Genomic DNA, 60,948 nt, shown 5'->3' with positions numbered 1-60,948 from the left:
TCAGAGATAACACATCGGTAACCTCCAAACGCCGTTGAATCTGATCAATCTGATATTCCAGCTTATTTTTTCGCACAAAAATATTTCCAAAAATCTTTGAGTTGAAGTCCAAAGAAGCCTGTTGAACCATCTTAAGCCTTTCAGTAACGCCTCCAAACTCTTGATTCCAAGCCTTACTAATAACATGTTTATAAGAAGGATGTGTTGCCCACGCAGCTTGGAACCTAAAAGGACGAGAACCTTTCACTCTGGGGCTACCATGACAACGAACTAAAATAGGACAATGATCAGAATGAAGCCTGCTAAGAATTTCAGAATAACCCTCAGGAAACATTGACATCCACGCCTCATTAACTAGAGCTCTATCCAACCTTTTAGCCAAGTCCCTGCTAGCCTGAACTACTCTATACCAAGTATATCTCCTACCAATCACTTTAAGATCAAAGAGCTCACAGTCATCTAGAGTAGTAGCTAATAGACTAGCTCTGTGAGAAGAAAAATAAGCACCTGTACTCTCATCTGGTGCCACAATCTCATTAAAATCACCAATGGCCATCCATGGTCTATTATGGCCTGAATTAATAGAATGCAAATGATCCCAAAGCATACATCTTTTTTCGAATTGAGGACTCCCATATACTGCACTACAAAGCCAAACTAAGTTACCCACACTCACTTTCACTATGATACATTGGTCAATTTGATCAATAACCACACAAGAAGCATTAGCAATAGAAGATAGAAACCAAATGCCACCCCTGTGTCCTACTGCTTCCTCAATACCAACACAATGAAAACCCAAGTTATCCCAAAATTTTTTAAAATTATTAAACATGGTATGAGTCTCAAAGAGAAAGAAGAAAGATGGTTTATATATTCTCACCAAATTTTTGTAATGCACACGGGCCATCTTGTTAGACGCACCCCTCACATTCCAGGCTATGATATTGAAACTATCCATAAAAAACAGCAAAAAGGGAGCTCCAATAACAAACCCAAGACTTAACATGTTGTCCCTGTCTTCGACAATCCTGCCTTTAATGGACTCTCAAGTGGCAGCCCAATTTTCTCCGTCGAAACTTGCACCATACCTACCGTCGATGCTCCATCCTTATCTACTGGTGAATTCTGCAAAGAGTTTGGGCGAGGACGCTTTCGCACAGTGCCATTTGTTGTCTCACATTGCTGCTGATGATGAACATTGTGCCGGGTCCCCGAAGAAGCCACACTAACCGATTTTCCAATATTGATGCCCCTGCTTAATTTTACTTTGGATCCAGTAGCATGTGTTGTACGTTGGTGGTTAGGCCTTGTCCAAGTACTGGTAGCCTTGTTAGGAGTCTTCTTTGCTTTTGGTTGGACCTGATGGGTACTAGGAGAAGGCTTTTGACCCATTTTATACTTTCCTTTCCTAATCACTTGAGTCCAACCTTCCAAATCCTCATGTTGTGCATGGTCTACATGAACATCATGCAAATCACTCTCCACCAAATTCAGGACAGTAACATTTACAGTCTCATCTCCAAGATTCTTGCCAAAATGAAAACTTGCCTTTTCCACATGCACTGGATTTTTTGAATTTGAGCTTTCTGGCTGTTTTGCTACATCACTGATCACCTTGGCATTAGTTCCTCCTCCTGCATTGCTGTCAGTCTTGCACACCTTCATATCATGACCAAACTTGAGACAGGAGCCACAAATAAGGTGAAGACTTTCATATTCAACCTCATATTCAACACCTTCAACAAGAATCTTCCTAGTCACTGGCAATCCTAAATCTATCTGAACACAGGCTCGAGCATATCGTCCTCTTTCAGCTAATTTTGTTGCCAAATCAACCTTAACGGGAATGCCAACTGCAGCCGCAACACGGAGCATTGCATCTTCTTGGTAGCACCAAATTGGTAATTCAGAAATTCTAATCCACACTAAAGTTGCTCCAAAACAATTTTCACTTGATCTAAACTCTTAATCCCAAGGCTTCACAGCCACATAATTTCCCTCAATCATCCATGGACTTCCTAAGAGAACCTTTTCTCGCTCCTCAGCCACATCAAACTTCACAAGAAAGTAGTCAAATCCCACGTCCAATAAATCAAAACCTCCCTTAATCCTCCATACCGTTCGAAGTTTATGAGACAATGCAGTGTAGCTATAATGTTTACCTAGCACCTTAATCACTATAGCATCCTTATAAACTTGGTCATAATTTAAAAAATATAAAATTATATAAATAAAATTAAAATTATGTATTAAAATTTAAAATGTAAGTCTTTACAAAGAGAGAGAATGAAGAGTTTGAAGAGAGAGCTTCAAAAAACTAGTGAACTAAATTAACTTCATATTATTCTTCCATTAATGAATCAATTCTACACATTTCTTAGAGGGAAGCAAGAGCTTTATTTATAACAGAGTTGGAAAAGAGAGAAAGATCACAAATCAGAATAACAAACCCTAACAAACTATACCAAACTGATTTTGTTACTGACCAACTCTTTTATCTCTTATCCCTTAAGATACAGCAACAAAAGATTTAGCATTTTCTAAGCAACACAACAACAAGGTTCAATAACAAATTCAACACAACTCAATTATCCAGCAACAAATTCTACTTCCAACAACAACCACATTTATGATATGTTCAGCATCAAATTTAACTTACAGCATCAATTATCCTATTAAAAAGCTCAAATTCTTCAAGAACACAGAGAATCCTTATACTAGTTATTCAGCATACTAATGACTCTAAGCAAGCTTTATATTCAAATACCCGTAGCTTAATAAAAAGAATCACAATTCTTGACAAGTAATAAATATATGGTCCTATTGCAAACTTGACACTATATGCCAACAAAAACTCATGGTTTAGTGGTTTACTGTGAACGAGGAGCCATCCCACTAGCATCCCCAAGGTGATGCCCGGTAACAATCACCGGAATCCCATGATTTTCTGCTGCTGTATGCCTGTGTATTAGACATGCATCAGAATCAAAATCTAAAAAAAAAAGAGAAGTGAAATTCACACCTGTGGCCCGTGGGGCCGGGCCATCTATTTGAAGTGATGGTTTAAATGAGTATAAAATTCAAATAATTATAATTAAAATAAGATTCATAAAAAAGTCAAGTAAAAGACAGAAATTTTCAAAGATATAACCAAGGTAAACAAAACTCTATAAAGCATCCAATTAATAAGTGGATGGATAAGTAGCTAATCATAGTAAACAACAATGAAACATAACACTCATTTGTAAAACCCAAAAAACTCACGTGCCATGGCCATCTCCATCGAATGAAGAAGCATAGTCCTGTGTTGAATTAAATATTCCTCTGGATACAGCAAATTAACGTTAGCTAAATCATAATTTCAGTAACAAACTCAACTTTCAACAACAAATTCAAGATGTACTAAAAAATTACAACAATGAAAATATGAAATTGAAAGAGAAATAACAGGGCCGAAGCTGGAACTCACCTGGGCAGAGAGACGAAGCAAGCATTGATGAAATACCTGGGCTGAAGCTAAAACCCTAAACCCTGACTCACGGCGGAGGAAGCGTTAATGGCCGAAGCAGGAAGACGAGCTTAGCATGACAGGGCTTATGACGAGCTTGAGGCGGCGACGTGAGCTTGAGGCGGCAACGCGAGCTTGAGGTGGCGACGAGCTTGAGGGAGAGAGTGGCGAGAGAAGAGAGAGGTGAGATGGGATCTGGTTCTAGGTTAAGGCACCACGCGGGGGGTAAGTGAGGAAGAGAACGGCACCGTTTTCCTTAAAAAAAAAAAGAACCGGACGGGGTCACCGGTTTTCATAAAACCCGGCCGGGTGGACCGGTTTTTACCGGGTTCATTGCTTAAACGGTTCGGCGAGTAACTCAGCCCGATCAGATGACCGGGTGACTGAATTTCTGGTCGAACCGGCCGGGTCGAGCCGGGTTTAATAACTATGGCTATAACTCGGCCACGTGCAGCAAATTCAAAAAGAGAACAATTACTTGCTGATAACCCTAAAAATACCTTTTCAAAGAAGCCACCATACGATTCTCTGCGAGATTCTCGGACCGTATTCATGCCTCATATCTCGGAATGAGGAGAAGATACCACAATTAACTCATATACAAATCTTATATAAAAAGAACCAAGTAAATATAGCAAGATAAGTACACAGATAATTCTCTCTTTTATTTTCTCTTTCAAAGAAAGCTAAAGTACTCTTTCTGACTTGAGTGTTGGAGTCTCTTTACAGGTCCCAACCTCCTCCGGTGTTTCTCGACGGCTGAAGTATAACTCGACGTCTGTGCTCTTAGAACAAAAAACTTCATACACACGGAAGAAGGAGTTATACCTCGGTTTAAATTATTGGACAGGAACAATTATAAAATATAATCAATTATCAATTATTTGACTAACGCATCCATTAAAAATTTTAATAATCTAAAATAATAAAATATTATTTAAAATGTATCTATTTTGTTTTATATTTTAAAATATAAAAAATTAAAATGATAAAATAAAATCTCAATCACTATTGAATTTATAGTTTTCATAATATATAAATATACTATCTTGTTTTAAATTTGAATAAAATCTTATTTTCTCATTTTATCAATCTATCTCTTTAGTTTAGAAGAACATAATCTCTTTCTTTTTTTATATAGACTTCTAAACAATCATTTAAAAAATATCTTTTATCCAATCACAAAGTCAACACTTTATTGTAATATTTTTAATAAAAAAATTTTAAATTATGATTATCAAAATCAAAGTTAACTTAAAAAAAAACACCAATAAATAAACATATCCTTTATAATTTTAAAAATATAAAAAAATTTAATTTAAGTTTGATAATTGGTTAGATTGCATATATATACACACGAAGTTATGAAGTTGATTATTAAGTGTCACAAATTAAATTTAAAAAAAAATTCAATAGATAAAATTAAAGTAATCAAATTACTTTTTCATTATCAAACACTAAAACTAGTTATCTTAAATTTAAGCAAGGTATATAAAAAGTGATTCAATATTTACTTCTATAAAATAATGGTTAAAAATTGAGATTTAAAAGTTATCTATATATCAACTACTTAATAAAATATCTTAACTTAAAAATAATTCTAATAAACACTACTAAAAAAATGCTGAGTACTATTAAATTTAGTGTTGCATGTTAGCGGTGAATATAACATCAGATTTATAGGCGATTTGTGCATCAAGTTCATCTTGTCAAATAATTACAAATAAATTTTTTTCGAACAGTAAATTTATCAGTAATTTTTGGAGGAAAAATAAAATAATAGACGTGAAATCTAAGGGCAGATTTATCCGCTGTTAAGCACATTTAGTGAAACGCGGCGTGCGTCTTGATATCATTGAATACGCTACCGTTGAATTTATCTGCCGATAAATCCATCAAATTTATCGACAGATAAATTCAAGGGTAACGATGCCCTAATTTCAAAACATTCGACCCTCTCCCTTCATTTTCGAAAACTCCCTTCTCTCTCCACCACTCACTTCTCTTTCTCTCTTTTCTCTCTACCTCCGGGAGCCCCTCCGACTACCTTCCATTAGCGTCGGTCACTTGCATTCTTCTCCAAAAACTTCGTAGACTCGTCTAGATTGTGTTTTGTCGCCTGAAACGGAACTGCTCCTACTGCTTTCACCACCCGTTGGTGTTGTTGTTGCCGCTGCTCTCTTTGTCGCCGGAATTGAATGTCTCTCCCTCCTCCAGGTAGGTTGGACAACTCCCTCATCTCCTTCTGTTGCTGTTTTTTTTAATAAAAAATCCTAATATAATCTCATTTTGGCCCCCCAATTAGTGTGGTTATCGCGTTATTGATGTCACCACTGCGCTATCGTCGTTACTATCACGCCTAAAAGGTATCGATATTTTGGTTTTTTGTTGTATATATATATATATATATATATATATATATATGTTTATTTGGTAGTATAAAAGAGATAAAAATTTTATTTTAATTGAGATGGGTGAATTAAAGTATATTTTTTCTTAAAAAAAATACTTAGAGTTTTAGTTGGTTTAAGTTATCTGCTAAGTCGATTTACTAATGTCATGTTTGTTGGATTTTAATTTTTGAATAATCTATTTTTGGTTGAATTATTTAAAATGGAAAAACATGGCAGAATTTGTAAAGTTTTTTTTTTAATTTAAAATTGAGTTTTTTTTTTTTTAAGTTATCTTGTATGTTACACACAATGTTATTTTCTTCATTAAGGCCTTATTTAAGTTTAATAAAATAATTTTATGAAAAAATTTAATTAACACAAAAAATTTATATATAAAGCCAAATCTAATAAAATAGTTTTTATGTTCATCTAACATAATCAGAGCAAGTTTAACAAACTAACGGGGGCAAAAATATAATACTACTGTATACTTTTAAGTAATTTTCTAAATTTTAATGGGGAATTTGTGACTTGCCCCTACTAATATATACATAGGTCTGTCCTTGCCTATAATTCTATATAAAAAACAATTAAGATCCTTAACTTGTTCTCTTTGGTTTAAACTAAAACCATCAATTACGAGATTAAAAAAATTCAATTTTGTTATGCGTACATTATATTCTTTATCATAGACACTATTTTAATATTAATATTTTTTTAACAATCAATACATATTCTTTTAATTTTGTTTTATTAATTACAAAAGATAATCTAAATACATAATTAATTAATAATAATTATATTTTACACAAATATTAAAAATATTTGGTATGCAAATAGTATTATTGTAATTTGTCATCTTAAATAATCTTTCACGTTGATTGATTACTATTTGCATTTATACATTGTAATGACATAATTAACTACGGATGAAGTGTAGTAGAATTATATTTTTATTTAATTATTTTTATTTAGCCACGACATTATGCGTGGACAATGATATACAAATTGTGGCTCTTTGAAGGTCTCCACGATGTTTAAAATTGTGGCTAATAACGCTAAAATCGTGGCAAATTAAAAATGCAACCCCCCGATTAGCCACAAATATTCTTTCGTGGCCAATGTATAGTTGCTACGGTTATCTTAGAGTTTAGCCACAATTTTTTTCGTGACTAAACCCCTTATTTCTTGTAGTGTAAATACAAAAATAATGGATTATATATTAATAGATATGAAATTAAAGTGCATATTAATCCAATAATAATAATAATAATAATAATTGTTAGAAAGGATAAAAAAAAATAATAAAAAAAGGATTTGTGTCTATTGACTCTATTCAGATCGTGTGAAATAATACATCAAAAAATATTTATAAGTACTAAAAGAATCGTAATAATAAAGACGTAATATTTTATAATAAATATTCAAATATTAAATAATTCTAATAATAATAATAATAATAATAATAATGTACATGGTAGCCTGATATATATATATATATATATATATATATATATATATATATATAATTGTGAAATATTTTATGAAAAAATATCTGAAAATCTTAATTTATATTTTTAATTATCTTCCTAGTTTTTTAGTAAAAAGAGTTTTGAATTTTTTTATCTTTTCGATATGATAAACCACTAAATTAAAAATGCTCTTAAATTATCAAATCACTAAAAGAAGTACTCTTCAAATTTGTTAATGATTTATTTAAATAAAGAAAAAGCCTTAATCTAAAGACTATTGTCTATTATTATTTCATGTAAGATTTTAAATAAAAGTATAAATATTTCAAATAGTTTATTTAAGTATTTAGCAAATAAAAAATATCAAAATCATTGTCATAAAAAGGTCTTATTCTTTGGTTCATAATAACGTCCATCATTACTATTTATAATAAAAATATTTAATTGACTAATTTTTAATTAAGATCAATAATAAAGTGGTGATTCAAATTTTTTTTTAATTTGACACGTCACATGTCAATATGCCATGTATATGATATTTCATAATAATATTATATATCATCTAGAAGGTCATATTCAGTCTCTTGAAAAATTAGACAATCAGCATGAAAAATTTAAAAATTTCACTAACATGCCAAACATAAAAAAAAAAATAAAAAATACAAAAATCAGTTCTTTCAATAAAACTTGTTACAAGATGCAATCAAACTCGTGAACCAGGAACCCAAGAGATATACATTCAATCTAAGGTAGAATGGAAGTGGTTGTCAGGTACGCGTTCATATATTGAGAATGGTGATGAGTGTCATGGATCATCACATTCATTATGTTGAAGTACAAATGAATATCTTAGAATAGAAACAAGTATGATTGAATAGAAAATAGAAATAATTGCATTAATTCATCGAGACATAGCAGAACTCCTCACTCCCAACCATGGCGTTTAGAGACTCATGCCGTAGAAGATACAAATTTAGATGTAAAATATCATGAGATACAAAATGAATCTCTAAAAGTAGTTTTTATACTAAACTGGTAACCTATGGTTACAAAAAATGAGTAAGCTAAGATAGATAGTGCAAAAATCCATTTTCGGGGCTCACTTGGTGTGTGTTTGGGATGAGAAATGAAGCTTTCACGTGCATAGGCTATTCCTAGCGTTTAACTCCAGTTTTTGTGCCAGTTTGGGCGTTTAACTCCAGCTTGTATCCTATTTCTGGCGTTTAACACCAGAATGGGGTAGAAAGTTGGCGTTAAACGCAAGTTTGCGTCATCACAACTCGGGCAAAGTATGGACTATTATATATTTCTGGAAAGCCCTGGATGTCTACTTTCCAACGTAATTGAGAGCGCACCAATTGGGCTTCTATAGATCTAGAAAATCCATTTCGAGTGCAGGGAGGTCAGAATCCAACAGCATCTGCAGTCCTTTTTCAGCCTCTGAATCAAATTTTTGCTCAGGTCCCTCAATTTCAGCCAGAAAATACCTAAAATCACAGAAAAACACACAACTCATAGTAAAGTCTAGAAATGTGATTTTTGCATAAAAACTAATAAAAACATACAAAAAAGTAGCTAGATCCTACTAAAAACTATATGAAAATACCCCCAAAAAACGTATAAAATATCCACTCATCACAACACTAAACTTAAACTGTTGCTTGTCCTCAAGCAACTAGATAAATAAAATAGGATAAATAGAAGATCAAGAGGTAATACATCTTAGAGTCTTAAGTGAAGCTCAGATTCTAATTAGATGAGCGGTGCTAGTAGCTTTTTGCTCCTGAACAGTTTTGGCAACTCAATTTATCCTTTGAAGCTCAGAATGATCGGCATCCATAGGAACTCAGAATTTTAGATAGTGTTATTGATTCTCCTAGTTTAGTATGTTGATTCTTGAACACAGCTATTTTATGAGTCTTGGCCGTGACCCTAAGCATTTTATTTTCCAGTATTACCACCGGATACATAAATGCCACAGACACATGACTGGGTGAACCTTTTCAGAGGTTCTTAAGCATACTCTTTTTGCTTTGGATCACGACTTTAACCACTCAATCTCAAGCTTTTCACTTGGACCTTCATGCCACAAGCACATGGTTAGGGACAGCTTGATTTAGCCACTTAGGCCAGGATTTTATTCCTTTGGGGCCCTCCTATCCATTAGTGCTCAAAACCTTGGATCCTTTTTACTCTTGCCTTTTAGTTTAAAGGGCTATTGGCTTTTCTGCTTGCTTTTTCTTTTTCTTTCTTTCTCTTTTTCACCATTTTTTTCACTGCTTTTTCTTGCTTCAAGAATCAATTTCATGATTTTTCGGATTATCAATAACATTTCTTTTTGTTCATCATTCTTTCAAGAGGCAACAATTTTAACATTCATAAACTTTACTATAAAAAATATGCACTGTTCAAGCATTCATTCAGAAAACAAAAAGTGTTGCCACCACATAAAAATAATTAGAATTTTCCTTATTGAAAACTTGAAATAATTGCCTCCTTACTCTAAAGAGAATCTACTATTTTATTCATGTTTAGTGATGATGAGAGGAACAAATTATAGCTTACTTGGAGATAATAAAAAAAGATAAAAATAAAAATAAGGACCCTAATTACTAATACTCATATAATTCTTAAGATAGGTTTCTAATAATAAAAGTTATCACAGATTTAAGATTAGAACTCAACAACTTTTATTTTGGGAGATGAATGCTCCTTCAATCTGTGGGGTGTCTCGTCCCTCAAGGGAGAGCTTCTGGTGCTTCAGCTCCTGTAGCTCATACCCTTGCTTTTCTTGTTCCTTAAGCAGTTTGCAAAGCATACTATTTTGATTTTGCTGTTCTTTCTTAAGTTGATCCATAGCTTCTTGCACCTTGGTGACAGATGCTTCTAGGCGGGTCCAGTAGTCAATCTAAGGGATTTCTGGGAGGACCTCCTGCGCCCTCCTTTTGATGGAGTTATCTTGCACTTGTTGTCCTTCCATTGACTTTTTGGTGATTGGGTGCTCGACTTTTTGATGGAGTTATCTTGGTCATCCACTCCCATCTTTACCCCAACATCTTTACATAGCAGAGAGATTAAGCTTGGGTAAGCCAATTTGGCGTCAGTGGAGTTCTTGTTTACAATTGTGTAAAGCTCACAAGAAATCAGATGATGAATCTCCACTTCGTTTCCCAGCATAATGCAATGGATCATCACTACACTTTTGACAGTGACTTCAGAGTAGTTGCTGGTGGGTAGTATAGAATGCCTAATGAAGTCCAGCCAGCCTCTAGCGACTAGTTTGAGATCTCCTATCTTGAGTTGATTTGGAACATGACAAACCCCGTTTTGACGGTTTATCTTGTATTGATTTTAAGAGATTTTATCACCTTTTACCCACATTTATTCAATGAAATAGCATGGTTTTATGATTGTCTCCTTATTTGTGCTTAGATGTGAAAACATGCTTTTAGACCCTTAATTTGATGGTTTTAATCTCCCTTTGATTCCACTAGATGCCTTGATGTGTTTGTTAGTAATTTCAGATTGAAAAGGGCTAGGAATAGATCAAAGGAGTGAAGAGGAAAAGCATGCAAAGTGGAGAAATCATGAAAAGTCAAAGAAGTTGAACTCGCCCATGGACGCGCGCGCGCACCTGGCGCTTGCGCGCACCTGCGAATCACTCCATGGACGCGTACGCGTGCTGTGCGCGTACGCGTCGGTGTTGGTTTATGATTTTTTAATGAAAACGTGGCCAACGAATTCTGAAGGGTTGTGGGGCCCAATCCCAACCAACTTTGGCGCCAAAGATGCTATTTAAAGCCAAGGATTGAAGAGAAAAGGGGATTCATATTCATTAGTTCATTACACACACATTAGGATTAGTTTAGAGTTAGTTTCTAGAGAGAGAAGCTCTCACTTCTCTCTAGGATTAGGATTAGGATTAGGTTTAGTTCTTAGATCTAGATTTTAATCTTTGCTTTCTTCTACATCTATCTATCAATTCCTTGTAGTTACATTCATCTTTCTTCCATTCTTTTGTTGCAATTTCCTTTTATGTTGTTCTTGTGTTTTGTTGTAGATCTACTTTTGTTTCTTCTAATCTCTTTCAATTCAATCAAGGTAATTCATAATAATTGTGTTCATTTGATTTGTTGTTGTTTAATTCCTTGCAATTGAGTAGTGTGGATTTACTTTTCTTGCAATTTTACTATGCTTTCCTTTTATGCCTTCCAAGTGTTTGATGAAATGCTTGGTTGGATTTTAGAGTAGAATTTTATACTCTTGGCTTGGAAAGGTAACTTAGGAACTCTTGAGTTACTAATGTCCAAGTGATTGATGATTGGGAGCCATTGACTCTAGTTCTCACTAATTGAATTGGTGGAGAGTTAGGACTTATGGACTAGGATTGATATAGCTCATTTAACTTTCCTTTACTACTAGTTAGAGGATGATTTAATGGGATTAATCCTTGCCAATTCTCATATTGTGGTTAGTGATTAGGATAGAGATCCTTGACTACCAACCCTTGCCAAGACCTTTTTAGGCCTTAGTTTACTTTCTTGCCATTTATCTTTCATGCTTCATATCAAAACCCCAAAATAACTCACAACCAATAACAAGACACTTTATTGTAATTCCTAGGGAGAACGACCCGAGGTTTGAATACTTCGGTTTATAAATTTAGGGGTTTGTTTTAGTGACAAACAACTTTTTGTATGAAAGGATTAGCGATTGGTTTAGAGACTATACTTGCAACGAGAATTCATTTGTGAAATTCTAAACCGTCAAAAATCCAATCGTCAAAATGGCGCCGTTGCCGGGGAATTGCAATGGTGTGATGTTATTGGTTATTGTATATATGTGAATAGTGTAAATATCTTGCTCTTTGCTTTATTTGCTAGTTGTAGAATTTTATTTCTCTTGTTTTCTATTATCTTTTGATTTTTGTTTTCTCTTTCCACTATGAATTCTCATATTGGCTATGAGTGTAGTTACAACTATGTTGTAGGAAGTGGAGATTACAATGAAGAAATGTATCAAGGATGGGATAATCAAAGGTGGGAGGAGCCATATGCTTATGATCAATCCTCATGGCAACAACCTCCACCAATGCATTATGAAGAAGAGCCATTCTATGATGCATACCAATCCAATGGCTATGGTGAATCTCCTTGTGACTTTCAAGAACCACCACCATATGCCTATGAGTCATATCCTCAACATGAATCTCAACCACACTCTCAAGCCTATTTTCACCAAACACCTCCATATGACCATGATTCATATCCACTACACCAACCACCTTTTGAACCATATGAGCCATACATGGAACCACAATTCCAAGATTACTACTCCCAAGAACCACCTCAATACACACCACCACCTTACCAAGAAGAACCACCTTCCTATAATGAACCCTTCCTCCAAGACAATGAACCCTCTTATCCACTTCAATCTTCAATGGATGAAATCCTTAGCCTTATACTTCAAGGGCAAGGAGAAATACAAAGGAAGACACTAGAATTTATGGCTACTTTGACCAAGGTAGTAAGTAATTTAGTCTCCCAATATTTGAGTACTCAAGGCACTCCCATGGTTACATGTGGAGAATCAATTGAAAAGCATAGCATGAAGGAGAGATTGGAAACTCCGGTGGAGAATGAGGAATGCTACTTTGTGTTAGAACAATTGGAGGAACCTATGGTCATTGAAGAAGAGGAAGAAGTGGTTGAAGACTTAGGAGATGCGGAACCCCCTTGGGAACTTAGAATTGAAGAAAACCCCTCCAAGAAGATTGAATTTGATGTTGAGGAGGAAAGTGCACAACCTCCAAAACAATTTTTGAATGAAGACTTGGAAGGAATGAAGCAAGAATTGAGTTCCCTTGGTGATGAAGATCATGCATCCAATTTTCTTGGTGGAAAATCCTTTAAATTTGAAGAACCTTCTCCCAATGAATTTGAAAGTGATGTGGAGGTAGATTTCTCTCGTCCTCCAATTTATGATTTGAGTGATGGAGAAGAGCTAGATGAAAATGGTGAACAAAGGATTGAAAACGAAGAAGTTTATGAAGAGGTGGAAGTTGACAAGGAAGAATACAAGGGAGTAGAGCTCGCTAGCACATTGGAGATACCTCTCCCCAAGCCACCACCATCTATCTTTTCATTCAAGTGGGTAAATTCTTTATACTTAAGCTTTATTATTCCCGTTGAATATGGTTTGCTTGAGACGGATGGTCAACTTAGACATATTTGTGGCTTTAAGAGTAAAAAGGAGATGGTTAGTGGTTTGAAATATCATTCTAGGTTCATCATGGTTGCATACTCAAAGCTTAATTGTAAGAGTTGGTGTAGAACTAGATTGCTTGGGTCTAGAAGGATGTTTGGTCACTCTATTGAGAATTCACCTTGCTCACCACCCACATGGATTAATAATAATCAACTTGGAGATGGGTGTGAAGACAAAATATGGGATCCGGGAACACATAAGGATCAACATTGGGAGCCCATGGTTTGTGAAGAACTCCATCAAAGCTTGGAGATATTAATCTTGAATGATGGAGCTTATTGGAAGTCCAAGCATTGGTGGAAGTTCCAAGATGAGTACAAGCACAAGCCACCTTGAGAGAAGCTCCCCATAAGTCCAACTTAAGGACAATAAATAAAAGTGCTAGGTGGGAGACACCCCACCATGGTAACTTCTTTTCATTTTCTCTTTTTGTACATATTGGTAGAATTAGTTTAAATTCTTGTTTTGATTGTTTTAATGAGTCTAATTGGTAGTTTAGTATGTCAAATAAGGTTTTATGGTGTTTTGGTAGCCGTTTGGAGGTTTAGAATGCTTAGATTGGTGCAAAAACATAGAAAAAAATTTTGAAAAACAGAGCACCATCCACGCGTACGCGCACTGCGTGCGTACGCGTGCATCATGCATTTTGGACCATCCGCGCGCGCGCGGCATGCGCGCGCGGCATGCGCGCGTACGCGTGGATTGAGAAGTTCCACCGTCCATACCTTGACCCGAGAGTTAGGCCTGCACCATGCGGAAATTGGGCCTGAGGCACAAACCAATTCACGCGTATGCGCACATGACGCGTACGCGCCACTCTCGAAATAAACCATCTGCGCGCGCGTGGCATGCGCGCGTACGCGCGGATTTCCTTCCTTCACCACATTTCTTTTCTTCTCCTCTTTCCATTTCTTTCCTTCTCATCTCTTCTTCCCTTCTTCTACCCCTCATCCAAAACTTCCAAACACCTTTGATAACCATTTATTTTAGTTAGTTAGTTAATTAGTTAGTTAGTTAGTTGATTAGTTAGCTTTAGTTTAGTTTTTATTTTATTTTCTCTCTTTTCATTACAAGTGTTGGATTATTAACTTTGTTTACTATGCATTGCTTCCCCCTTATTGCCTAAATGCTAATTTAGCATTAATGTTTTTAGATAATCTTTGTTGGATCCTATGATTGAGGTTATATTTTGCTACTTGGTCTTGAGTTTTTCATGCTTATCTTTTGAAAAAAACCAAGTGATGAGAATTGCCTTCGAGCTTGTAACTCTTCTTGAATTACATGATTTGGCCACCATGTGATTTGAGCCTTATTTTGTGATTAGGCAACCTCTTGATGGATGATGTTGTGCATTTACCTTAATGCATTGTATTTTATGATTATATGCATCCATATGTGTTTGGCTTGAATGCTTTCATGCCTCTTTAATGCTTGTTTTACCTTACAAGTTCACTTAAAGCATCTCAAGCATAGTAGAATGAGTAAAGTGCATGCTTCTTTTGTGACATAACTTTTATGCTAATGTGTGTTCTAAACCGCGCAATTTAGAATTCACACACTTATTTGTCATTAATGTCACACTAATTCACTCACTCATTTCTAGTGATTTACTTCATTCCAACAAAGTGTGCTTCCTTGCTTTTATATCTTCCCATCTTATGGTGTTATATTTTTTGTTTTCCATGAACAATGCACCACAAGCAATAACGGAAGCAAGACAAAGAACGCGCAGCAATCCGAAGAGTCGCCGTACCCCCTTGCTCATCTTTGAGTGCACCGAGGACGGTGCAAACTTTTAAGTGTGGGGAGGTCGTCCGACCGTTCGACGATTTTGGGTGACAAGTTTCTAATCCCAACACTTTTGCATTTCATTCTAGGATTTTATGGTTTTTACTTGCACTTTCTTGTTTTTGCATACGTATACACAATAAGCTTAGTCAAAATAATGAAATTTTTCAAGATTTCTATCTATAGGGCACCTCAATTGATTTGAGTGAAAACTTTTCATAGAACTTGCTTGAATTATATATATTGTGGACCATGTTTTTGAGCTAAGAACACAAGCAAGTGAGATTTGAGCCTAATGGTGTGGTTACATCTTATAACCACTTATTTTTTTCCTTCTTGTGTGCATTATTCTCTTCCTATGATTGCAATCTTTGATTTGTTTGATTCTTTATGTCCATTATTTTGTGTATTCATGCATTTATATGATTGAGGCCATCATTTCATTGAGCTTACTTACCCAAATAGCCTTACCTTTTATCTTCCTTTGTTAGCCATATTTGAGCCTACGATTAACCCACTTTGTTCTTAATTTTAGCACATTACAAGCCTTAAAGCGAAAAACAATAAATGTCCTTAACTTGGATCTTTGATTGGCTTAGGCTAGTGTGTGTGAGTATCATTCAAGTGTGGGAACCTTGGGACATTGGGTGAATAAAAGGGTAGTTTTGTATTATTAGTGTAAATATTGGGAATTGGGTACATACTCATGTATTGATCAAATGTAAAACCTTATGCATTGATGTTCTTGTATATAGAAAGAAAAAAAAATGAGAAAAACAAAAGAAAAAGAAAAGAAAAATAATATGAAAAAGGAAAAGAAAAAAAATAGAAAAAAAAGAAAGAAAAAGAAGAAAAATAATAAGAAGGGGACAAAATGCCCCAAAGTGAAGCTCAATAAGATCAATGCATAAGTGTTGTGAAATGAAAAAGGAAATGCATGAGTATGTGATAAAGTGAGAAATGGGTAGTTAGGTTAGCTTTGAATTTGTATAGGATGTCATAGGTTAGGTGGGAAGCTTAAGCTTATCAAAGATTCAAATTTCAAGCCCACTCAACCATATATGCATCCTACCTTTACCCTAGCCCCATTACAACCAAAGAAAAGACCTCATGATACTTGTATGCATGCATGAAATATATGTCGATTGTTAGAAGAAAAACAAATCTTAGAAAGCATGATTAGGAGAGAATTTAGTGAATCAACCCTAAACACTTGAGCGGATAGAGTGCAAATACATCCGGTGAGGGTTTGATGCTCAATTACATGTTTCCACCTATGATCATCTTTTCATGCAAGTTTGTAAAAATATTTAATAACTCAATTCAATTGTGGATTAGACTTGCTAGTCCTTAGCCCTTGTGCATATATGCTTCTTGAGAATTGATTTACTTTGACCAAGCAATTGCACTCATTTAGATAGTTGCATATAGGTAGATTGCATTTAGTTAGTTTCCATTGAATAAATACCATACCCTTTACTTCATTCTTGGTTTAAGCATGAGGACATGCTTGGTTTAAGTGTGGGGAGGTTGACAAACCCCGTTTTGACGGTTTATCTTGTATTGATTTTAAGAGATTTTATCACCTTTTACCCACATTTATTCAATGAAATAGCATGGTTTTATGATTGTCTCCTTATTTGTGCTTAGATGTGAAAACATGCTTTTAGACCCTTAATTTGATGGTTTTAATCTCCCTTTGATTCCACTAGATGCCTTGATGTGTTTGTTAGTAATTTCAGATTGAAAAGGGCTAGGAATGGATCAAAGGAGTGAAGAGGGAAAGCATGCAAAGTGGAGAAATCATGAAAAGTCAAAGAAGTTGAACTCGCCCATGGACGCGCGGGCGCACCTGGCGCTTGCGCGCACCTGCGAATCACTCCATGGACGCGTACGCGTGCTGTGCGCGTACGCGTCGGTGTTGGTTTATGATTTTTTAATGAAAACGTGGCCAACGAATTCTGAAGGGTTGTGGGGCCCAATCCCAACCAACTTTGGCGCCAAAGATGCTATTTAAAGCCAAGGATTGAAGAGAAAAGGGGATTCCAATTCATTAGTTCATTACACACACATTAGGATTAGTTTAGAGTTAGTTTCTAGAGAGAGAAGCTCTCACTTCTCTCTAGGATTAGGATTAGGATTAGGTTTAGTTCTTAGATCTAGATTTTAATCTTTGCTTTCTTCTACATCTATCTCTCAATTCCTTGTAGTTACATTCATCTTTCTTCCATTCTTTTGTTGCAATTTCCTTTTATGTTGTTCTTGTGTTTTGTTGTAGATCTACTTTTGTTTCTTCTAATCTCTTTCAATTCAATCAAGGTAATTCATAATAATTGTGTTCATTTGATTTGTTGTTGTTTAATTCCTTGCAATTGAGTAGTGTGGATTTACTTTTCTTGCAATTTTACTATGCTTTCCTTTTATGCCTTCCAAGTGTTTGATGAAATGCTTGGTTGGATTTTAGAGTAGAATTTTATACTCTTGGCTTGGAAAGGTAACTTAGGAACTCTTGAGTTACTAATGTCCAAGTGATTGATGATTGGGAGCCATTGACTCTAGTTCTCACTAATTGAATTGGTGGAGAGTTAGGACTTATGGACTAGGATTGATATAGCTCATTTAACTTTCCTTTACTACTAGTTAGAGGATGATTTAATGGGATTAATCCTTGCCAATTCTCATATTGTGGTTAGTGATTAGGATAGAGATCCTTGACTACCAACCCTTGCCAAGACCTTTTTAGGCCTTAGTTTACTTTCTTGCCATTTATCTTTCATGCTTCATATCAAAACCCCAAAATAACTCACAACCAATAACAAGACACTTTATTGTAATTCCTAGGGAGAATGACCCGAGGTTTGAATACTTCGGTTTATAAATTTAGGGGTTTGTTTTAGTGACAAACAACTTTTTGTATGAAAAGATTAGCGATTGGTTTAGAGACTATACTTGCAACGAGAATTCATTTGTGAAATTCTAAACCGTCAAAAATCTAATCGTCAGAACACCCTTTGTGTTGGTTATCCACTTGGTTCCAAGGAGGCATATGTCCTCTAGAACTTAGTCCAAGCGCTGATCTAATCTCACCATTCTCCTATTAAAAGATTCTGGATCATCTGGTAGTTGAGGCAGCTTGAAGACCTCTTTTATTCTGTCCAGGTCGAAGTAAATAATCTTCCCTCTGACCATAGTTCGAAAGGTATAGAAGGCAGTTCTAGTCATTCTCTACTTATCTGTTTACCACAAATTTGAGTAGAATTCTTGAACCATGTTTCTACCCACCTTTGTCTCAAGATTAGCTAGAATTTCCCAGCCCCTGTTTCGAATCTGCTCTTGGATCTCCAGATATTCGTCTTCATTCAGATCGAATTTAACTTCCGGGATCACTGACCTTAGACCCATTATTTTGTGGTAATGGTCTGCATGTTCTTTGGTTAAGAACTTCTCTTGATTCCAAAGTGGTTTTGGAGTGTTCTCTTTCTTGCCTCTTGGAGTGGTTTGTTTTCCCTTAGGAGCCATGATCTTGGTGAATTTTAGCCCAGTGATCACAAAAAATACACCAAACTTAGAGGTTTGCTTGTCCTCAAGCAAAAGAAATGAAAGGAGAGGAATAGAAGGAGAGTCAAATTCGAGTGGTGGAGGAGAGGGGGAGGCCGAATGTGAATTTAAAAGGGAGGGGTGGGTGAAAATTTTGAAAAAAAAAAAAGATGTGATAGAAGATATGATTTAGAAAAGATAAGTATGATATGCAAAAGATGTAATTTCAAAATTGAAAAGATATGAAAGAGTTTTGAAAAAGATAAATCTAAATTTGAAAAGATAGTATGATGAGTTGAAAAAGATTTGAAAAGATATTAAAAAGATAGATGAGTTTTGAAAAAGATTTAAAAAGAAATTAAAAAGATATATGAATTTTGAAAAAGTTTTGAAAAGAAGTTGAAGAAGAATGAAAAATAGATTTTTAGGATTAAGATTTTTTTTTTAAAATTTAAATTGAAAAATGAGAATTTGTACATGTTCATGCAAGAAATTATGGATGAAAATATGAAATTTTGAAAAAAAAAATTGAGTTGGAAACACAACTTCCTCCCCTCCACATTCCTAGCGTTTAACGCCCAATTGTTGCTTGTTTTGGGCGTTTAACGCCCAGCTAGGTACCCTGGCTGGCGTTAAACGCCAGAAAGTCTTTATCACTGGGCATTTTTCTAAATGCCTAGGATGGTGCAATTCTGGCGTTAAACGCCCAGAATTGTACCCATTCTGGCGTTTAACACCCAGAAGGGCGTTTAACGCCCAAAATATCCCTTATTGGCATTTTTGTGCCACTGAGCTCTTTTTTTCTCTACTTTATACTCTGAATCCTTCTGTAACTCTGTGAACTTCTGTAATTGAGAATCAATGTTGAAGATAATTTATATCAAACTCCTATAATAATTAATTAAATAACAAATAAACTATGCCAATAGTTGGGTTGCCTCCCAGCAAGCGCTTCTTTATTGTCTTTAGCTAGACCTTACTGAGCTTTAATCTAGTCTCAGTTTTGAGCATTCTTGCTCAACATTGCTTTCAAGATAATGTTTGACTCTATGTCCATTAACAATGAACTTTTTTTCAGAGTTAATATCCTGAAGCTCTACATGTCCATATGGTGACACACTTGTAATCACATATGGTCCTCTCCACCGAGATTTTAATTTTCCAGGGAATAGTCTGAGCCTAGAGTTAAATAGCAGAACCTTTTGTCCTGGCTCAAAGACTCTGGATGATAGTTTTTTGTCATGCCACCTTTTTGCTTTCTCCTTGTAATTTTTTGCATTTTCGAAAGCATTGAGTCTGAATTCCTCTAGCTCATTCAGCTGGAGCAATCTTTTCTCTCTAGCTAATTTGGCACCAAGGTTTAGGAATCTGGTTGCCAATAGGCCTTATGTTCCAGTTCCACGGGCAGGTGACAGGCCTTCCCATACACCAGCTGGTATGGAGAAGTTCCTATAGGGGTCTTGAATGCTGTTCTGTATGCCCATAGAGCATCATCCAAGCTCCTTGCCCAATCCTTTCTACGGGCAATTACAGTCCGTTCCAGGATTCTTTTTAGTTCTCTATTAGAGACCTCAGCTTTTCCATTTGTCTGTGAATGATATGGAGTTGCCACCTTGTGGCTAATTCCATATCTGACCATAGCAGAGTAAAGCTGTTTATTGCATAAATGAGTGCCTCTGTCACTGATTAGTACTCTAGGGACACCAAATCTGCTGAAGATATGTTTCTGAAGGAACTTCAGCACTGTCTTAGTATCATTAGTAGGTGTTGCAATTGCCTCTACCCATTTAGATACATAGTCTACGGCCACCAGAACATAAGTGTTTGAGTATGATGGTGGGAAAGGCCCCATGAAGTCAATACCCCATACGTCAAACAACTCAATCTCTAAGATTCCTTGTTGAGGCATGGCGTAACCATGAGGCAGATTACCAGCTCTCTGGCAACTGTCACAGTTACGTACAAACTCTCGGGAGTCTCTATAGAGGGTAGGCCAGTAGAAGCCACATTGGAGGACTTTTGTGGCAGTTCGCTCAATTTCGAAATGTCCTCCATATTGTGATCTATGACAATGCCATAGGATCTTCTGTGCTTCTTTTCTAGGCACGTATCTACGGATTATTCCGTCTGCACATCTCTTAAAGAGATATGGCTCATCCCACAAGTAGTACTTTGCATCAGAGATCAATTTTTTCATTTGCTGCCTGCTGTACTCCTTGGGTATGAATCTTACAGCTTTATAGTTTGCAATGTCTGCAAACCATGGCACTTCCTGAATAGCAAAGAGTTGCTCATTGGGGAAGGTTTCAGAGATCTCAGTGGAAGGGAGGGACGCTCCTGCCACTAGTTCTATTCGGGACAAGTGATCAGCCAATTGGTTCTCTGTCCCTTTTCTGTCTCTTATTTTTATATCAAACTCTTGCAGAAGCAACACCCATCTTATGAGCCTGGGTTTTGAATCCTGCTTTGTGAGTAGGTATTTAAGAGCAGCATGGTCAGTATACACAATCACTTTTGATCCGACTAAATAGGATCTAAACTTGTTAATGGCATAAACCACTACAAGCAGTTCCTTTTTTGTGGTTGTGTAGTTCTTCTGTACGTCATTTAGAACACGGCTGGCATAGTAAATGACATGCAGAAGCTTGTTATGCCTCTGTCCCAATACTGCACCAATAGCATGATCACTGGCATCACACATTAGTTCGAATGGTAATGTCCAGTCTGGTGCAGAAATGACAGGCGCTGTGACCAACTTAGCCTTCAGAGTCTCAAAGGCCTGCAGACACTCTGTGTCAAAGACAAATGGTGTATCTGCAGCTAGCAGGTTATTCAGAGATTTTGTGATTTTTGAAAAATCCTTTATAAACCTCCTGTAGAATCCTACATGTCCCAAAAAACTTCTGATTGCCTTAACATTGGTGGGTGGTGGTAGTTTTTTAATTACCTCTACCTTAGCTTGATCCACCTCTATTCCTTTGTTCGAAATTTTATGCCCAAGGACAATTCCTTCAGTCACCATAAAGTGACATTTTTCCCAATTTAAAACCAGGTTAGTCTCTTAGCACCTTTTCAGAACAAGTGCTAGATGATCAAGACAGGAGTTGAATGAGTCTCCAAATACTGAGAAGTCATCCATGAAGACTTCCAGAAAATTTTCTATCATATCAGAGAAGATAGAGAGCATGCACTCTGAAAGGTTGCTGGTGCATTGCACAGACCAAAAGGCATCCTTCTGTAGGAAAATACTCCAGATGGACATGTGAATGCTGTTTTCTCTTGATCCTGAGGATCTACTGAAATTTGGTTATAACCTGAATAGCCGTCCAAAAAGCAGTAATAGTCATGACCTACTAGTCTTTCTAGCATCTGGTCTATGAATAGCAAAGGAAAATGATCCTTTCTGGTAGCTGTATTGAGTCTTCTGTAGTCAATACACATATGCCACCCTGTAACTGTTCTTGTAGGAACCAGTTCATTCTTTTCATTATGAACCACTGTCATGCCTCCCTTTTTGGGTACAACTTGGACATGGCTCACCCAGGGGCTATCAGAAATGGGATAAATAATCACATCCTCTAGTAATTTAGTGGCCTCTTTCTGCACTACCTCCTTCATGGCAGGATTAAGCCGCCTTTGTGGTTGAACCACTGGCTTTGCATTATCCTCCAATAGGATCTTGTGCATACATCTGGCTGGGCTAATGCCCTTAAGATCACTTATGGACCACCCAAGAGCTGTCTTGTGTGTTCTTAACACCTGTATTAGTGCTTTCTCTTTCTGTGGCTCTAAAGTAGATCTTATGATTACAGGAAAAGTGTCACCTTCTCCCAGAAATGCATATTTCAAGGATGGTGGCAGTGGTTTGAGCTCGGGTTTAGGAGGTTTCTCCTCTGCCTGAGGAGTTTTCAGAGGTTCTTTTGTTTCCTCTGGTTCCTCTAGATCAGGCGGAACATCTTTAAAGATGTCCTCTAGCTCTGATTCGAGACTCTCAGCCATATTGATCTCCTTTACTAGGGAGTCAATAATATCAACACTCATGCAGTCCTTTGATGTGTCTGGATGCTTCATTGCTTCAACAACATTCAGGCTATACTCATCCTCATTGACTCTCAGGGTCACTTCCCTTTTTTGGACGTCAATGAAGGTTCGTCCAGTTGCTAGAAAAGGTCTTCCTAGAATAAGGGTTGCACTCTTGTGCTCCTCCATCTCTAGCACTACAAAGTCAGTAGGAAAGACAAATGTCCCAACTGTGACAATCATCTCCTCAATTACGCCTGATGGATATTTAATGGAGCCATCAGCAAGTTGAAAACAAATTCGGGTTGGTTTGACCTCTTCAGTCAAGCCAAAATTTCTAATAGTGGATGCAAGGATTAGGTTGATACTTACCCCAAGATCACATAGAGCTGTCTTGGTACAAGTACCCTTCAATGTGCATGGTATCATAAAGCTCCCGGGATCCTTAAGCTTCTCTGGTAAGCTCTTTAAGATGACTGCACTGCATTCTTCAGTGAGAAAGACTTTTTCAGTTTCTCTCCAATCCTTCTTATGACTTAAGATCTCTTTCATGAACTTAGCAGAAGAAGGTATTTGCTCAAATGCCTCTATAAACAGAATCTTGATTTCAAGAGTCCTGAGATAGTCTGTAAAGCAGACAAATTGTTTATCCTGTTCTGCTTGGTGGAGTTTCTGAGGATAAGACATTTTAGCTTTGTATTCTTCAACCTTGGTTGCTGCAGGTTTATTTCCTACAGAAGCAGGTTAAGAAGCCTTCTTGAGGGAGTTATTATCAATACTTGTAGGTGTCTGATCCCTCATTAGCATTTGAACGCCAGGCTTGGGGGCTGGATGGGCGTTTAACGCCAGATTTCCACCCCTTTCTGGCATTTGAACGCCAGAATTAGGCTCTCATTGGGCATTTAACGCCAACTTTTCACCCTTTTCTGGCGTTTGAACGCCAGAACTGGGCATTCACTGGGCGTTTAACACCAATTTTTCACCCTTTTCTGGCGTTTGGACGCCAGAATCAATCCTCTCTAGGCTCTTACTGTCCTCAAAGGGATTTTGGGTGGCAATTTGCTCATCCTCTGTCAGTTGTTCTTTTCTTGACTTTCTGCTACTTTGAGTTGAGGTATTTAATATTTTTCCACTTCTTAATTGAACTGCTTGGCACTCTTCTGTTATCTGTTTTGATAACTGCAGTTTTGTCTGATTCAATTGTGATTCCATATCCTTATTAGCATTTTTGGTTTCTTGTAGCATCTCCTTAAATTTTGCTAACTGTTTTGTTATAGAAGATAGTTGCTGATTGAGTTCAGCAACTTGTTCCTAAGGACTAAAGTCAGTTGACACTGCCTTAGCTTCTTCTTTCATGGAGGACTCACTATTTAAGTACAGATACTGATTTCTAGCAACCGTATCTATAAGCTCTTGAGCCTCTTCAATTGTCTTTCTCATGTGTATAGATCCACCAGCTGGGTGATCTAGATATATCTGAGCTTTTTCTGTAAGTCTGTAGTAGAAGATGTCTAACTGCACCCACTCTGAAAATATTTCAGATGGGCATTTCCTTAGCATCTCTTTGTACCTCTCCCAGGCATCATAAAGAGATTCATTATTCTCTTGTTTAAAGCCTTGGATGTCCAGCCTTAGCTGTGTCATCCTCTTTGGAGGGAAATATTGATTCGGGAATTTGTCTGACAACTATTTCCATGTTCTTATGCTGACTTTGGGTTAGTTATTTAACCACATCTTAGCTTGGTCTTTTACAGCAAATGGAAATAGCAGTAATCTATAGACATCCTGATCTACTTCCTTATCATGTACTGTGTCAGCAATTTGTAAGAATTGTGCCAGAAACTCTATAGGTTCTTCCTGTGAAAGACCGGAATACTGGCAATTTTGCTGCACCATGATAATGAGCTGAGGGTTCAGCTCAAAGGTGTTGACTCTTATGGGGGATATACAGATACTACTCCCATATGAAGTAGTAGTGGGGTTAGCATATATATGACCCCAGAGTACTTCTGGACTGTTCATTTCCACTTAGGTCCATAATGGAGTAAGGGAGATGATGTGGATAAAAATTTTATTTTATATTTATTTATTTATTAATTAATTTATATATATATATATTTTTTCGAAATAATAAAATAAAAAAGACTAAAATAAATAAAAAAATTGAAAATGTTTTATGAGGATTTTTGAAAAAGTAAGGAGAGAGAAAGTGGTTAGGAAGTTTTTGAAAAAGATATGATTTTAAAAATTTTAAAAAGATATGATTTTAAAAAATTTGACCAAGTCAACCCAAGGGATTCGAAAATTAATGAGTAAATAAAGGAAAAGATGTATGTTTGAACTTAATGAGGAAAGAGAAAAACACACAAAAGACACAAGACTTAAAACTTTTAGATCTAGCTCCCTTATTTTTCGAAAATTTTTGGAGGAAAACACTAAGGGACACCAAACTTAAAAATTTTAAGATCAAAACACATACACGACTCAAGAACACGAGGAACATAAAAAAGAACACCAAACTTAAAATTTTTAGAAAACCAAAATAAAATTTTCGAAAATCACATGGAAAATAACAAGAAAACACTAAACTTAAAAATTGAAGCAAGATTTAAACAAAGAAAAATTATTTTCAAAAAGATTTTAGAAAGGAAGACTCAAAGGAGCAACTATTCACAAGAACATAGACACATTCAACAAATGCAAGGATTAAACAAAGAAAAATTATTTTTGAAAAAGGTTTCAATTATTGTATTTTTTTTAGATGACAAAAACATAAAGAACACCAAACTTAAAACATGCAACTAGACTCAATGAAAAACTAACAATTAATAAAGAAAAATAATATTTTTCAAAAAAAAAATTTGAAAAGAAAGTAAAAGACTCTAAATAAAAAAGACAAATTTTTCCTAATCTAAGTAACAAAATAACCGTCAGTTGTTCAAACTCGAAAAATCTCCGGTAACGGCGCCAAAAACTTGGTGCACGAAAATTACAATCACACTTTGCAATTTCGCACAACTAACCAGCAAGTGCACTTGGTCATCCAAGTAATACCTTACGTGAGTAAGGGTCGATCCCACGGAGATTGTCGGCTTGAAGCAAGCTATGGTTATCTTGTAGCTCTTAGTCAGGATATCAATAATGGTTCTTAGTTTTAATTGGAATAAGTAAAAAAACATGGATTAAATGATACTTGTTATGCAGTAATGGAGAACAGGTTGAGCTTTTGGAGATGCTCTGTCTTCTGAATTTCTGCTTTCCTACTGTCTTCTTCTTCATGCACGCATGTCTCCTTCCATGGCAAGCTGTATGTTGGTGGATCACCGTTGTCAATGGCTACCAGCCGTCCTCTCTGTGAAAAGGGTCCATGTACATGGCTAATCATTTGTTGGTTCTCACTAATGTTGGAATAGGATCCATTGATCCTTTTGCACACTGTCACTGCGCCCAGCATTCATGAGTTTGAAGCTCATCACAGTCATCCCTTCCCGGATCCTACTCGGAATATCACAAATAAGGTTTAGACTTTCTGGATCTCAGGAATGCTGCCAATTGATTCTAGCTTATACCACGAAGACTCTAATCTCACGGATTTGAATGCTCTATTGTCAGGAGAGGCAGTCAAACTCGTGAACCAGGAACCCAAGAGATATACATTCAATTTAAGGTAGAACGAAAGTGGTTGTCAGGCACGCGTTCATAGGTTGAGAATGGTGATGAGTGTCACAGATCATCACATTCATCATGTTGAAGTGCAAATGAATATCTTAGAATAGAAACAAGCGTGATTGAATAGAAAACAAAAATAATTACATTAATTCATCGAGACACAACAAAGATCCTCACTCCCAACCAAGGGGTTTAGAGATTCATGCCGTAGAAGATACAAATTCAGATGTAAAATGTCATGAGATACAAAATGAATCTTTAAATGTAGTTTTTATACTAAACTGGTAACTTAGGGTTACAGAAAATGAGTAAACTAAGATAGATAGTGCAGAAATCTATTTTCGGGGCCCACTTGGTGTGTGTTTGGGCTTAGCAATGAAGCTTTCACGTGCATAGGATATTCCTGGCGTTTAACTCCAGCTTTTGTGCCAGTTTGGGCATTTAACTCTACCTTGTATCCTGTTTCTGGCGTTTAACGCCAGAATAGGGTAGAAAGTTGGCGTTAAACGCCAGTTTCCGTCATCACAACTCGAGCAAAGTATGAACTATTATATATTGCTGGAAAGCCTAAATGTCTACTTTCCAACACAATTGAGAGCGCGCCAATTGGGCTTTTGTAGCTCCAGAAAATCCATTTCGAGTGTAGGGAGGTCAGAATTCAATAGCATCTGCAGTCCTTTTTCAGCCTCTAAATCAGATTTTTGCTCAGGTCCCTCAATTTCAGCCAGAAAATACCTGAAATCACAGAAAAACACACAACTCATAGTAAAGTTCAGAAATGTGATTTTTGCATAAAAACTAATAAAAAATACTAAAAAGTAGCTAGATCCTACTAAAAACTATATGAAAATACCCCCAAAAAGCGTATAAAATATCCGCTCATCAGTGGTATAAGCTAGAATCAATTGGCAGCATTCTTGAGATTCAAAAAGTCTAAACCTTGTTTGTGGTATTCCGAGTAAGATCTGGGATGGGATGACTGTGACGAGCTTCAAACTCGCGAGTGTTGGGCGCAGTGACAGTGTGCAAAAAGATCAATGGATCTTATTCCGACATGATCAAAAACCGACAGATGATTAGCCTTACGTAACCCGTAGCTGGACCATTTTCACTGAGAGGATGGATGGTAACCATTGACAATGGTGATCCACCTACGTATAGCTTGGCATGGAAAGGAGTACGCATGACTGGATGAAGGCAGTAGGAAAGCAGATATTCAGAAGGAACAAAGCATCTCCATACGCTTATCTGAAATTCCCATCAATGAATTACATAAGTATCTCTATCTTATTTTCCGTCTTATTCATATTTTAATCATCAAAACCCCATAACCATTTGAATCTGCCTGCCTGAGATTTACAAGGTGACCATAGCTTGCTTCAAGCCGACAATCTCCGTGGGATCGACCCTTACTCACGTAAGGTATTACTTTGACGACCCAGTGCACTTGCTGGTCAGCTGCACGAAGTTGTGAGAGAAGTGTGAACTCACAATTTCGTGTACCAGATTGCCAATTCATTCGGGAAAATGTTGCTCAACGATTGATCGAGTTAATCTTACAACCCATTATCAGTTACTTTCGAAGTTCAGAAAACTTTAGTTGTATCTCCAGTCAATAACCATCTGATTAAATTATAGCTCAATTTTCAAGTTAGTTACTAGTTAATTAGTTTGTTAGTTTATGTTGTGTTTATTTGCAGGAGATCTGTAGCCGTATATATGCTATATTCTTTCCAATATTGAATGACACCTTGATTTATTCAAGAACAGCAATAACCAATGGCAAACCCGTAGTGTAATAAGAACGACATTGATACTCAGGAACATGGCATATGGAAACATCAGATGCTGATTCAAACTCCGTGGCAAAGTTCAAACAATAGTAGTACATATTCTTGCATATATAAAGATTATTTGAGCAGGACAAATAAACCATTAACATCAAATAATTTTAAACTGACATGACAACTACTTATGTTAACATAGGGATTCCCAACCAGCAAAAATGGCAAGTTAAGCAATGTCAATCTCCCTTGTGCACACACACTGCTCTAAGGAAGCTGTCACATCTCATATGGCATATGAAAATCCATTCTAATGTTCATTCTATTTGTTCAAAATGTGAAATATATTCGGATGATTCAAGAGCTAAAAGGGATTCTTTGAACATGGGCAACTCATAAACTAGTATAGCAAGGTCGATATTTTCGAAAATGAATTCAATTCCAAACATGGGTTTCATGAGCCCAGATCAAAACGCAATTGATTGAAAGAGAATAAGGAGTAAGAAGTCGACCTTTCGGCAATGTCAACATTGGTATCGACATCGTCGGTGCAGGCAAACTACAGTGCTGATACCACTACGTTCCTACCCATGTCCTCTATCTGCAGTAGCAAAACATCGCAAAGCAAAGCAAAAATATTTGTAAGCAATACAGCAATAATGATAAAACAGTAGAAGCAGGATATATTAATTATAACTCAAGGTTCCAAAAACTGGACATCAAACTTCATGTATCTATATATTCTATTATAATCTTATTTGCATTAACTCTCTTAGCCTTTGGCACTGCCATTAGAGGAGCTTAAAGCCCACACATAAAAAGAGACAAAAACACAGAGAGAATCACTACCTTGCATAACAGAGGAGAGGAGATTGAGACTGAGGGAGTGGAAAACACAAACAATGAAGAGATGCGTCTAGGGTTTTTGGTTTAAAATTTAAAAAAACACAAAAAAAATTTTGGGTGACGGATATCTCAAAATTCGATTTCTGAAAATTAAAAAAACTAGTATATAAACTCAGCACGGAAAAATTTATAAAAATAAGAAAAAAGTTATATACTTCGATATTTAAAACAAAAATACAAAATAATTATTATTTTAAGAAATTTATAAAATTATTATCTAAATCAAAGTTTAACTTAAAAAAAGGAGTAATAATTATTTTATATTTTTTAAAGTAAAATAATTATACACTGATACTGAATTTAAAATAAAATAAAAATATTTATATTAGAATACTATTTTTTCAAAGACTTCTCTATAAACAACATTGATGGTTGAATTTGCAGACATTCCTACGTGATTCATAAGTAAAACTTTTAAATCTCTCTCACTATTAACTCTTGAAAGTGCCACATATAGTTGGCCATATGTAAAAATTGGTTTGAGCAAGTACAATCCAATATGAGATAAAGTTTGTTCCTGAGACTTATTAATTGTCATGGCAAATGATACTATTATGGAAACTGTCTTCGTTGGAATCTAACTGGGACGGTTTCATTTGTTGGTACCATATTCATTCTTGGAATCAAAGCAATATGACCAACATTATTACCTGTTAAGACTTCACATTCTATGACAGGATTTCCAAGCTTCTTAACTTGTAGCCTTGTACCATTACAAAGACCACTGGATTGGTCAATATTCCTTGGTAACATCACCAGAACACCAACCTTGAGTATTAATTTATGTGGGGCAAACCAGAACAATTTATGCTATTCAGTAATTCAAGACCATAGAGATCTATTTGACTCTCCATATTTCCTTCATCCATACAAATAGAATTCGAACTAAGATATAATTTTTCTCCTCCAGAAATGATAGCCATCAGATGGTTGTTGACCTCTTCAACGATGTCTAGTATGGGAGCCAGTATAGTTCTTGCTTTGAAAAAATCCTTTGAGGACATGTTTTCCAAAGTATTTGGATAAGAAAAATGAACCAACTCATCAAATGCCTGGTCCAAAGAAGGAATAACAATATCTCCTGGAAGACATATCTCAGATTCACCATCCATATTGTCACCTATTAGACCATCACCAACTTTCAATAACCACTCACCAAATTGCTCTGTCTCATCTTGATCTGAAGCAGTCGTTCCTATAGAGAATCCATGTTTTTTGTTAGTTTGAGCACCTGACAAAACTTCCAAAGGTAAGACGAATTCACGGTTTAATGAACGATATCTTGTCTCGATCCTCGTGGAATGACAGGAAGAATTTGTCTAAAGTCTCCACCTAGTACAACCACTTTTCCTCCAAAGGGAAAATCTTTTTTATATGTTGGAGAACACTTCATGATATCACCCAAGCATTTATCAAGCGCTTCATAGCAGTACCTACTAACCATTGGAGCCTCATCCCAAATTATAAGTTTGGCTTTCAACAGCAACATTGCTTGAGGGGAACCAGGTTTGATGTTACATTCAGAATCCTCAGTTATATTCAGTGATATTTTGAACCTTGAGTGTGCCGTTCTTCCATTGGGAAGAAGTAAAGATGCAATACCACTCGAAGTAACATTTAACACTATATCACCCCTTGAGTGAATCTCAACAGACATAAGGTTCCAGAGAAATGTTTTTCCAGTACCCCCATGACCATACACGAAGAAAAAACCCCCTTCATCACAATACACAACTGTAACAATTTTATCGAATGCATATCTTTGCTTAGGTGTTGCGATGGCTAACATGTCTAAGGCATTTTCTTTAAATCACCCCTGTTAAAGTTTAGCTCTTCCCTAAACCCTTTCGGTTAACAAAGAACTATCAACTTCAGTTGCTAAAGGCATAAGAGGATAGTCTTTCAAGGTTTTACCATAGGAATATAAGATCTTGTCTATATCCATTAAGCACAACTGCTTAATCTCATCATCTGACATTGTTAACTCTGCATATTATACGATACTGTAAAAATTCAATCAAACTAAAAATGATCAATAAGAAAGAACATTTATCATTGTAATTAATAAAAACTCACCCGTCATGTTCATCACGGCTCGCTGTCGATACAAAATATCATCTGACAGTTCATGCCAACATCTATCCCAGACATGTTCTGGTCTTGAGATATTGTTGGATGTTAATAGAATGACAAATAACCTCCTAACATATGATCCTGAGGCCCATGAGCTTGCTTCCTTAATTGCATCAATGAATTCTTTGTCATCTTGCAAGAGTCCAAGGGCGAAGCATGCATCTCTATACGTAGCATAAATTGTTCCTCCTACTGTTCTTATATCTCAAAAACTTATACATCCTCTTTGAGTATTCAAGAGAAGTCATTGGTAATATTCTTCGGTATTTGCTACAAAAAACTTGGTTAAAATCTGACTTTTAAGTTGTTAAATGGATTAAGCTATGCTATTTTAATTATTATGTAGCTACATATCCGCATAAGAATAATTTTTTGAAAAAATATAGAAAAATAAAAAATTGTTTAATCTACAGATTATAACTGTTGAAAGTTATTTGAACATTTATTTTCTAGTGTAGATAAATCGAATAAAATGGACGTGGGGTACAAGCTATTAAGATTTTAAATTTAAATCATTAAATAAGTAAGATAAAAAATGAATATAAACTCGTCATTACCTGTATGTACATGAGTCAACCTTCCAATTGCGAAGCCTTTCTTTCGAGGAAACCACTTTGAAGAATCGTCCTTCCAAACAAACTTGGTTGGAAACTCAGCATAAGTCAGACTTCGAGCATAGGAATATGACATGTTCGCCGCCATCCATCCCAAATACATGGACTTATGAGATATTGCTCTTTCGACAATATCATTCACAGTAGAAGTTTCACCATAAACCACAGGTTGCTCATCCTCCAAATGGAATGGAAGTCTAATCACAAATGGTTCTTTCTCTTAGATTTCGTATCCAAATAGACGCCAGACTGCCTCACATGCCGAAATGTACCTACAATCATAGTAATTCCTAAATTCGTCAACAACTTGTGTGGCTTCTGACAGATTACCAGCATTGTATAGAGTAGCTGTTACGCGGTCATTACCCTTGTGTACATACTTAAACAAATACTTAATAAAACTTGTTTGGCATGTTCCACATTTATGTGGCACCCGAACTTGAGTAACAATTCTGGATTATACGGAACAATGAACTTATTGTCTAGTACACATTCCCTTTTTTTCACTGTTCGACCGTTATCAATACGCCTATATTTGGAAAATCCGGCCTCGTCAATAAGTGTTCGTTGTCTAAACTCTTTAGTATATAACTTTGAACAGGATCCATTCTTCATGCAAGGTGAATTCTTGTTGTACGGACCACATGGACCATGTACCATGTAATTTTGAACAGCTCCATGTAGATTTGGCCTTTCATTTTCATCAGGAATCTCAGCTGTTATATGTTTGTCTATGTCATCTGGTGTTTGTGGCTTGAACTCGTTACTCATGAATAAAAGGATATGTGCATGCGAAAGCCCTCTCTTTTGAAACTCTACAGTGCAAACGTCTGAATATTGAAAAAGACAAATGAACAAAGCATTACAACATAAGATTTTAATAAAGCATTGCATAAACACAGACTTACATCCCAAAATTTTGCCAAAGATTTTTCCCTCTTTTAGGTCATCAATCAAACCATCAAGCTTGATCTTGAAAACTCGACACAATATATCAAGACGGTCTTCTGCCTTCAATCCAATGGGAATCACTTCTCTTCTTATCTCATCCCATTCAGGGTTACAGGTCATGGTAATAAAATAGCTAGGATATCTTGCATATATGCAAATTGCAAATGCATCTTTACAATTATTCATTATATACCTAGGTCCACCGGTAAAAGTACTTGGAAGAATGATTCTTTTGCCAATCCTTGCAGCATCTACATTCCCGTTTATAAGACTTTTATACAGACATTTGTATTTATCAACCCTCAACTGTGGTTGTTTACGCCTAAAAAATTTTAACCTCTTTGATTCCACCATTGTGTAGGCATCTACCAGAAACTGTTGGAATAATCTCTTTGATATCAGAATTAACGGAGATTCACCTATCCTTTTCTGTAGTCGAAAAGTAAAAAATTATCGTAAAGTGATTGTTTTGTTTTTCTTTGTAAGTCTAGCGGAGATAGAATTTGATGTTGCAATACCCAAACGAAATTCATCCTCCCCATACGAAAACAACAATGGATATTGCAAGGCTAAATAAGATGGATGAAAAACATCAATCCGCTGGAGCTTTCTAGATTTACTCCCTATAATAATATCTCTATCTTTACTAAGTCGTTTGACATCGCCAACAATCAATGCAGCCACTTCAGATGCAAATGGCAAGTTGTATGTCCTGTCATTTGTAGTCCTTTTACTAATCAACTTAAGCTTTATGTTTGTGCAATTTTTCTGTTGGTACCTATCTCTTGCATAGCGAAAACTCTTTGCCAAACTATTATATTTGTCTAGCATTTTTCTTAATATTGACATAATTTTTCTATCCCGCTCATTTATAGCTTCATTGGAACTGTGAAAAAAAATAATAAAATTTATGTTATTTTCTCTCACAGATAAGAAATAACTAAAAAATTTGACTGGTCGAAGGAAAATTACCAAAGTGTGCCTATTCGATTATCAATCTCATTTTCTGTGTCATAGATATATATCTGCGCAAATGTTGGTCGCAAACAATCAAGAGGAAGTAAACTACCAATGTTATGGTAGTTTTGACCCCAAAGCTTAAAAATTGGAGGAGCAGTCCCATTGTTCACCCCACGGTCAATTTTTCAAGCCATTGATGTAAAACAAAACATTGAATTAAATATCCTTATATTTTTTAGGAAACGAATACTTCTTTGATCTCCTCCAATATGAAGCTGAATGAGCTCATCAGGAGGCACAGAAAGTAGAGGAAGCTCGATCTTTCCTTCCATACAACATAATAAAACTTTGGTTGGAGCGACTGTTTGGATTTAGCAAGCCTTTCTCCAGACCACATTCATGCTTTACATTGTTGACATTGATAAATAGAATTTCCTATATCTCAGACATCTGCCGAATGAACTCTCTTTAGCTACTCAGTTGTCATACCGATACAATTTAGTCCATGATATACACAAAGATGCAAATAAACATACAGATAAAAATTTTACATACCGTCTAAAATTTCTGAGGATGGTATAAAATTATTTTCCATATCCACACCCAACATTGAATCATCATAACCATTCAAAACTACAGTAAAAAAAATTATAAAAAATGCAAACATAATCATTTTGATGTATTACTAATAATTCATATCTCTTGTAAACTACAAACTTAAATTCTTGATATAATGAAAAATTACCTTCATCATCAACAAAATGATCAATATGTTGGCCATTGTGTGTTCAACGCTTGCTGGGTGCGTCTTAACAGTCGATAAATTTACATCTTCATAAAGTTGTGCCAAATTAATAGCCACCGAAGCAACAACAGAGGAAGATTGTCCTTTTTGCACCCCAATTATAGTAGAACTTCTTTACAAAAAAGTTCAATTTTATTCAATTAAACCATAGAAACTATAGAAAAAAGAATATAATAATGATGATCATCTTTTCTAAATTACCTTTCTGTTAGGCACAATATGTGGGAATCGGAATGTGATGGAAGCTGATTTTGTGGAACGACTTCAGTTAGATTATTGGCGGGTCCTTGTACACTGGAGTATGCTAGAATTGTAATAAATCTATGTTATATAAATGATTTCTGATGAAGTATACTTTTTGTTAAATATTGGTGTATGAATCATTTGGCAATCATTAATTATACGTACTATTTGTTAACACAGACAATGGAGTTCTTGTCAATGAGGGATCTATCTGTAGAGTTAAAGATTTAGATCTTATCTCTGATGTAGAAGGTCTTACATAATTAGGAGGAGTATTTTCCTGTCCAAAAATTCTATGCGAGGCACAGTGTACACCATACATAGATAATTGCTTCCTTATGAATGAGTAATGAGAAATATATAGAAAATTTTCATCATTAAACCGATATAAATTAAATTTAGATAAATATGAGTCAATTACAGTGAGAAAAATATCACATTTATCCTCACTGGATTGTAAATTGAGAATATTAGATGAGGTACCAGTTTCTCGACACACTGTTCTTTGACTTGTAGTAATCTGATGCATATTTTTATGTACGTCAAAATTTATATTATTGTTGTTCTTCGACACTGTTAAGTCAAGAAAAATAAATGAAACACAAATAATAATTATTCAATTAACTAATCTCATATTTGATTTTATATAATTTTAGTAGTATACTTTCGTAGTTAAATTTTTTTTGTATTGGTTTAGTTTTATTGAATTATTTTTTAAATTATTAAACTAAATCAATGAGTATCTATATCATATTGTTTAAAATATACTCGGTCATGACTTAAAAATAAATACAATTCAATTTAAATAACAAATAAAACTCTAAATTTAAATATAATTTTAATATTTTAATTTATTTAAATCGAGTTAAATAGATCTACACAAAAACATCAAATTTTATATTTTCCCAATTAGTATAGAGTTTTATGTATTAATTTAGATTAAATAGTATATTATTTTAAATTATGATAGAGTATATTTTAAATAATATTAAATAATTATTTAACCTAAATAGTACATGAAGATTTGAAAATTGCATAATTTTTATGTAATTTATAGCTTATTAAATATGAATTTAAAAAAATATAAAGATGAATAGTTATTTAAAATTTTCAAATTACTAAACTAAAATATTTAAAAGATTATGTATAATACAAACTACTTCACTAATATTCTCAACAATGATGATAGTTTAAACTGTATTTCCCATAAAAAATAAAAATTAAAAAAATTTTAGAAGAACACTTACCAGAAGCACAAAAGAAAGCAGACTCATTATCATCAAGTCTTTTTCGTTTTCTTGCCAAAATTATTTTTCGTCTTAACCTTGCAATCTTGGATTGTGTGATTGGAGTGAGATACATTATCGTTGTTAAGTCACTTAACTACAATGAACTTCTCCCGCAACAATAAGTTACAAATACAAATTTTCAAATTTTAATACTTATCTTAAAGTTAAATTTTAAATATTCATTAACTTACAATACTGATTATCTATTGATTAATTTATGAGGTATAAATTTTTACTTAAAAAGTAAAAAATTTAATTTTTAAATATGTAAAAATATATTAACAATGATTTTTAATTTACAAAAATATATATATATATATATATAAAAGCCAAACCAATTTAAATATAGCTATCTTAAGCAAACTAATTTTATATTATATATTATCAAATAATTAATTGAAAACATATACTCCTGCACGACCATTTTTAAATTTGAATTTAGAAGTGATCAATAAATCACATTTTTTTAATCAACGTATAACATAAAAAATTAGTTAAAGACAAAATATTTAATATAGAATAATTTTAGTCATTTAAAATTTAAATATTAAAAATTAGATTACGTATTAAAAATTAAATACAACTTTGTAGTATACTTTAATTTTAATAATAATAATAATAATAATAATAATAATAATAATAATAATAATAATAATAATAATAATAATAATATACTTTTAAAAAGTGGTGCTGCATGTTTTTTGTGATATATAATTTTTAAATTTATTTTATAAATAATAAAATAATTTTTTTGGATAATTACATTAAATGAATAATAAAAATTAATATCCAAATCAACAAACTTTAACCTATTTGATAAAAGAAAATGAAACTTACATAAAACATATGAAATTTACATAAAACATAGTATATTGTATAGTAATAGCACTTTTAAAGAGTGTATAATAGTCTTATTTTTTTCAAATATTTAACAATTATACAAATATTATTTATTTTTAATTACTAAGTTAATAAGTTTATAACATGTGAACAGTAAAAAAAAATAAAATTGTAAAGTAGTTGAACAAAATAAAATGAAAACACTAATCAATAGAAGACTAATCAACACTTAAAAAATTTATTTAAAATAAAAAAAATAAATAAAACTTACATAAAGATGTGGTGCAATGTGCAACAGTAACACCTTCAAAAAATATCTAATAATCAAATGTTGAATATAATAGATTATATGTAATTGTAGAGTTCTTATATAGAGTTATTGTATTTTGGGCTGGGCTAAAATATTAATGTGTATATATTATAATTTGTTGGAAAGAATTAAAGATTTTATTTCATTTTAAATCAATAGTTTTTTTTTTTGAACGAAATAAAAAATTTCTATTTACGGAGTCATAAATATCATATAACCTACTTTAATGAGTCACAGCAGCATACAACATCAACATCTTAACAATCACTCTCATTCAGTAAATACTCTCATTTAATAATATTTTTTATTTAATAATTTAACATTCAGTAATTAATTAATAATAAATTAAAATTACTTTTTATTATTGTTATTGTTTTATTTCAGAAAAATTCATATACTAATTTTTATTTGTGGATTTTGAGTTTCAAGTTGAAGAATTTAGAATATGAATAATATATATCGGCACCATGTCATGATTGCTTAAAACTTGTGCCATCTTCTTTGTGAACCACTCCTATTTCAACAAATCTGTGGTCATCTCATCCTTTAATTGTTATTTTTTAAACCAGGAATCATACGCAGTAAATTTAAGATAATTTTATCCCCCATTCATATGCCTTTTCTATAATTTAAAATTCGAGACTTTGATTTTTATTGCCTCCAAAAAAAATATTGCAACACAAAACAAATAAAAAAAATACAAAATTTAGACAAAATAAAAAAATTATGTGAAAAGGCGTATTAAAAATAGGATCAATTGTGTGATAAAATTAATTATATATGGGTCGCATGCAATTTGGGATTAGGGTTTTAAATTATATATATTAATAAATTAGCTCATAAATAAAAAAAATATTGTACAAAATTTAAATTATTTTTGTATTAATTTTTATATAAAATACCCATATCATTATAATAATTATTCAGAAGTTGAATATAATTAAAACATTATAAATTTAATTTACTACGTATTTATCTAAATCGAATTGAATTATATAGATATGCAAATTCGATTTATTTAATTTAATTTATTTTTGTATGTGGTATGATTTGATTGAAAGAGCAATAATTTATAGTGCTTCGTAGATTCTTCTATAATTTTATCTAGCATCAATAAAATTCCACTATCACTGGTTTAAGAAAAAAAACTAAAATCTAAAAACGATGGTTAAAAATAAATAAAGAGAATAGAAATAGCAGACATAATTATTGACTCATATTCCATTAGTAAAAAAATCTCTATTCTAAAGTATTCCATCAATTTTAATAAAAAATAAATAACGTCTAAAATAATATATATATATATATATATATATATATAATAAATAACGTCTAAAATAATATATATATATATATATATATATATATATTATATGCTAATAATACCCATAATTATTAACTTATATATTAGAGTCATGTTCAACTTGTATCAAAATAAGAAAAAAGTACTTCTAGTGTCATTAGCATGTCCAAAAAAACATAGATAATTAAATAAATCAAAACAACAATTGTTCAATTTAAAATGTCTTAAAATTTGAATAATATATGTTCTCTCAATAGATAATAGTTATAGCCAAAACTCCACCAAACCTTCAAAACATGTTCCTTTATCTCCATTACATGAAAAATCTCATATTTCACAGTAGTTACTTTTTCACGAATGAAGTTCCAGACATGTTAAACTCATCTAACAGGCACTTCAAACAAAACAAAATAAAAATGTATAATTAAGATTTTAACCAAAAAATGAAATCTGAAATATAGAAGAGGCCATATAAGTGAAGACTAAATGAATATCCTGACAACAGGTCTCTTAGTAACAGGCGAATTTTCCACATTTGGATCAGGTGACTCATCATAAACAGAACATCCATCTTCACCTGGAGGCTACATAGAAAAACAATGAAAAAATAAATAAATAACACCTCATATTTGGCAAATTAAGCCTTAATATACATAGTCTAAAATCAACAAAAAATAAAGAAAAAAATCATACTTGAACAGGGTTAATAGGACTAGCAGGGAGTACACCAAATTTTACTAGGCCTTGAGCGTCCCTCCACCTCGGTAAACTAGTAAAATCAGAACGTATCACTGATACATTATAAGAATCACACCATCCAATAGTTTCTACTTCGACCTTGAATAAAAAACTCCTTATCAAGAAAAAACTCATTAAAACCACTAGGAGCTTTGCTTGCTTCCCCTTTTTTCTACACCAAAAATTTTACATTTTTATCGTGTTAAATAAACAAACATCTTTGATTGACAATCATAACATGATCAACGAAATTGGTTTCACATACATTCAACTCTTTCACCATTTCAATACAGGTTCGTCCGAATAGAGCTGCGACCTCCTTATCAAACACAACAAAATTCGTTGTAGCAGTACCATAAAAAACCAATAAATTTAACTTATACATGTTTTTTTTATTCAAAAACATTAATTAACACTTGGCCTGTCACCCTTTAGTTACAACAAAATCATAAAAATTATATTTAACATAATTTAGATGCTCAAACATAATTTTTTTAAATATATCAGTTTTCTAAATTTTAGCCTAGCAGAGGAGATTTTGGTATAAATTTGTTGTAGGTATATGAATTTTTTCTGTGCACTCTATCTTTGTTTGCCATTTTTTGTGGCTAGACCATATTTCCATCAACCAAAGCAGTTTTTGTTTTTAATAACTATTGGTATTAAGCCACATATTGCTAAATCATTTAAAAATCAACACAATCAATAGTTAACTATATTGCTTTTTTATGAAAAGATTGCACAAATAAGTCTAATTAGAGTCATACCTGTCAATCACATTATTCACGTCCCTATTACAGCCATCGCAGAAGCATTCATTCGCATTAGCTTCTGTCTTCACGCTGAAAACACATGATTTATACCACCAACTTGGAACGGGTTCAACATCAAGAATAGTGGCTAGAACAACATAGAATCCAACCTACATAGAAACAGTTTGAAAGTTAAAAAAAACAATGAAACAAACAAAAAAAATAGTTTTCTATAAAGCACTCACATCTGCAGCTGCACGTAATTCCTTTATTGTCTTCCTCCCAGTAGAATATAAAACTTCATCTTCATCAAGATATGCCGGTTTGCCAGAAATTACAGACAGGTACTTCGAGATCTCTCTATAGTACACCCTACTTATCAATCACGACGCCACAAAAATACAGTCAATATGCACAACCATAAATAAGTCACAATATTGATACAATACCTTTTTCGAAGCATCAAAGCCTCAGGAACATCTAGATTTATCAAGAGTCTAGTACTATACATAATGTTCTGCACAATATTAGTACCTATATACAACAATCATTGTATGAGTTGTACAATTATACATGACAGAAGAATTATCGAATGAAAAATAACCAAAAGTGTCCTTAGATTTAAAAAAACAACTATAATCTAATGTGAACCTAATTAATTAGTAAAACTTTTTATTTTAGCAATGATCTATAAAAAAATATTTAATGCAAATATAAAATAATAAAAAATATTATATAACAACAAAAATACAGTTTAAAATTATATATTGATTGATTAATTCTTGAGTAATTCAACATAGGATTTACAATCAAAAGAAATAAAAAACTGGTTATACCTCGTTTATCCAATTTTATATACTAATAGTTTGTATCACTTCAACCAATTAAATTTTAGAAATAAAAAAAAAAAGAGTATTTCCAATTGACATTTAAAAAAATCTTTACTTATCTCAACTGTTTTTACTATATGAAAATATTAATGGTATAACCTTCCTTCTATTGACAACCTTTCTTGAGCCACCTAATATCTAACCAAAAACTCGTGAGTCACTACTTGTTCTCCAATCAATATACTATAGTTTTAAAATTTTTTTCTACTCAATTCTAATATTTATTAAATTTTATAAATATTTTTGTATTACATTTTTATTTTGATAACAAATTTTCAGTCATAAATTGAATACAGAATAATTTAAAAATTATTTTAAGAAAAACATTGATTATAAAAATTATTTTTATATTAAACACACAAAAAAAACCCTTATTATATATAATTCACAAAAAGTATGTTATAAAAAAGTGAATTAGTCCTTTCGTTAATGTTTCTTAATATATATATATATATATTAATAGTAAATAAACAAATATTTATTTAATATTAAACATTCTCATATAATTTAATTCGCACTGAAACTATATAACATGATTTTAATAATACTAGCGTTTGGCCCGTGCAAATGCACGGAACACAAAAAACTTTTTTTACCACATAAATTTATTTGGTCTCGAAAAATTTTTAATTTTCTATCATATGAAAGATTTTGTAGAAAGATATTCAAGAACAAGTTTTTATCATCTGTTCATACGAAAATTCGACAATAACATAAGTTTAAATATTTACTTTTTAATAGTATCACCAAAAAAAAAAATTAAGTCATCACACGGATAATATTCAGTTAATATACTACAAAATATTAATCCACTGAAAAAAGTCAACAACAAAAACAATTATATCCTCCACAACAAAATATGTAGCTAGTTGGTATGGTAGAAGTTAAATCTAAACACAAAAAACAAAAAAGCCAAATTACAATGCATGCTAATAAACAAAGTGTGATTTTCCCCATCTACAAACTTTTCACCATAAGTCCTGGTTGAGGGATGCAATCTTCTCGAAATAAAGAAGAACATAATTTCCAATTTAGCTTTAAGAATACAAATATACTTATTATTGAACAACAATAAAGGAAGTTGCAGTTGAACTCTTAATAAGTAATAACATCATCAAAGTACTTCCTTTTGTTTTTTATGGTAACATTCAAATCTCACCACGCAACAGAAGCACCAACGATCTTATGAAGAAGAACTGCAGCTTCCAATATATATGAACCATATGGAGATACCAAGGAGCCATAATTGAGCTTGAAAGCGAAAATGAAGCTGAGGTTGCAACATTGATAGTCTCCTCCTTCTTCAACTTTAAATGAGATTGGTTGTCAAAGAGAATTCGATTTTTTGAGGTAGAACTTGATGACACCTACTTGCTGGGCTACTTGCAGATGATGAGGAAGACCGATATAAATCGAATTGAAACTATATTTCTTCTATGAATCAAAATCTAAATACCATAGAAATGCAACACAACCCTGTTGTTACATACATTTCTTGTATATAATCAAAATCCAGTGGTCAATGGAAAATTTAATTTCATCAACCACCTATCATGCAAGTCAGACATTTCAGTTAAAAGCTTAATATACAAAAAGTGATCAAATTTATGACCAAGTTGGAAATCTAAAAAAAAATCAACAAGAAAAACTTTGTAGAATACATAATTGGAAAATACAAAGTACAAATAACTAAAGTGGTTGATTGTCTTCACTCTTTTCTTCATCAAGTAAAAAGAATATAGTTTAAAGTGAGCAAAGAAAGTAAAGTGGGGGTCTTCAAACAAATACAAATATTAAAAAAAATTAACAGAAAAGAAGAATTGGCGGTGTGAGAGATAAATTATTCCTAAAAATAGAAAGTTGTTGAATAAATTATAAAATAATACCAACATGGATATGCATGTATTTAGCAACAATAAAATAAGAAAAAATATCTCGATTCCAAATCTTACTTATCAGGACATGGTACAAGAAATGAAGATAGAATTCATATCATCTGTATGATATATTTGAGTTAAACTCTTTGGTGAAAGAGGTGACTAATGAGGGAACTATGCTTTGAATTTTTTTATGGGTTTTAATTTCAAGAGAGTGGAACTCCAGACACAATTTATTCTGCAAAATATCATCTATAGTCAAAGTATTAGCATATGACATAAATAACACTGACAAGTAATTTTTTGTTTTCTAGTGAATAAAATACAAAATAAAATTCCACAATCATGTAAAAAAAATGTAATCTAGTAAAAATACATGAGACAAATTTAGGATTGAAATTTTGATTTTTTTCTTTTATAATTTATGAACACTCATGACAATTCCAGAACTTTAGGGAGTAAGCATAGTAACAACACATACATCCTCCCCAAACCAACAGAACCCGAAAATACCAAAAGCGACATAAACAATAAATAACTAAGCAAACATATCAAACACTTTATCAAACTAACCACAATAATCAACTAAAGAAAAACTCAAACACTATATCAAACTAATATTAAATTCCTAATTAATCTTCTTGGCTGCCACTGGCTTCTGTCTTTCTTATGCCTACATCATAATAAAACAATATATAGGGGACAACCTATAATCTGTTGCTTAGTCATCACAAATAATGCGTAAATCTTTCATAAAAAAATTAATTGATGCCTTAAATCAGTAAATTGAAACATCACCAACAAGATTCAGTCACATATCCTGACACAAAGCCTTAAGGCATGATAATTCAGTCGCATATTCTTAGACCATCATCTTTTAGTTTATCACGTCTACCAAGTACCAACTACCAAGTGCTCACTCACAACATATTCCAAAATGTCATACTCTAGTTGTTGAAGGAGGGAGAGGGAAAAAAAATAAGTAAATTAATTTCCAAGTTAAAAACCATCTGCGAATAAGAAAACAACTTCCCATGCACCGACATAGAGAATGCACAAAAGAAATATAAAATGGAGAAGCACCCCCATCCATAAAGGAAAAATATAATAACATTTTCATGAACTATCTCAAGTTATTGGGTAGAGGCACACAAATGATTTTATACCTTTATATGAGGGTAATTTACATTGATAAAAATAAATAGAGTTTAAAATTACACAAATGTCCTAAATCAAAACTGGTCACATGCCCTGTCCTGAACACCTCTATATAAATCGAATCAAATTGACTCGATTTATGCTATTTACATGTAAATCGTATATAGAGGTGTTCAGGACAGGACGTGTAAACAGTTTTAGTTTAGAACATCTACGCAAATTTTGAACTTCATTTATTTTATCAACGTGAATTTTCCAAACCACCAACCAAAAGCCTCATATGGGTTTGAAGCATTTACAATGTGTGCCAAAATTTTACTTTTATTTAGAAAAATGAAAGACTGCAATAATCAAATTCTAAACCTCTTACTCACAGAAGAAGCTCTCATGCCAATCATGAACTATCTATCCCAAAAATTTTGGGTGTTGAATAAAGATAAATGAATAGACAAAATAATTTTACATCTTGACATCATAATCAGAACAAATGAAGCAGATACTAATCAGACCACCTGATGTCACTGATAGATGGATCCAATGAACATGGGAATAAAGTGAAAGAAATAAAGAATTTGTACAGACCTGAATCAAATACTTAAATGGATCTACTACAGGAGTAATCATGTCTCTGTACGCCTCAATCTGCATTCACACACAGAAAAATCAGTGATAGAATGTACATCATTGACGATATCATGCAATGCTCAAGTTTCAACAGTATAGTTCAACTAAATCAGCACTTTGATGAACAATTGTTCATAGGACAGTCATAGGGTTAGCATGAGCTAATTTTGCAACCATTCAACCTAGCTGTTATGACATATTTAATACAGGCCAGATATTTCAGAAATTGGGAGAGGAGAGAAAAAAGTTCTAAAATTCCTAATTCAGTCTAAAATAGTTCACTAATATAAATAAGCATCTAAAAATTTTTACTTTAAGATGCAGGACATTCAAAGGTCCTAACTCTTCAAAGATAATTGTTTCCTTTTTGTAACTCAAGATCAAGATTTCTTTCTTTTCTCCCAAAATCTATTCATCAAACTCTATTATTTCACTTTACTATGTATTTATGAAGAGAAAAAAAGAGTAGAAGTAAAAATAAAAAAAATAAAACAAAATAAAATTTATTTTACATGACAAATGAAGCGTCAGCATCATTCCTTTTTTTTTTCCTGCATAATAAAAGCACTATGTATGTCTCAAAAAGTTGTCACAAGATAACCTCTTCATGAAACTAAAGAAACATGATGGTCATATACACAAAACAAAGGGAATAGTAGACATGGAAGAATGGCGTTGAAAACACCTAAAGATGTCTTGATTCTAGAAGATGTACAAAGCAAAGCTTCCAAGTCTACTTCAAGTAGCACTAAATTTTATATAAACAACTTTATATACTATTTAGGTAATGATACTTTGAAAATAGTATGAATTCAAAGACACTTAATAAAACAAGAAATGGTCATTATAAATATTGGAATTTGGCATACCTGGACTACTTTTATCATCTCAGAATCAACATTAATGTGATGTTCATTGACAACATAATCTACCATATTGACTGACATTTGTTCCCGTCACCTGGAAGTACAAAATATATAACATATTGAGTGAATAATGAATTAATGATTGTGAAATAAAATAAAGAAAATCAGATGAAATACAAATAAGTTTTTTAAGGATTTCGAAAACATAAAAATAAAGATCTCTAAATTAGTCTATTGTATTCTAGAACATACAAACATGAGAAAAATAAGAGTTCCAGTGAGAACCTTTGGTAACTTGGAAGAAATTCACTTTCGAATAAGTGACTGAAAGCCCCATGGCCAACATCGTACAGAAGTCCTATAAAAAAATAACAAGATCATTTAAAAATAAATATTGAATAAGAAATCATAAGCAATAAGCACCCAACCACTCCATAATAAATAATAAGGTGGTTAATTATTGTTCCCTTATAGGAGTAAATCAATGAAAAATTAAATTGATTCTTGAAATGTTTTAAGCATTTCAATGGATTAACCAGCAAGCCACTACACGCCAAGGGAATGCTCAAATCTGGAATGGACAACACTTGGATAAACCATATTCACCAAATTTGAAATATAAACCAAATTGATCTATTTAAAAATTGATTACCCTTCTTGGGTTGTTGGAGAAGTTCAGAACATTCTATAACTCCATTGAACATTTTTTACTGTCACAACTAATTGTACTCAAGTGTATTGAAAAACATGCATCTTCATGCAATGATTACTTCCATTCCAGTATCATAAAAAGGAATCAAAAAATAAATAAAAAATAAAAAACAAAAAGAGAAAAAGAGAAAAAAATTTTACAATAAAAAAATTGAGCACAATTGAATACAGATTACACACACTTCACAGATGAAAACTACTTTAGCTTACTAAATTTACCATGTGACTCTAAAGCAATTAAAGGAGTATAGTAGATGACCAAGTTGATGCACTAAACACGGAGATGATATACTTTGATAAAAATATAAGTTCAGTACAAAATTAGACATAAATAATTAACTTGCTTTCATAAGATCCCCCTCTCCCATCGTATCACGTTAATTTGTATATAGTTTCATTAACACAAATAAAATTAAAACAAAAAATATAAAAACAGAAAATAATATCAGCAACAAATGACTTTTTTGAAAAAAAGAAAGAAAGAAGAAAGATTGAAAACAACAATACTGATGTGATACCTATTTATACAAACTAAAACGATTTGAACAAGTACAACAACACAGTCACAATCTAAGACCAACCCATTTTAAGCAAGGAACCAAGTACATAAGTATACAAAAAACACAAACCAATTATTGAACATTATAAACATTTTCTAAAAGCTTCACCCCTCACTCACTACTGATTTTTAACAATAGCCAATACCACTAAAAAGTACCACCACTTTTTAATTAGATGCCTCTGAAATCCAAACATCCATCAAGCAATCATCAGCGTTAAATATCATAGAGAATGTAACTAATTACATTATCTTTTCTCTAATAATGCTCTATTCCTCCAACTAAAGTCCAAGAAACCAACTTAAAAAACTACTATACAACACATTTTAGAAATTCTCAAAACTTATGAATTCTGACCTAGATATGAAGGAAAAGGCAATAAAATTCAATTAGAACATGAGAAATATCTGACAAAGCATTTAAGAAAAATCATAAATGACATAACATGAAATTTCAAGTGACATGAAAATTTTGACAATTTAATGTGAAGAACAGTCAATGGAAAGGTAAATTACACTTCAATGAAATCCAAAATTCAGTGAAGAAAACTAATCTAAACCTCAAGGTAAGAAATAAAATTGAGTTAATTGAACTACCCTCAACTGTGGGTTCCATTCCATTCAGTAGGTTTATGAAAGTGAAACTATCAGAGCTCATTAATGAGCTAAATCATTACTTTCCAACATAACAATAGCAAAAGCCCACATGTTTGTCAAGCTTCTAACACATTAACCACCCATCATAAAAAAAATCTGTCTTTCACTTCATCTAACATAAATTGCTACTTTCACAATCAAGTAAATCTAATTTTGAGTAGTACTTTTAACTTTTAGGCTTTACCCACCAACATTTGTTTCTTTTCTTTTGGTTTCTTCCTATTCAAATTTAGCATATAAAAAAGGTAATTTGATTATTCAATTTAAATTGAAAACAAAAAAACTAAAGCATATTCATGTGTAAGAAAAGAATCCTAACTGTGGATGGGGAAATTACAAGAATGTGGAATTTCACAAAAACATAAAATGACATTGATGGTTATCCTGAAAACCCAAAAAAGAGATGCACGATGGGTTAATTTGGTCTCATCCCAACAACTGGTTTGCTACAAATGAAAACAGCTTGGGTAGGGAAGAAAAAAAAGAAGCCATAACCCACGCAAATTGCATAAACCCCCACTTGAGAAGTCTATAGGAGAATAAAACCAAAAGTAAATAGATAAATATTTTAGATAAAAACTAAAAGAAAAAGAGCAACACCTGTGATAGAGGGAGATTGTGAAAGTTGATTCACGGAGAAAATTCATTGCGAGAATCAATGAGAATTGGCAGTATAGTCTAGTCCTACGCGGTAGCTGTGGCGGCAATAGCGGCGAGGGAGGACAGCAGGGGGGGTAGTGACAGTGGCCTCACCTTTTGCAAAAGCAGGGCCATTGAAAAAGGTTGACGATCTGTTCGATTTTGGCGGAGTAGTGTTTCCACTGCCATACAGAAGAAGAAGCGCTTCTTCTCTCTCTTCTCCTCCCCCTCGACTGATAAAAATAGCACATAGTTCTACTATGAAATGAAGATATGGGAGAGTGAGAGTGAGAGAAGCACGGGAAACAAGGAGATGTAAGGAAAAATAAAGAAGCATTGGGCTCAATCCATTTCCAACAATACATAAAGATCAAAAGGTAAATAAGAGGAAAGAAGAGAAAAAGGAATAAAAGAAGAGAAAAAATAACCAAGAGAAAGAAGGAAGAGTGTCTTATAAGTTATCACCTAATTATTTTGACCGAAAAGACACTTCAAAACTTTTATTTCTTTTATTTTTAAAAATTTCAAAAAAACGAGAAAATGACAAATCAGCAAAGAACTCACGAGCTTTCTATGTATAATAGATAGATAGATAGATTTCAAACGGTAAACTATAAGTAACAATTATTCAATTATAGCTTACCAAAATAAATAATAATTCTACTACATAAATTTATATATAAATTGAAACTTTTGAAAAAGTATACCTAAGTAATTGGAATATATACAACGTACAATGAAAAAAATACCAATTAAAATAATAATAACTTAATAGTGTCTGAGCAAATAATTGTTAATAATGATTAATTCTAAAAAAAATTAAACAATCCACCACATTGAACATAAAAATGAACAAAACATAAAAAAATGTGTCTCTCCTTCATAACATACAAAGATGTGAGTTTCAATATTCACAATATTTTGCAGCTAGAAAATAAATCTATTCTAATAAAAATATGACAATAAAATGACACAATTAAATTATAACCCCGGTAACTAATTAATTTATTACATATTATTATTAAATGAAAACATAAATAATTAATTAAATATAATAAATATTTACATTAAAATAATCATAATAATAATAATATTAATCGTAATACATTTAAAGTTATAAATATTTAAATTTTATATTAATTGATCTATTTATATTTATACGTTATACATAAAATTCTTATTACTATTAGTCTTCTATCTCATTTCAGCAATTCACACACAAACTATTAATTTTTTTATCATTAAAAAAGAGTGTTAACTCCTTTAGCATCTCAATAATTAGTAGAAATAGTTATAATAAGATATAATCATTTGATAATAATCATTTTTTCACATCCTCCAGCATTTTTTACCCTTCCAAATTGAAAAATAACTATTGACAGTTGTTGATCGTCCGATGCTACAAAACCCTTGATCTGATCCACCATCTCTCCAAGAACAATAATATTAAGCTTTAAATTGTATAGAAAATGCAAATTATTTAGAAAATAAAAAATTACTTATATAAACATGTTAAGTGATGAGTAAGGGTTGTTGGAAAAAACGCACCCGTCATTCTCAATATGAATGACCATCATATTAATAAGTTTGTCATTGTTCACATATTCCCTCTCACCCTCTACACCGGTCATAACTCCAGCAACGTCTTAAATAAGTATCAAACAGAAAATTGTGCCCAAATTACACGTTTTAGTGATATTTTGTCATAATTACAAAAGAAAAATCAACTTGTGTACTTGTCATAAATTATACATTTACCAACCAAAAAAGGATGATGAAGAGAGTATCCCATAATTTTTCTAAAAGGAACCAACTTAATACCATATAACGGTATTGCGTCACAGAAAAAAGGTAAGACAGTTGTTCTTTCTTGAAAAAACAACCGAAATTGATGCAATATTGTGCGATACAACCCACAGTTATTGCTAACTCTAAAGTATGTAAAAACATACACAGTTCCTTCCGATATCAATGATTCGAACACAGATATCAGATCCTCACCTATAGAAGCATGCATAGTTGTTCTCTATTTTTTTATAAAGAAAAAAATTTTATTATTCACTTTCTACACCCAGTACCAATAAGGTCCAACTAAATAAACAAACAAAATTTATATAAAAAATTTCTTTCAATATTTATAACCGAATAAATTAAAAATATAATTTAAATCTAAAATATTAAGTATTAAACATTAATAACGGATTTATATTCAACTAAAGAAGAATATACAAATAATGAATTCAAATGTTTAATACTTTAATATATACCATCGTTATATTTTAAACATATATTTAACTATATATTGAGATAATAATTAGAATATTTAATTTTAACTATATATCTAATTAAAATATTCTAAAAATTTTGCTAAAAGTCCCCAAATCTCCCTCTTTATTGGCCAAATATCCCTCTCTCCCTTCTCAATTTAAATGATTCTCTTTTCCATTATAATTCCTCATGTCTGACAGTCAAACTTTTTGAATTTTTTTTTTTGGTGTACATTTTTTATAAAAAAAAGAGTTAGTTTTATATTTTAGATTTTGTTATATATATATATATATATATATATATGTACGTGCTAGTTCTCCTAGCATACTTATTGAAAGACTTAGTATTTAGATTGAATTCTTTTTCTTTAAATTGACTCTTAATAAAAATATATATTGAATTACCTAAAAAATTCATGAAATAAAATACAATAAAATAGAAGGCAAAGATTAGTTTTTCTGATATATATAAGTCGCAACCAAGACAGGGATCTCATTGTGACATGACTTCATCAGATTGAAGATAAATTTGTTTAATATATATTAAAAATAAAAATATAAAAGACTGTTAATAAATAATTAGGACCTAAAAATCGAAGTTCATGAAAAAATAAAAAATAAATAGGTTAGTACTCCTTACCAACGATACTTTTAAGGGTACTAATTCTTTAGTTGCTATATATATGAAATCTATCTTTAGATGTGTTAAAATAAAACGTATAATAATAGAAAACAAAGTCAATAACAAATTGAAGAAAAATTTTACTAAATAATACAATTTTTTTAGTCCTATACCTATAACAAAAAATGACGCATCATCTAATTCAAATGGCATACATTAAATATAGGCATATTATGTAATACAATCAGATTGATAAATTATTTTGCCTAAAAAAAATTATATTTCCTTAGTGAAAATTTTTAATACAGAATTTAAATAAAAATAAGACACATTAATTTTTAAAGTATTATTTAATTATTATAGGACATTATAAGGATGATACATAAAATTATATAATTTTTTTTTATTAAACAAAATTTAAATGAAACAATATTTAACTGAGTTAAAATTTAAATCTCTTTTTGATTGCAAAATCTTCTTTTATAAAAAATTTTTACGTTTTTTTGCAGGAAAATATACAATTAAATTTTATTCTTGTTCAGTTTTTAATTAAATGATCCCAAGAAAAGCATAAAACTGTTGAGATTGAAATTGTAATAATTATGAGAGTGAGGATCATACAAATGTGAGACTATGTGTATGAAAACAGAGAAACAATTGTGTAAATGAATAAATTAGAAATACCTACTCATCCATTAATACCATTTCAATGGAGCTATTAGATTTGGGATCTTTGAATTTTGGTAAAGATCAAAGTCTGATTACTCTTACATGAATCTTCCCGTTCTTTTTTGGCGATGCAATCATCTCTAACAAATCATATTGTCTATCCATTTTTTCTCTAGAGAAAAAAATAAGAGTAAACGTAAATTCTAGCAAGTATGTATGGTAACAGTATAAAACCATACTTCTTAGGCTTTTATAGCAACTAAGAAGAGGTATATTTTTTGGGTAAATCATTTTAAAATTAGACTGCATTCAAAATCACATTTATTCCTTAATCCAAAAGAAGAAAAAATCTGTCTTGATAATTTAAAAAATAAAAAAGATTTGAATTGAAAATACTGCTCTTATTCTATATCATAAATACCGTCAATTCAAAATATACTGAGTAAAAAAAGATATGAAAATAAGAGCTGAATCCATGTCTTCCCGTGATTAAAAAAAATATATACGTGTATAATAATACCCATAATATATGTATCAGAAGAATTCATAATTTTATTGTTGTTTTCTAAACCAGGCATCATACGTAGCAAATTTAAGATAATTTTATCCTAATCATATGTCTTTTTTATGAGCTTAAATTATTAAAAAAAATAATTTTATAACATAGTATCATATTTTCTATAATTTAAAATTTGAGGCATTGATTTTTATTGACTCCAAAAAAAATATTGCAACATAAGACATAAAAAATATATATAAAATTTAGACAAAATAAAAAAAATTACGTAAAAAGACGTATTAAAAATAGGATCAATTGTATGATAAAATTAATTATATATTAGTCGCATGCAATTTAGGATTAGAGTTTTAAATTACATAAATTAATGAATTAGTTTAGAGATTTACCATGATTAGAACCAAAGTTTTGAAAACAGGAAAGGACCCAACGAAGGATTCATTGGAAGCTGTTGTTAGGACCGACATGTTTGTGTGCAAGTATTTCAAGTAATTGATTTTTTTCTTTGTAATCTAAAACACAAAAAGGTTTATTTATTATTTTATTCTAAAACGATTTTTTTGGTTGAATCACAGTTAAATCGATTAGACCAATAAATTAATAAACCAATAACTAGAACGGTTCGATGACCGATTCGATTCTCAGAACCTATCGTCTGTATTGTTGAAGTACACATTGGAAACTTGAGGGATTAGTTCCCGATTTTAAAGACCCCAGCCCGCCAGGCTCCTCCCCTCTAACTACTCTCCCTTCTCACTCTCAAGGTCACCGCAGAGCCGTCGTCGCGGCAGACCCAGCCCGAGGGGAACGTGGTCATCATCGTGCGCCTGAGAGAATTGTCAGAGGCACAATAGTCGCGTCAGAGGTCAAATTGTCACCGTCTTTGTCGCGCGGAGAAGTAGAGGCAGAATCCTAAGGAGAATCGCGCAGCCTCCATCCAAATCTTCGTCGCCGGCTCCAGACTCCAGCGCGCTCTCCGTCGCAGCTTGCAGTCCGGTCTCCGGCGCCTCCAGCAAGATCTGTCTTCATCGCAGTCGTCAGCCTCTTCGCCGTCCGGTATCCAGCAAGTCCGGTAAGTCCGTAATAATTATTGTTGTAAGGTTTTTGTAGGAGCAATTTGTAATATATAGATCTGACGAAAATTGTTCTTGTTGATAAAATTGTTCTCATTGTATCTAATGGAAATTGTTATCATCGATGCAAATCGTTCCCATTGTATATATCCTTTGATTTGAAATAGATTTGAATGAAATTGTTCTCAGCCTCTCGAGATTGAGAAGCAGGGGAAGGGTGTTCACCTTCTGTTAAAAGACCTTGGATTTGACGTTTATAGTTCTAAAAACCGGACTGAATTGGTCGGTCGGACCGATTCAACCGTAAACCGACAATAATAACGGTCCGATCAAGCATGTAAAACTGTAGATTAGAAAACCGATAAAAACCGTTGAACCGGTCGAGAACTGGATAGTCAGACCGAATCGAAACCTTGCCGGTTTACACAAAACGGAAGCTCCTTCGTTTCTTTCTCCCTTCCTCCCTTTCTTTCATTCACAAAGAAATCACACAAACCCAGACAAAAAACCCTAGCACTGTAAGCCTGCACCACTGCCGCAAGGAGTGGCATACCACCGACGTCCGTCTCACTCAAAGTTCACCATCCGTCTGTCTATCTAACTTTCCTCGTGCTCCAAGTCTTCAACCCCTGTTCGCTGTCACCGATCGCGGCTACTTCCTCGAGCTCGGCGTCCATCGTCTTTGTCTGCTCAGCCGCTCTTCCGTCGCCGTTTGTTTGTCGTTCACGTTCGCATTTTCGTTCAGCTGTCGTCTTCGTTCGCGTTCTTCGCCGCTCACGTTCGCGTTCACTCGCCGTTCACCATTCGAGTTCGTCTGGAAGCCACGTTGCTCTGCTTCAAACTCTGCGACCACGTGTAATTATTAGGTAATTGTTATGATGTTTTTTTTTTTGGTGACTTAATTGTTATGATGTTTAAAAAGTGGTATTTAATTTGTTAAAAAAAATAAAAAAATAAATATTTAATTTTGTTGTCTTAAAATGAAATGAAGATGCATCAACGTGTTTCAGAAATTATTATGGGAATATTTTATCATGAACAATCAATCAATTATGACTGCACTTTCTTTGCGAGAATATTCTGTTTGAGTAAATAGAGATAGAGATGCCATAGCCCATACGCGAATTTTTTTAATTTTCAGAAATCGAATTTTGAGATATCTGTCACCCAATTTTTTTTTGTGTTTTTTTAAATTTTAAACCAAAAACCCTAGACGCATCTCTTCATTGTTCGTGTTTTCCACTCCCTCAGTCTCAGTCTCCTCTCCTCTGTTATGCAAGGTAGTGATTCTCTGTGTTTTTGCCTCTTTTTATGTGTGGGCTTTAAGCTCTTCTAATGGCAGTGCCAAAGGCTAAGAGAATTAATGCAAATAAGGTTATAATAGAATATATAGATACATGAGGTTTGATGTCCGGTTTTCGGAACCTTGAGTTATAATTAATATATCCTGCTTCTACTGTTTTATCATTATTGCTGTATTGCTTACAAATATTCTTGCTTTGCTTTGCGATGTTTTGCTTCTACAGATAGAGGACATGGGCAGGAACGTGGTGGTATCAGCACTGCAGTTTGCCTGCACCGACGATGTCGATACCAATGTTGACACTGCCGAAAGGTCGTCTTCTTACTCCTTATTCTCTTTCAATCAATTGCGTTTTGATCTGGGCTCATGAAACCCACGTTTGGAATTGAATTCATTTTCGGAAATATTGACCTTGCTATATTAGTTTATGAGTTGCCCATGTTCAAAGAATCCCTTTTAGCTCTTGAATCATCTGAATATATTTCACATTTTGAACAAATAGTATGAACATTAGAATGGAATTCCATATGCTATATGAGATGTGACAGCTTCCTTGGAGCAGTGTGTGTGCACAAGGGAGATTGACATTGCTTAACTTGCCATTTTTGCTTGTTGGGAATCCCTATGTTAACATAAGTAGTTGTCATGTCAGTTTAAAATTATTTGATGTTAATGGTTTATTTGTCCTGCTCAAATAATCTTTATATATGCAAGAATATGTACTGCTGTTGTTTGAACTTTGCCACGGAGTTTGAATCAGCATCTGATGTTTCCATATGCCATGTTCCTGAGTATCAATGTCGTTCTTATTACACTACGGGTTTGCCATTGGTTATTCCTGTTCTTGAATAAATCAAGGTGTCATTCAATATTGGAAAGAATATAGCATATATACGGCTGCAGATCTCCTGCAAATAAACATAACATAAACTAACAAACTAATTAACTAGTAACTAACTTGAAAACTGAGCTGTAATTTAATCAAATGGTTATTGATTGGAGATACAACTAAAGTTTTCTGAACTTCGAAAGTAACTGATAATGGGTTGTAAGATTAACTCAATCAATCGTTGAGCAACCTTTTCCCCGAATGAATTGGCAATCTCAATGTTAGTTCAGGAAGGATCGTCATTTTGAGTTTCCTGTCTTTTTTGACTTGCAATTTATATTTAAAAGATTACTTTAATTTTATTTGTGTTTTTGACTTCTATTCTATTTGTCGAGCTTTGTTATTCATTTCCTATTTCATATATGTGCTGATACGAGACTATGTATATATTATTCAATCACAAAAGTGGAATGTATGATATGTGATGCTTTTGTTTGCTCCAGGCTGGTTAGAGATGCTCATAAACAGGGTGCAAACATTGTTCTCATTCAGGTGTGCATAATTAATACCTGGGTTGAATGGCTTTCCCTGGCAGTGTTTTGTAATTATTTGACATGTCAATCATAGAAGATCCAATGCCACACAGTGTTATGTTAATTTCTTTAACTTTTTACTAATGCTAAGTGGGATTTGTTTCAAGGAATTCTAATTTGTTCCAGGGAATTATCCATGGAAAATATATCATTCCCATGTTTGGTTTAAGTTTTAAATTTAATTTTTAGTTTTTAACTTTCGATGTTGAAACAAATGCCCACTAAAGGTTTAGTAGAATATGTATGTGGCAAAAGGGATTTCTGTTCTTACTTTATTTTCCCTGGGTGAAATTACTGGAGTCTCTGAAAACCCTGATGGGTTGTGTGTTAAGGATCTCTTAATGATGCATGACTAATTTCAGGAACTCTTTGAAGGTTATTACTTCTGTCAAGCACAAAGAGAAGATTACATTCAAAGAGCTAAGCCATATAAGGATCATCCTACAATTCTCAGGTAAAGAAACAAAAGAAGTTTCTTCTGTAATTTGCTTTTCTATTAGTGTTTGTGTGCCAATTAGTGGAACTATATTAACAATTATTTACTGTGTCTGTGTAATTCTGTAGTGGATCTTATTTTTGTTTCAACCTTTGTAATGTAGGATGCAGGAACTTGCAAAAGAGTTAGGCGTAGTCATACCAGTTAGCTTCTTCGAGGAGGCAAACAACGCACATTATAATTCAATAGCCATAATTGATGCTGATGGGAGTGATATTGGGATTTATAGAAAATCCCATATTCCAGATGGACCAGGTATCGCGTGTTAAGTTATTTATGCACAATATAGTATGTGTACAATTGTCCTAACTCATTAAATAATCCCCATATAGGTTACCAGGAAAAGTTCTATTTTAATCCCGGTGACACTGGATTTAAGGTGGGTGCTTGGGATTGCCTGTAATAATTTTCTCTGCTTTGAATAAGCTTGGTTTTTGTGATTCCTTTTTGTGACTACCGAATATTTTGTAACATTGGTGTTTTGCATAACAGGTTTTCCAGACTAAATTTGCAAAGATTGGAGTTGGTGAGAAATTGTGATTATTGACTGTTTACATTCTGTTCATTTTACATGTACGCTTCATAGGAAGATTTCTAAGACTTATTGAAGGATTTTGAATCTCTCAAATTTTCTTTCTAAAAATGCTAATTTTTACTTTAGCTTTATACTAGCTATCTAAAACAATATTCAAAGTTACATTTTTTATTGTTCTTCCTGATACCAAATTGTGCTGAAGGAAGGAATTAGATAATAAAGTTAACAACTCTTATTTCATGTCAGCTATTTGCTGGGACCAGTGGTTTCCTGAGGCAGCACGGGCAATGGCGCTTCAAGGTGCAGAGATTTTATTTTATCCCACTGCTATTGGTTCTGAACCACAAGACCAGGGTCTTGACTCTCGTGACCACTGGAAGCGTGTAATGCAAGGACATGCTGGGGCTAATTTGGTAGGATTTTGTCCTACTTAACCACCCACATTCACATATGTTACAATTTATAGTATAATAAATTTTAATAATTATAGGGCATGCTGATGAGATGCATATTCTCCCATCTCTCATTTATGTAATATATGCATGCATTCCATGCTTGCAACTGTTTCTCTATACGACTGCTAGTCTTGAAGGTAGTTGTCGCATTGAACCTTTAAAACAAAAGAATCCAATACATGCTTTGCTGAATGTAAGAGAAAAGGAAATTTTTTTTTACCATCTTTTTTCTGCATGTGAAATTGCAATTTGCCAAGGACTACTATTTTTTTTTTACTAGATTAATTTTGACAAATGCAGGTACCTCTTGTAGCTTCAAATAGGATAGGGAAAGAGGTAATGGAGACCGAGCATGGGAATAGTGAGATTACGTTTTATGGAAACTCCTTTATAGCAGGTAATCCAGCTCTTCTCTTTTCTGCGCATAAAATATCCGACTATGAAAATGTTAGTCTTTTTAGCTGCAGGCGTAGCTTAGTACTACTTGTCATTTTTTGGTTTAATCTTCTCTTTGATATCTTTGATCAGGACCAACTGGAGAAATAGTTGCAGCTGCTGATGATAAACATGAAGCCGTTCTTGTTGCTCAATTCGATTTGGACAAGATCAAATCCCAGAGACATTGTTGGGGGGTATTTCGCGACCGGCGCCCGGAGCTATATAAGGTGCTTTTAACATTTGATGGCACCAATCCTATCGTATGATACATTAGCATTTCACTTTGTGATTGCTCAAGAATCATAATTGGGATGCTTCAAAATTCTACATGCTTCAAGAGCACAAGGGTCACTCACAAGGAAAGCAAAGGAACAGCTTACAAAATATCATCTGTCAGATCAATGTAACTTAATAAATGTGGAACTAAAAATACTCGGTGAATAAATTATTCATTTGAATAATTTTGAGCGATGTATGAACAATTGAACATCACTCCGAGCAATTTCCCTATGGAGTCTATTTTAACTGTTCCGGATTTGCTATTTATTGTAAGTGCATGTAAACGAATAAAAATAAATTTGAATCCATGCAAGAAATCAATTTTGACTTATTTATTTGAGTGAGATTTCGTATTTCATTCTTATTCTTTTTATTCTTTTTTTTTTTAACTTTAAAACTATATGTATCCAAGATTTTTTTTTCTCATACACTCTGTCATCGTTTTTTCCCTGTTAAAAAAAATTATAGAGAACTAACTTGTAGTTTGTCAATACTAACTAATTTTAGGGTTTAGTGTTTGTAATTAAGGGTATAGAATTAATAGTTTATGATTCATGATTTAGAAGTTAAGAGAAGCAAAATAATTAAAAAAAAATTGATTAATATTGACTTAAAAAACTAGTTACCTAGCATTACTCTTAATTTTTTTTAAGAAATGTAACTTGAATTATCGTCATAAAATTTGTGTTTATTGCCAAATTATTTCTTGTTTTTCATCACAAAATTGCTGTATTTATCGTCAATAATTACCTTTAAAAAATTTTTGGTTTATTATCACAAAATTTAGGTGTTTATTAAAAATTGTTTGTTTTCTTTGTATTTCTCTTCAAAAATTTGTGTTTAACAAGTTTCTGTATTTATAATCAAACAATTTATGTGTTTACTTCCTATATTACTCTTAAAATTTTTTTCTTTAAAAAAAAACTTGTGTCTATCATTACAAAATTTCTGTATCGTCAATAATTTTATATATTTGTTTTCTGTTTATAATTTGTGTTTTTCTTCAAAATTTTGTGCTTATTATTAAAAAGTTTTTGTATAGTCAATCAATGAGTTTGCTTCCAACTCAAAATTGATATGTTTATGTATTTTGTGTAAAAAGATTTAAGCATTTTTATTTCTTATACACATTTTCTATGTTTATCTTTCTTCTTTTTTTTTTCACAATTTTTAAATGAAAAAAAAACACATAAAAGAAGAAAAAAATTTAAAAAGAAGAATAAAACAAAATGAGAAGAAGAAACATAAAAGTAGCCAAAGATGGAACACCTCCTTTTAGCCGCTTACACCAACCAAGTAATGGAGCCGTTTGATTTTCACCCGCTTGAGGAGATTGCATCTTGTAACAACACTAAAAATAAAAGTAGCAATAAGTGTAAAGAAGGTTGATCGGTCCATATGTCTGTGCTGAATGAAACTATGGGTACAAATTATTGGATCTTTTAACTAATTTCCATAATCTTTTATAAGCTAAGCAAGTTTGATGCATAATTTGGTTTTGCTTGTGACGGGTTTCTCTATTTGGCTGCATTTTATTCTAGGGATTAAGTTTTGAACCGATAATGAACCATTTAAGGTTAGTCCTTTTAATCAGTTTTAACTTTGTTCTCTAGATTGAGAATCTGAAAGCATGCAATATAAAAGTACGAAAAGAACCTTTTGTCCATTATAAAATTCACAATATATAAAATTTTCAAGGCACCTTAGTATTCAAAACAAGAAGTAAAAATGGATATTTATGGACAGATTACAAATTAAAAAGCATATTGCATACACCCTAAAGAAATTCAAAATTATCCAGCATAGTTCAATCATGCAGATTTGAATGTAATAAGCAAATTCTACATTCCCTCAGCAGTGCTTTCACAAACTATCAGCACCATGACATATCTCCTCTTTCCTTTAAAATCATCTAGCATAATTCAATTGCCAAAGCAGGAGGGAGTGCTTGGTAGAATGTCTTGCACAATGCTATCTGGTTGACCCTCTATAATAACCTGATCAAAATTTAGTGATTACTATAAACGTTTCTTTTTTTCATAATATATGCTAGAAATCTGGTCTTAATGTTTTATAAGAAAAATTCAAGTCTTAGAACACACCAACAGCGACTTATGTAAGTCCAGGAAAATCAATCAGTGTTAGATTAACAACTGCCAAAATCACCAAATTAAATGGATGAAACAAAATTTTCAAACTTGAAAATAATTGAAGGACGCATGATAATGTTGCTGCTGAAAAGAAAATGATTGCTACTAAATATGTTCTATAAATCTTGTCTCACCATGAGGGGAGTAGATACTAAGATGGATAGGAACAGAAGAAATGCCCTTGGAGCGACCAGTTTCTCTGTCAGTCTCATCAGAGATCTCTTGCCAAACAGTAACTAAAGAAAAGGAAAATTAGTATCCACTAAAGAGTTTATTTTTGAATGAATCTGGGAAACTTAACTTCTAAACTTGTAGGACTATACAGGTTAACAATAGAGTTTGAGAATTCTTGGTTGTTATTATTATTATTAGAACAGGTTATCACTTAGTTATTACAAAATAATCGTAAGCAACATTTATCAGATTAAGTACAATACATACATGACATGACGG

The 60,948-nt window shown here is 32.9% G+C and overlaps 3 protein-coding genes and 1 long non-coding RNA gene across 11 annotated transcripts in view; 1 reads left to right on the top strand and 3 right to left on the bottom strand.

Annotated features, from left to right (window-relative positions):
- Nucleotides 1–1,968: 1,968 nt before the first annotated feature.
- LOC130963244 (uncharacterized) lies at nt 1,969–31,139 on the bottom strand. Its single transcript, XM_057889377.1, has 6 exons — nt 30,737–31,139; nt 30,289–30,581; nt 29,933–30,118; nt 29,008–29,045; nt 2,878–2,964; nt 1,969–2,152 (listed from the first exon to the last, which is right to left on the bottom strand). The coding sequence occupies exons 1-6, from the start codon at nt 31,137–31,139 to the stop codon at nt 1,969–1,971; spliced, it is 1,191 nt and encodes a 396-aa protein (XP_057745360.1).
- Nucleotides 31,140–41,968: 10,829 nt separating this feature from the next.
- On the bottom strand, nt 41,969–48,653 carry LOC130960378 (uncharacterized). 2 transcript variants are annotated; one of them, XR_009079079.1, is made up of 5 exons: nt 48,231–48,653; nt 45,989–46,061; nt 45,707–45,797; nt 45,350–45,388; nt 41,969–44,855 (listed from the first exon to the last, which is right to left on the bottom strand). It is a non-coding gene; the product is annotated as an uncharacterized LOC130960378 (long non-coding RNA). The 2 variants fall into 2 exon arrangements; XR_009079078.1 differs by lacking the exon at nt 45,350–45,388 and having other exon boundaries at nt 48,231–48,651.
- A 4,360-nt stretch (nt 48,654–53,013) lies between these two features.
- On the top strand, nt 53,014–58,676 carry LOC130961296 (N-carbamoylputrescine amidase). Of its 2 annotated transcripts, XM_057887074.1 has the most exons (11): nt 53,015–53,416; nt 53,607–54,283; nt 54,944–55,032; nt 56,053–56,101; nt 56,505–56,596; nt 56,742–56,893; nt 56,971–57,017; nt 57,131–57,164; nt 57,420–57,586; nt 57,929–58,025; nt 58,157–58,676. In XM_057887074.1, exons 3-11 carry the CDS (start codon nt 54,953–54,955, stop codon nt 58,330–58,332), a joined length of 894 nt encoding a protein of 297 aa, XP_057743057.1. In that variant the 5' UTR covers nt 53,015–53,416; nt 53,607–54,283; nt 54,944–54,952; the 3' UTR covers nt 58,333–58,676. The 2 variants fall into 2 exon arrangements, with proteins under 2 accessions (XP_057743058.1, XP_057743057.1); XM_057887075.1 differs by lacking the exon at nt 53,607–54,283 and having other exon boundaries at nt 53,014–53,416.
- A 1,315-nt stretch (nt 58,677–59,991) lies between these two features.
- Nucleotides 59,992–60,948, bottom strand: part of LOC130963719 (dynamin-related protein 12A-like) — a 2,291-nt gene continuing 1,334 nt past the window's right edge. For 3 of the 6 annotated variants that reach the window (XR_009079843.1, XM_057889823.1, XM_057889824.1), the window contains 2 exons: nt 60,630–60,731; nt 59,993–60,342 (listed from right to left, as the gene is read on the bottom strand). Coding sequence is in view for 2 of the 6 variants with exons in the window: in XM_057889823.1 (XP_057745806.1) it covers nt 60,317–60,342; nt 60,630–60,731 (128 nt within the window). In the remaining 4 variants the exon portion in view is untranslated. Of the gene's footprint in view, nt 60,343–60,629 lie in introns of all 6 variants that reach the window. The other 3 variants (XR_009079841.1, XR_009079842.1, XR_009079840.1) reach the window with 3 other exon arrangements.

The sequence above is a fragment of the Arachis stenosperma genome, chromosome 2 (assembly GCF_014773155.1).
Source record: "Arachis stenosperma cultivar V10309 chromosome 2, arast.V10309.gnm1.PFL2, whole genome shotgun sequence".
Lineage (NCBI taxonomy): Eukaryota > Viridiplantae > Streptophyta > Magnoliopsida > Fabales > Fabaceae > Arachis > Arachis stenosperma.
The sequence above is the reverse complement of the archived record's forward strand: the minus strand, read 5'-3'. Positions and strand labels throughout refer to the sequence as shown.

What these genes read in the sequence shown, in the direction of transcription:
- LOC130963244 (XM_057889377.1), bottom strand. Translation starts at nt 31,139, where the DNA reads ATGTTAGCCATCGCAACACCTAAGCAAAGATATGCATTCGATAAAATT. An exon ending in AACGTAGTGGTATCAGCACT is followed by an intron (nt 2,965 to 29,007) that starts GTAGTTTGCCTG and finishes TCTAATACACAG; the next exon opens with GCATACAGCAGCAGAAAATC. An exon ending in GGGATGGCTCCTCGTTCACA is followed by an intron (nt 2,153 to 2,877) that starts GTAAACCACTAA and finishes TAAACATTATAG; the next exon opens with CTACACTGCATTGTCTCATA.
- LOC130961296 (XM_057887075.1), top strand. Translation starts at nt 54,953, where the DNA reads ATGGGCAGGAACGTGGTGGTATCAGCACTGCAGTTTGCCTGCACCGAC. An exon ending in CCGGTGACACTGGATTTAAG is followed by an intron (nt 57,018 to 57,130) that starts GTGGGTGCTTGG and finishes TTTGCATAACAG; the next exon opens with GTTTTCCAGACTAAATTTGC. An exon ending in TGGAAACTCCTTTATAGCAG is followed by an intron (nt 58,026 to 58,156) that starts GTAATCCAGCTC and finishes ATCTTTGATCAG; the next exon opens with GACCAACTGGAGAAATAGTT.